General features: G+C 48.1%; 1 protein-coding gene across 1 annotated transcript; it reads right to left on the bottom strand.

Moving 5' to 3' along the window:
* Nucleotides 1-42,828: 42,828 nt before the first annotated feature.
* LOC144155137 (uncharacterized) lies at nt 42,829-69,151 on the bottom strand. Its single transcript, XM_077686408.1, has 2 exons — nt 68,042-69,151; nt 42,829-42,873 (listed from the first exon to the last, which is right to left on the bottom strand). Exons 1-2 carry the CDS (start codon nt 69,149-69,151, stop codon nt 42,829-42,831), a joined length of 1,155 nt encoding a protein of 384 aa, XP_077542534.1.
* Between the last annotated feature and the right edge of the window lie 2,938 nt (nt 69,152-72,089).

Raw genomic sequence — 72,089 nt, 5'->3', positions numbered from 1 at the left:
TAGCACCCCTGACCTCGCCGTTTCTTTAGGTGGTTCGCCATGCATAATTACCGCATGTTTAGGCAAGTTCCACCAGCGGTCTATCCGTCTGCAGGTTTGATTATCGCTTCAGTTACAGTCGGCTCACAAAGCAGTTTTGAATGAGGCGTTACATAACCATGCGTTTCATTTATCGCCGGCGCGGCAGACACTTTCGCTTGACGCGCTGCGAGTCGCCCCTTTCTTCTGAAAGCGGTACTGGCAGGATAGCTTATGTATACAATCAACGGCGCGTATCTATTATCAAATACAATCTCTACACAGTTCAACGGGCTTTGTTCTGCGTCATTGTAGCCTACTAGGAAGCGGAGCATGCAAAGCGAGCGCAAAGAAGAGCTGAGGCCTAAAGTAACCGCTTGAGTCCAGGGAGAGGGTAAGCGGGAGCAGGAAGGGGCGAAGGAGGAAAGAGTAGTGAGGGGATTGGACTCTATAAAAAATGGAATGTTGAGAGCTTCGTCAAACAAGCGTGACGAAGAGCAAATTAAAATAAAGGAAACAAATCTTCGAATCTCATAAAATCATGACAAATAAAAACCCGCCCCTACGAAAGGCGCCTCAAACTATAGGGAGATTGTTTCATGAACACTCCGCAATCACTGTAGTAGTTTACTTCTGTTCTTTAGTGTGCTTCAATGAATTTTTTTTCAGGGAAAGAATGAACTGATCAGGTGTCTGTACAGCGTCTGGAGCAGCTGTGCACATCGTTTTGAAGAGGTGCTGATGCTCTTCAGGTGTCAAAGGCGGTGTTGCATAGCAGGTTCTTTAAAAGGCGAAAGCATTAAGTGCCCTTTCTGCAAAAGAGCGCCGTTGTTGTTGTTCTTTATGTCCGAACAAGAAAATGGCCGCCGTTGTAAGGAGTATGTAAATAAACAAGGCACGTGAGGTGTGGAAGATCGGAACTCGGTCTCCAGAGTAGCACCCGCTGATTTACGGACTTTGCAATCCAGCGTGTCCAGAGCGGAATAATAAAAGTTGTTTTCGCTGTTGCTATTACTTTCTTCGTAGCACATACCAACTTGTGCGATATGCCCACAATTAGGAGCGTTGAGGGGATGATTTCCCCGGTTCGCAAAATACATAACACTTGGAATTCCAAAAGTAAATGTTGTAGAAGAGTGCGTGCGACGTGACATCAGAAAGTGATGGCACGTGCGTAGGACAGGTCCACACTAGCGATGCAGAACTGCGATTGCAGGGAAACTGCGGCGTGTGCAACTCTGCTTGCTGACGTAATTGACGCAGTAAGACGAAGAAACGAAAGAGGAGAAAGTTACGCGAACAGGGTATAGCAGAAAACAAGCCGGTCCAAGTAATTCAGTGCCCAAAGACAAGGAAAAGAAAGCGACGAAAAAGACGCAAATACAATGCGTTAGTTTAGAAGTTGTTAAAAGTATCTCCAGGCTTTCGTCTTCAATGTTCGAATCTTATTCGCTTTCAATCTTATTTTGAATCTTATTCTATACCTAGACGCAATAAAGGGAGACGGTCCAGATGGAATTCCAAATTCCTTTTATAGCGAAAGCTACACTACGCTACCTCCGGCGCTCTTCGTGGTGTGACCAGTTTTGACCTCGAGAGCTAGAGGTCAAACCACACCCCCTTCCGCACGTGCCCGGCACGGAACAGCGACCCGATGGCGGGAAGGGATAGGTGTCAGTGGAGAGATGGGGTTATCCTTCGATGAAACCAGCGCGAACTTAAAGAAAGACAAAGGAAGTGGAACACAAGCAGAACCGCTGTTCCAAAGCCTAAGTTTAATATCAAGATTTGGGAATATAAACACTTAAACAAAACAATAAAAGACACTGCGAATGAGCAAAACAAGTTTACAAAAGCCACGGTGGTAAAGCAACTTACAGAGTGATCAAAATTTGGTCGACAGGTTTCTTAAAAATTAGGCGGTTAGATATACGTGAAGCCCGCCTATCAGTGAGGTTATGCACTCAGGGGAACACAGAATGGGCTCATAATTATTCATGTCGGTGGCTTAATTAACTAAAATTGAATAATTCACTTTTCTGTGGCTGCAGTAGGCAGACCTGTTTGTCTAGAAAAGTTGGTAGTAATCGTGTTTCTACGCAGTTTCATTTGGCAGAATTCGTCTGCCACATCCGTACTCCGAGATATCGATCTGCGAAGTTTAATTGCCCATCGAATGATTACGTATTCAAGGCAGTGAGGTCCGGCGCAAAGCTCCTCCCCTTTGCGACGTGCCCGCCGTGTATGGCGTTTAGTTTGACAACGGGGTGGAGGCATAGGCAAAAGTGATAACTGGTACCCTTTCAGTCTTGGCTGGCTTCATCTCAATCTGCAGAACTCGAAACCGCTATCGAAACACAGAACAAAAGGGAGGAGCTTTGCGACGGTCCTCACTGCCGTGCATGCGTAATCATGCGAATGGCAATTAAATTTCGCAGTTCGATATCTCGGAGTACGGATGCACTAGAACAATTATGCCAAATGAAACGGCGTATAAACATGATTGCTACCAACTTTTCAATACAAGCATGCATGCCTACATCAGCCACAAAATAGTTGATTTAATTTTAGTTAATTAAGCTACCGACACCAGCAATTACCACATCCTTTTGTGCCCCCGTGAGCGCATCACGCCACTGTACAGGCTGTCTTCATGTACATCTAATCGCCTAAGCTTAAAAAAAAACCTTTCGGCTTAACTTTGGTCACCCTGTATAGACACCGGCTACAGTCAAGGCCCACGCAGATGTGAAATCTCATTGGGATGAAGACACACGCTCGCTTGGCTGACACACTTGTTTTCTCTTTCTACTATGTGGAACGCTTCCATAATTTAGCGAGGCGTTGGTTCACGGGGCCTAAATAAAATGTCAGTTGCAAGAAACTTACGTTAAAAGCCGCGGCACTTAGTACAGCGTGAAATAAGATGGTATGATGGGGGGCCTTTAGTGACAATGCATGATCTCTCAAGTGCACGTTGATACAACTTGTGTTCCACTTCCCTTGTCTTTGTTTGATTTCGCACTGGTTTCATCCAAGAATATGCCTTTCCAACTAGCCCAGCGTGCCACCCTTCTGCCGGGAGATAGGCCAGCAGGGAACGGAGACGTGCGCGGGACCCGTGTCGCCCCCTGGCGGAGCGCCCAGCACGGAGCAGCGCCCCGATGGTGGGGAGAGATAGGCGGCAGGGGAGAGATAGGCGAGGACGGAAAAGAGACGTGCGTGGAGCCCGTGTCGCCACCTGGCGAAGGAAGGCGAGGAGGCCGCCGCAATAAACGCGCGCCACAAAGGAAGGTCAGGAGGCGCCGTGTGAAGCAGAGCCGTGTGCGATGGAGGAAGAGGAACATCCAGCTGTGGTCGCTCGTACAGCGGCGAGGCTTACAGCGTCGAATAGGAGTGGGAGCAGCTTTACGGCGCGGCTGCTAACATATGCGCGCTTCTACAAACAGGTTGCCCTATGGATCGAGTTTTGCGCATTTTCATTGGCCGCCGGTCACTGCCATCTATCAGCGTTTTTGGATAATGGTGCCCCTATTGCTTTTCTCGGCGGTGGACAGCTATCATGCAGCGTCGCTGAATTTTACAAGACGACGGCATCGACTCGTACATCAGCGGACTGCCCAGATAAAGGCTACTGGCAGTGCGGGGACCTCTTCAGTGGGCGTGGGACCAGCTTTACGATGGGGCTGCTAACAGATGCGCGCTTGTTCACCCAGGTTGGTTCTGTTTCATCGCTGTACGCTAAACGGTCCAACAAGGTGTGTTTGTTGCTGTTACTACGCCCGGGAGTGCTGTTACCAATATTGTGCGAGTGCTTTGTCGCTTGTAAACAACTGCTCTTGATTTCTGGGGATGCAGAGCTAACCCAGGTCCCCCTAAATGTGCGCAGGCATCCTTGACTGATACAACTCCACAACCTCTGGTGACACTACCCCGGACCAGTTCAATGCTGTGTTCACTATGCTAAAAGACGTCGATGCAGGTGCACGTAAAATGGAGAAAGATCAGACAGATTTGATCCACTCGGTAAAAGACGTTCGAAAAATCCAGGAATCAATGGAAAGGAGCATTGATGATATAGAAAAGCGACTTACAGCTGTCGAAGCGAAAACATCGGCCACCAGTGCTATGCAAACCGAGCTATCAAACCTAAAGCATGTGTCGCACTGTCTCGCAAACAAAAATGACAGCTTACTCGCGGGTCAGGCCGAACTAGAAGAGAAAATGCGGCGGGACAATTTGTTATTTTACGGCTTCCCGGATGAACCTTCAGAAAAGTGGGAAGAGGCTGAGATTAAACTAATTAGCGTCATCTCTGGCAGTTTGAAAGTGTGTATAGGCCATGGCAAAATTGAACGGGCGCACAGGATTGGTAACTTTCCACCAAACAAAAGTGGGCTGGTAGTAGCCAAATTTTCTTCCTTTAAATTGAAGCAAAAAGTTCTGCTTTCTACTTCTAAGCTTGCGGACAGTGGTGTCAGCAAGAGCGAAGATTATTCTCTACAAACGCGGCAAGCAAGGGAAAAGATGACAGAATTTGGTTAAGCACAGAAGTCGCCATACAAGCTGAGATATCAAAAACTTTACGTGAATAAAAAATGCTACAGCTACAATCACGCTAATGACACAGTGTTTGAGCTACCGGGAACCTTTGCCCATTTTACCGCTTCAGATGCAGAAAACGGCGCAGCCTGGTCATCAACACACACAGTAGAATAATGGTCAGCGAGCGGTGTGGGTCTTGCGCCTGCGCAAAAAGTTTCTCTTTCTTTTCTTTTTACAAATATTCGAAGCTTACTGCCGAAACGCGATGATATTTGCAGTGTCATTAGACAATAGAGAAGCACTGAGACGTGGTTATCAGCAAAAGTGGCGAAACGTTTCAAATGTAGAAAAAACTTTATAACGTTTATAGTCGTGATAGGTCAGAAAGCTGCGAGGGGGTGTATTAATTGCTTTCGCAGATAGCCTTTTCTCATCTCCCATTTCTGTTACCTGCGACTTAGAAATCGTGTGGGTGGAGATCGGCATTTCCTTCAAGAAACGTATTGTAGGGGTTTCTTATCGACCACCTTCGACTTGTCCCTCTTTCGTTGATGGGCTTCATGATGTCGTAAACAAGATCATCGTGCGTTCTACCAATATTCCGGTAATTGTGTGGTTCAAGGTACCTCCTCAACCTAGTCCCTTTTCGAGTGAATGTATCATTTTTTTAGCATGTGTGGTGATTTTCCTTTTTCCCAACTCTTTACTCAGACTACAAGACTTGCGTTTACAACGTCGAGTGTTTTAGACCTGGTACTTACTTCTGTGCCTGAAATTATTTCGCCTTCTACTTACCCAACTCCTTGTAGCGACCATTCAGTACTGCATTTTACAGTAAATTTTCCTGTTTTTCTTCGCACAAACATCCGAAAGCAAATCCGGGAGTATAAAAAAGGCCAGATTTTGGAGGAAGAAATGGTGAGGTTGCTTCATTTCTGGAGAGCATTTTACTGGGCTTTGATGACAGATCGGTTAATGAGAATTGGAAGTTCTTTAAAAGAATGGTAGCCTCTTTATTAAGTGTCTTCGTGCCAATTAAAACGATCACGTCTAGCAGGCAGGCGCCATGGTATAACTGATCATTTAGGAGACTGTGCAATAAAAGGAAACGTTTATTCCGATCCGCAAATTTATTGAATTCCGAATCACAATGGCATGCATACAGGTTAACCACCGCCCGGTACAAAGCTGCAATAAAAGAGGCTCAGAATTCATTTTCAATACAACGCCACCATGTATGGGAGTAAATAATCCCAAGCTATTCTGGAATATCATTAACCCAAATAAGAAGAACTCAATGATTACTCTTAAAACCCCGGATGGAGCCACGGTTCCTAGTGATGAGTGTGCTGCGATATTTATTGATGTGTTCACTTCTGTGTTCTCCCCATATACTGTCACCGCTTATCCGGAATTTCCACCTCTTGAGGTACTTTCCATGGAACCAATTATATTCGAGATTTCTGTTATTTTACGCCTAATTCAAAAACAAAAAGTTATATCATGTAGAGTAAACAACATCAATTCCAAATTTATTATCAACGCAAAATTCTATTGTTCTACATTTTTGACAAAATTGTTCGCGCAATCACTTGAAACTGGCTCTATTACAGATGTGATGATCTCAGTGTTCGGTGGTGGGAACCACGAGGCGTGCACACGGAGTCAATGACGACAGAGGCGACAACACGAAGGTGAAGCGTAGATGCAATATATTGCAGAGAGCGGGAAAACGGGGATGCGCTGAACGGGACAGAAAAAAAACCAAAATAGAGAAATAAAAGAATGAAACACAAAGGGAGAGGAAAGCGTGGATGAGTCCTTCCCTGTCGCAGTTTCTTGGCGATTTGTGAGACGTAGCACAAGCGTGAAGCAAAACTAAACAGTCTCACTTATGCAGTCCGTTGAGACTCGGTCGCGAGTGGCTCGATGGCTCCACGCTGACCGGGACGTAAGCGAAGCCACCAGGCGCAGCGAAAACGTCAGGAGAGGGATCCCGGCGCTGTTGCCCGGTGCAGTAACAGATCCGGCTGGTGACCAGGAGGTACCTAACGATGTCCCGGCGCGGTCGCACGGGCGCCGTCGATGGGTGTATTCGCAGCTGATGCAGGCGCATCCCGAACGCTCGTCCGCCCAAGAGCCCGGTGGCGTTCCTTCTTCTCTTCCTCTTCGAGGCTCCTTTCTTTCCTCGAGGCGCATACCCATTAGAGGGGGATTGGCCTCCTCTCCTTCCGCTGTTTTCTTTCCTACGCCTGTTTTCTCCCTGCAGCTCATCACAATGGATGACTGGAAGATTGGGAGTGTGGTTCCCGTGCACAAGTCTGGGGATAGACATTCCCCGCACAGTTTTCGCCTACTGTCATTAACTTCCATTTCATGCAAACTCATTGGGCACGTCATTTATTCTTGCGTTGCCGAATTTTTGTAGGACAATTCGTTTTTGAGTGACTCGCAGCAGGGGTTGCGAAAATCATTCTCGTGTGAAACGCAGCTTTTATGTTTCACTCATGATCTTCATTCCGTTCTAGATCGAGGGTCGATTACGGACTGTATATTTCTTGATTTTGAGAAGGCTTTCGACACTGTGTCACATTGACTAATATTTCTTGAACTTAACAATCTTAACTTCAATAATAACGTGCTTGCATGGTTACGCTGCTTCCTCACTAACCGTTCACAATTTTTACTGTAAATAGCTTCGATTCTCTTTTATCTGCCGTTCGCTCAGGTGTTCCCGAAGGCTCTGTGTTGGGGCCCTCACTTTTTTGATCTACATCAATGACTTGCCAAGTAACATCCGTTCATCAGACCGCCCTTTTGCTGATGATTGTGTAATTTATCGGAAATAACTAGTACATCTGATGTAACACTTCGCAGTCCCATAATAACCATGTTATGGATTGGTGTGTGTTGTGGAAAATGAATCTTAATATAATATTACCAAATACAAATGCATGCGCGTTTGTCGAACTAACACTGCAGCACCTAACTACTTTTATAACGACGTCCCTTTCGGAACTGTCCAATCTTATAAATACCTTGGTGTACAAAAAGGGACACTGAAGTTGTCAAGCTCCGGGTTTCGCTTGCACTGCGTAGACTGGCTCGAATTACCACACTTTCCATCGTTTATCCGATTGATAAGTCAGTAATTATTTTATAAAGCCGGAAAGTTAAAGAAATACCATGCGTGGTCTGTCGCGGCCGCACCATTAAAGGCTGTGACGACAGGAGGAGATGCACCTTGATTGGACGATGTACAAGGTTAGCATTCAAACAAGTTAGCATCCGACGGCATCGTTGGATGGACATTCTCGATATCTCAGTAATCGTCGTACCGCGCTTCTGCCATGTTGTCGGCTGCAAAATGCCTAAGGTAAGCCTCCCAGGACGGCTTGGAATCGTAGCAATCACTAGGCGAGGCCTACGCAGTTGATGAACGACCTCCGCGTAACGGAAGATGCTCAAATGACATGGGCTTTTCCCGCATATTCGAAGTTTGCCACACTCATGCTTGTATCGTAAAAAGCATGTAAGCACCAGGCCAAGGGTCTGCGGATTCTGGCCTGTGCCCACTGCCCACAAGTAGTGGGTGCTTGTGGCAACAGCACCCCAGCGAGAAATCGCTAGCGCGCCAGGGTGAGTATGGGCGCGTTCTGCGAACTCGCTCGTGGAGCAGTGAACGTTACGGCCCAAAAATGATGAACTTAGTTCACAAAACATCAACCACAAACGAAAAAATCAACGTACAAAAAACTTATGTAACTAAGAAACAATAAACCCAGCGATTGAGACAACTCGGACACAAGGCTGTGGTGTCGAGGATGGTTATATAAGGTATATAATGTACAACCAGTTTACCCTTTTATTTAGTTTTATCATTTCAAGTACCTTAGGTGACCATTTGTTGTATAGCGCTGGTCCAGTAAGCATCCCCCAAACTTCCACAATATCTCACGGCTAGCAATTGCATTTCTTCGACGGAAAAGCGTTCGCAGATCTGTGGTCATGCTGCTGACCGCTGTGCTTGTTCATCCAGCGCAAAAAAGTGCTTCCTGCTCCCTGTTTTTGCGCTGTACGGTAAAAGTTTCAGTTGATTTTATTTCCTTAATACCTATATTGACTTCGCTGACTCTTCTCCTGCCTTCAAGAGGCCTTATATTTTCCTACTGGCGTACCAGTCAGCGAAGCGTCGCATGTGCGCTTGTGTGGAGCGACCCGTACTCGGAGCTTGATACAGTGTGCAAACTAACAAAGTCGAATTGATTGATTGATTGATTGATTGATTGATTGATTGATTGATTGATTGATTGATTGATTGATTGATTGATTGATTGATTGCAGGGCTTAAAGCGCCGACGCCACACAGGCGATGAGGCGCGCTGTAGTGGAGGGCTCCGGATTTATATTGACCACCTGGGGATCTCTAACGTGCGCCTAAATGTCGTTCACAAGGGCTTTTTTGCCTTTCGCTTCCATCAGAAAAGCGGCCGCGGCGACCGGGAATCAAATCCACGTCCTCGTGCTCAGCAGCACAACGCCTTAACCATGGAGCCCCCGCGGCGGGTCGTTGAGCAGTTCCAGCATCTGTTCACGGGCAGGAGCAGGCACGATGACGCAATGGCTCCAATAAACAAGACCATGAACAACCGTCAGCTCCAACTTCCTTTACAAATGCGGTTGCAAGCACGGATCGGATCCTTTGCTGTCACGTGGTCAACCGTTGAATGTATAAAAGTTCGAACTGTCTTGAATAGCTCGTCCTTTGAAGTCAACTGCCGGAGCACCTGCCACGAAGTGAGCGTGTTGTCAAATTGTTGCAAAGAACGCACATACTCTCGAAGCTCCTCGGTAACGTCCTCCGGGCTGTTCAACAGAAGTAGACTGAGGGCGTCCGCGTTTTGGTTGTCAAGCCCGTGCTTGCACCCGATCTTGTACTGATGGGCTATAGCAGCAAAGCACAACGATGAATCCGGGCCGGGGCCATGAGTGCCGTGGGGCGGTCTTCTCGGAAAAAACCCACCAACGGCTTGTAATCTGTAAAACGTAATATACATCGCCTTAGCAGGTAGTCCCGAATCTTCGTAACACCAAAAACCAACGCCAACGCCTCTCGATCGAGTTGCGAATAATTTCGTCCCGCCTTCGACAGCCTCCGTGAGCTGAACACGAGTTGCTTGTCGATGATTCCATCCCGATGAGACAGCACCGCTCCTATTCCGTGGGTGACGCGTCCCACTCGAGGCACAGTGGCTTGCTACGATCAAAATGCGTAAGCATCTTGGCTTCATAAAAACTGGGATTAGCGCTTTAAATAACAGGACACACGTAAGAGAAAATGGACAGGACTGGCGCTACTTCAACTGATTTATTGACAAGCTACATCTTCGCATTTATACAATGACAGACTCGATCATGCGCAGCGAGAACTATTTCAAGGACAACTCCCAACCAATCATCGCAACAAATACATAGATAACCGCAGCCATAAACACTAAGTCATACAAGATAAAAAATCCAACTCAGAGGAAAAAAGGGCAACAGAAGTGTCACTGACACAATCAGTACCAAATTTCTTGATGTAAAACGCCTCCAATATTTCACGCGCATTTGCATCGTGGCTTCTGCCCAAAATCTTAATCTCACTTAGCCGTGCGACACAATCCTTACAGTTAGCGCAATGCGCAGGCAAGTGCGCTGTCCCCCCATTCTTAATTGCCAATTCATGTTCCCGTGCTCGATCATTAATACACCGGCCCGTCTGGCCGATATAGGCCTTCCCGCACGAAAGCGGAATCTTGTACACCACGCCGGTGCAGCACTTCACAAAAGGCCTAGCGTGCTTCTTGTTGCAAGCTCCTGTTGCAAACTCATTTAAAGCGCTAATCCCAGTTTTTATGATCATGAACCAACTAGCCCAGCAACAAGTTTTACTAAGCATCTTGGCTTGCTGCAGTGCTAGCTTTGACTTGTCAAACGCATCCTGCGGTTTCGGGACTCATACCCAGCGGGAATCCTTACTTAGCAGGTCTCAGAGCGGAGCGACCAGGCTAGCCGTGTTGGGAAGAAACTTATTGTAGTAAGTCAGAACACCAACGTAAGAACCCAGTTCCTTTACGTTCTTGGGACTTGAAGCCTTCATTACAGCTTCCAGTTTCTTCAATGATTGTAGAACTTCGCTGCTGATCCTGTGGCCCAAGTATGAAACCTCAGGCCTGCGAAAGCTGCACTTGCTTTTGTGGAGCTTCACGTCATTCTCATGAAACCACTGGATTACCGCATTGAGTGTGCTTGCCCCGTCTAGCTTCCTTTCAGCATCCCGTAAGTCATCCACGTACATTTGTACCCCAGCAATGCGTCAGAATGGTCTTCATGGTGCGCTCAAAAACAGCAGGAGCCGACGATACTCCGAACAGCAGGCGGATATAGCAAAACACGCCCCGATGGGTGTTGATAACGGTCAGTTTCTTGAATTGTTCGTCCAATGGTATCTGATTGTAGGTGTGGCTTAAGTCCAAAGTGCTGTACAAGTATCCCTCGTTGAGACCAGGGAAGGGGTCGTCTATCAAGGCAAGTGGGTATTGTTCCGTTTCACGCAGTGTATTGACCGTTAACTTGTAATCCCCACAAATCCAGATTGACCCGTCTGCTTTCGCAACAGGAACGATGGGCGTTTCCCACTCAGAATGCCCCACTGGAGACAGCTCCGGATGCCAGGAGGCTGTCCAACGCGACGTTCACCTTCTTCGTGGCGTATGGTAGCAGCCTTGCCTAAAAGAACTTCCGCACCACATCATCCTGCAGGTACGGGTGAGCGGGTGGTACCTGGAATAGGCCTCATTCTTGCTCAAACACATCACTGTAGTTTGTCAAATTGGTCTGTAAGATCAAACCTTTCTTGTAACTCGCCGAGCTGGACAAGTGCAGGACTGGAACTCCCAAGATGTTTAGCTTTTGTATGAGGTCTCGACCGCATAAATGTGGCCCGGACGGACGAAGCTCCGTCACTGATGCAGTAACGGTCTTGTCACGGTAAGAAACTGGAATGGTCAGCTTACCAGCGACTGGAAGTGGTCCCAAGTAGCATGACAGCCTCAAATCCGACTCCTCGAGCGCTGGTCGGCTAGCTCGATGCCTGTTGTAGCCCTATCAGTACAACACACATACTGGTGAGAAAGTTTCTATTTCCATACCATCGTCCACGCCACCCCAACAGAACTTGCGTCGTACTCGCCTGGCGATCTTGTCCACGACGACGGGGTTTTTGTTCAAGGGTACAGCTGCGTAGACAGCGTTTGGTGGTCGTCCTAATCCTGGTTGGCCGTAAGGCAAACGTCGTTTGCTTCCGCTTGCCGGTAGAACGGCCTAACGCTGCGAGGTGCCCTTTTTTCTTCCACACTCGAAACATTTGGCATTATTGAACGTGCCAGTCGTTTTGGAGTGCTCCTGGCTGCTGCACTGGTCGCATGCTTTCGACGGTCCTGGCCTGTCCGTGGTGCTTTTCCACGAAGACTTATGTCAGGTTGTGTAGTTCTGGCTTGACCTTCCGGTCCGGAGTCTTCATGTGTTTTACGTTTTTCCCAGATTATTCTGCCCCAAACAGCATGTTCTCTGCTTCCCGCAAAGTCAAATTCGGTCGAGCAAGCAAGGCCCTTTGGGTTTCAACACTTCAAATTCCGCACAGTATTCTGTACCGTAGCATGCGGTCCAACATTTCCCCGAAGTTGCATCTGTCACCCAAGCTTCCAAGTTCCGAAATGAACCTTTCAGTAGATTCGTCCTGATCTTGAGTTCGACTGAAGTGAAGTGAAAGAGACTATTGATCGCTGGCAACCGACGTAGTGTCTCCAGTACGACTGAAACACTTGAAGCTCTATGCTATTTCGTTTTCAAAGAAGTTCTTCAAAAATTCTCCCAAGAACTTCAATGTTTCCGGGTAGGTTAACTGATAACCTTATGCGTCGCACAACCCCCAGTTAACACTTCGATGGTTTTTTGTGCCGAGGGCCGAGATGAGAAGCGCTCTTTTCTTAGCATCATCTACAACGCCGTTTGCTTCGAAGAACGATTCAATGCGGATAACATACAAAGTCCACTTATCGTTTGCGTCATCAAATTCTGGCATTTGGCACGATATTTCTGCACTTTGGTGGTTGCTTCCGTAATTTTCAAACGGTTGGTTCAATATTCTTCGCCATAGGGGACCGGTAAAAAGCACTAAGGCTCATAGGTACATTGTTTTCTCCAGCGGAGTGCCGCCATTTCCGGTTCGAGAGCTCTCCTGGCCTCCAGTGCACCGTCAGGTTTCACGGGCGTGTGTGCTTGTTGTTTATGTGCTTCCACCGGGGAAAAACACTGATGCATCGGAAATTCCATAAATACCAACGATTGATCGTACTTAAGGATTATCTGACAGCTAAGCACCCTATGACAAATAAACAACACGCACACACGCACCTGGAAGCCGCCTGCGTACGGGAGGGCGGGAGAGATTTCGAAACGGAAGTAGCGAGAGCAGATGACGTACCCGTGATCCTTTGCGCTTTTTACCGGACACATCTTGTTATCCTGCCTGTGTCGAGTAGGGACGGAGGGTGGCCGGACGATAACAACAAGACGCAGATCGCCGTGACACTGAAAACTTTATTTTGTGAGCCTGGCCTTTTTATAGCGGTGGCTCTGGAAAGGAAAAACCATGCGGTGTACTGACGTCACGATAACGAGCTTCCAAGTTTGCAACGTCAGGCTACAACAATGGCCCTATGTGTTTTTTGTTTTAGAGATCTAGCCATTGAGCATGTGCTACCAAAAGTCATTACACCTTTTTTATTTGAAATATGCATGGAATACATGGCCTATTCATTCTGATACGTGCGCATATTAACCCATCTGGTAATCGCCTTGAAAAAATTTCTATATTCGTATTTTTCTGAGACAAAGAGCGAAAAACTACACCGTATGTCCGAGAGCTGCCACATACAACCTGTGTTGTTCTTTTGAGAAATACCACTAAAGAACACAAGATCATTTATCAAAAATCAAACAATAAAAATACACCTGGTGGTTACGCGCTTTCAGAGGAGTAAGCCCGTAGTCGTTCGGGATTTATCGTGTATTTTTTTTTCTGCCCGAAAATTTTCGGGGTAATTTTCGTAAGCATATAATGTTAGTGGAAATTGACACAAACCCTCGTCATAACTTCAACACCAATAGCTTCTCATTTTTTCTCTCTTTCATGTTTTCTTAAAATGTATGCAGTAGATGGAGATAACGTAAGAACACCGTTTCGGAGAACTATATACTCCTAAATGTCCCACCTGTTCCTCAATCGTTGTGTCTTTCGGTTCACTCTAACCGGAAATTACCCGAACGAAATATTTTCCGTTTGGCGTCAATTCCTGAAACTCTCCAGTATTTTTTTCAATCAGACCACTAGCAGAACTAGAGTGATTTACGACTTCGCCTTCTTCGTGTCAACAAGACGCAGGTCGACCAAACCAGGCATTTGGCATCAATTAAAGAGATTGGTATTGTCAAACGTTCATGATTCACATTCATGATGGAATGTAACAGCGCAATAAGCGACGGGGGAGACAGAAGAACATCCACAAGACGGGCGCTGTCTTGTGGATATTCTTCTATGTCCCTCGTCGTTTATTGCGCCCGCCTTGGGAATCTTCTTCTTTGTCCCTTGTCATTTATTACGCAATTACATTCCATCGCGAAATTTATGCAGAGTTTGAGGTGGTGCACATTTGTACGAGTTTCATTGCGCCAGCAGAGACGCCGATGCATACGTCATAATTACGCCACAAACTAGAGCACCACACGCGAAGAGATTTTTCCGCTGGTTTCCTGGCTGCCCTAGTTGGTATGGTGGCGTTCGTGATACGGGATGATGGTGGTAATGGTTATGGAAGACCAGCCAATGAACGAACGAACCAACTACTAATTATCGCACGAATACGGTAAGAACGTTTCGCGAAGAATATGAGGAAGAATTCGTCCTTTGTTGAACGATGATATACGGAATTAATTGGAATTTAGTATTTATATCGGTGGCTCTGTGCATAAAATCAGTGATTGATCTTATAATTGGTATAGACGTTCGCAGGAAAGGCAAGGTACCCTCTCTTGTTGCAAACCCGGCTTCCGGCATTTGTACAGCATGTCGGCTGTAGATGGCCCGTTTTCGTGCCGGTCGCAACGCCTGAACATCGGCTACCCCCCCCCCTCCGACTCCCCGAACCTTCTTGCTTATCTGTTCACCCGTTCTTTCCCTAACGACTATCACCGTCCACCACACCATCGTGTCCCCGTACAGGCGTGTCGCACCACAGCAAATGTTTTGAGGGCGCAGGATAAGGCGAAATATCAAAAAAGTTACATTTTTTCTTCGCTATTAGGGAAGCTTATGTCCTTATGCACATATTCCATAGGCACACGTTGCCTATAAATTTGTATTTCTCGCTCAAAAACGGTTTTTCCTAAAGAAAGTAATAAGTGACCATGCCCCCTTTAAGGATTTGCTTCGTGTTTACCTACCTGATCGCACATCCCAGCATACATTCTGCTGGGAAATCAGGTGGTAATCCTGGGAAATTACGTGGGCATGGTGATCAATCCTGGAAACATGCCTGGGCAAGGTTTTTAAAGCTGGGAGTAGGTGGGAAGGAAGGAAGGAAGGAAGGAAACTTTATTAAGAAAGGATGGCCCGAAGCCACTGGGAAATGGGGAGGGCAGGAAGGACGCTAGTAATGTCCAGCCATCGAGGCCGCACAGACGAAGCTCCAGAGTGCTGTCAAGGTGTCCTTTACGCGCCAAGAGGGCCGAATCCACTCTTCGTATGAGTGAACCCATGCCGGGCGGTGTTGGGCGCGAAGCACGGCAAGGCCCGGGAAAGACCAGACGAGGTGCGGAAGATCAGGTTTCGATGTGCCATGGCATGCGTAGCAGAGCACATGGGGGTCCAAGAGAGAAGGGGAGAAACTGGGAGCAGATCCGGCCTATTGAAGTCCTGCGAGGTCTACAGACGGGGAGTTTACCGCCGAGGTTGACATCGGAGAACCTGCCGGCGGTGTGTTGTTGCCTTGTTTGGATTCGTTTACCGGGGGCTCAAAGGGAATGTGCTGTCCCCGCCACCGTGCGACGATGTCGGCGGTTATGGCAAAGCCGGAGCGAGCCCGTTTGAGAAAAACATGGGCGCTGCGAGATAAGCCCGGAGGCAGAGGATGCGGGTTCTGGGGTACTGATGACTGGAAAGGAAGGCACCGGGCATGTCGGCGCCGCTGGCGCTCCTCGTCGGTATCGAAGTGGGCTCTGCTGGCAATGGTCTCCCCGGGCTGACGGCGGTACGACGAAGATGCCTCGCTCGCCAGCCTGTGGGCGCTTTCATTACCTGGATGCCCTCCATGGCCAGGGATCCACCGTACTGTTACGGGCGTGTGGAAGGTGTTGTGCAGGGAGGTGCATGATCGTTTAATGCAGTTTAATGCAGAGTCGTTTTCGTGAAATTCCTATAAGGGAACGTAAGGCCTCGGCACAGTCCGTGAAAATGTGCACACGGTGGTACGCGCGGTGATTCCATGCCTGCCGAACGGAACGTGCTAGGCGTAGGCCTTGTTGAATAGCGCACAGCTCAAGGTTGGTGCTGTCCGGAATGGAGTCGACGATGTAGGCTGTGACGCTGCGTTCATTGCTGTCTGCTGTCTTTCACTACAGCTGCAAGTGCCACAGCAGCCGTGCGAGGTTGCCAGGAGGCGTCCACGTACACACGTATTGTCCGCGGATCCACAGCGTCGGTGGCTGTGGTGGTGTGCACCAGTGTTGCACGTTGCGCCGCATAAGTAGCACGAGCAGTTTCCGGGGTGCTGGTTGCCGCTCTGTAATCAGCACGTCCTCCCATGGGCGAACGTGCGGATGGATGGGTGGCTCATCTTGTAGTCGCTCACCGTCGTGACAGAGCAGGCAGCGACCCTGCAGTGTCAAGCGGCGACGGTCCTTGGCGCCTGCTATGCGCGCAGAGATGGTATCCCCAAGCGTGTGCAAGCCAGCATAACGGTACAGCTCTTCGACGCGAGTGCGACGGGGCAGGCCAGTAATAGCCGTAAGTGCTTCCCGATAGAAGACCTCTAGCTGGTGAAGTTGGTATTTCGTTAGATCATAACACATGGCGCCGTAGACAGCTCTAGATACCAGCACTGCCTGTACTAGGCGTCAAGTGATATCTGGCGAAACATCACCGAAAGTGCCAGAGATGCGACGTATTATGTGCAGGAGACGTCGCCACAATGGTTTGAGCTGTCTCAGCCATTCTTGAGCTCCCCCGTTTTCATGAAACGGAACACCCAGTACACGGATCCAACCATCTGGAGCTGGCTGGAGGGGCTGCCCTGTGATAGTTAAATGAATACGCTCACGATTAGTGGCTTTGCAGCGCACAGCTAATTAATTTGTTTTTGTTGCTGACACCTCCATGCCAGTGGGTATCAGAAGGGCCGTAAATGTGTCCAAAGCATGTTACAGGCACTGTACAGAGGCCTCAGTCGTAGAGTGATCGTTGGCCTCCGTCCAGATGGTCACGTCGTCAGCGTACGCCGTGACACGAACCCCTGTGACGGCAGCAACGCCCTTGACTAGCTTTGCCATTACGATATTGAATAATATCGGGGACATTATGGCGACTTGTGGTACCCCGCAGGTGTTCTTGAAACGTTGGGTATTCACACGTCCCGAGCGTATTTCAAATGTCCTGTCTGCCAGGAGGGCTCGCACGAAATTCCTCATTGTTTTACCCGGGTAAGCTTCGCAAAGGGCTTGTACTACCGCATGGTTGGAGACGGTGTCGAAAGCCTTGCAAAGGTCTACAGCCACCAAGATGTGCGGTTTATGATGTCGTGTACGCCGGAGGACTCGCCAAAGGAGGTGGACGCTGTCGTGCGTTGCGAGATTGGTTCTGAATCCAGTCTGCGCGGGGTGGAAAAAGAAAGCCTCTTCTTCCAAGCAGTGGATCAGTCGGGTAGCGGCCATTCGTTCAAGTAATTTGCACAATGTCGACGTCAGGGAGATGGGACGTAGATTAGACATCGCGGATGGACCTTTCCCTGCCTTGGGAATGGGTGTGACGACTGCGTGCTTGAAAGATTCTGGCAGGTTTCCTGAGGCCCAAATGGAATTCAACAGTTCCAGTATGTCGCATCTAGTTTGCTTATCTACATTCCGCAGCATTGACCAAGTCATGCCATCTTTGCCGGGCACACTGCGCACGTTTACTTGCTCCAGGGCAGTTATAAGTTCAGTAATAGTGAAGGGCACCTCAAGGGGGTCGTTTTCGTCTACCGGCTCCGAGAAGTAAATGTTCTGGGGTGGCGCAGAGGATGGCTGCGGGAAGAACGTCCTTGAAGCTTCTCGTTCGAAAGCCTCGTGAGTGGCTCCGGTGCGCAGAAGCACAGCCGGGGCTGTAGCCTGAGAGCTCGTGCCACCAGTGATGGCCCGGAACGTTCCCCACAGCTTCCGAGCTCCGGTTCGGTGAGAAAACGAAGCGAAATGCTTCTCCCAGCGGTTCCTCGCAAGTTGCCTTGTGTTACGCCGAATGTGGGCATTGTGTTGGCGGATTCGCACGAGATCTGAATAAGTGCGGCCTCCAGCAAAGTAGCGCTCTTGTAAAGTATCTCGAATCCGCCACAAATTAATGAGGTGGCTGTCTGGAGCTGTTGTGTAAGGCATTGTCTATAAAGTTTCAGTAGCTCCTCTAGCTGCCTCAACAATGCGGCTAACCAGGGCATGCGTAGGAGTACCGCCTGGCTGGTGGAATAGCTGGGATGGTGTTTCGGCTAGAAGTACCCGGAAACGTTGCCAATCTGTAAACCTGAGTTGCTTCGTCAGCTGTTTAACACGAGTAGAACTGCTGAGCTGAATCTATAGAGGGTAGTGGTCACTACCCTATGGAGAGGTTTCGGGCCACCAATTGGCTACCGCATTAGTATTGGCCCATGTCAAATCGGGAATTGTGTCTCGTTGACGGGGTCCTGAGCCTAGACGGGTTGCCACTGTTAAATTATTTACCAGTACCAGCTTGCCATCCTCGGCCGCCTTTTTTTGACTGCGACCCCGAACAGATCAGCAGCGGTAGCCCCACGTTGGGCTTAAGGCATTAAAATCACCTCCAAACACTGCCATGTCATTAGGGTAGAGGCTACAGAGGCGTCGAATCCATTCGAAATCTGCACCTCCAACAGCAGGTCGAACGTAAGCTGACGCCAGTAACCGCTTTTGACGGCCCAGGGAAATCCGTACTGCCACCACCTCCTGTACATCGCTACCAAATTCCCTTGTGGGCACTTGCCAGTGGGGAACACCTTGATGAAGATGATGATGATTAGTGGCTTTCTCTTTGAATCGGGGCGTCGTTTGTCAGCAACCGACCTGCATGTTTTATTACGTTTACTTGCCCTACTCCGAGCTAACCTATAGATTTGCTTCCTCGCTCGCATCTCTCCCTCTTTTCTGTTTTAAACTCATCGCCCCCACCCCCCTCCTTTCTCCCCTCGCTGTTCTAAATTCTCATCCATATGATTACTGCGCCTGCGTACCTATCCCTTCCCTACTTTTCCTCCACCACCACTCCACTCGCCTTTTCGTCACTTCTATGGCCTTGAAGTTGAGGTTCCTATTCGCCCCAAATCTCAAAGCCTCCGCCAGCGTCGTTTCCTCATCACCCCGCGGTGGCCGTATCTCTGTGCAGCTCCTGACAATATGGTCTGTAGTTTCCCGATCACCGCCGCAGCATGCACACGTTTCATCCTGCTGCCTGTAGCTACCCGTGTATGCCCGGGTTCTCAGGCACCCTGCCCGTGCCTCGAAGAGCAACGCACTGCCTCTCGTATTGCTATAGAATCCCTCCTTCTTAATTTCCCGTTTCTCTTCCCTATATGTCTGCAGGGTTTTTTCGCTTCCATTCTCTGTGCCCACTACGTCGTCTCTGCTGTCTTTACCTGCTTTTTAACTGCTGTGTAAACCCCGCTTTCCCCTACCGACTTTCCGTACCGCTGGGTCAGCTGTCTGGTCCTCCGTCTCCACCGCGTGTCCACGCTCCTCAAATACAGGTGCTTAAACACCCTCGCGGCCCATTTTTCGTCCTTCATGTCACGAAGTCGCTCCTCAAACTTTATCTTGCTCTGCGCCTCCCTCGCCTCGAAAGACGGCCAGCCCATATCCCCTTGTACCGCTTCATTTGTAGTTTTACTGTGGGCCCCTAGGGCCAATCTGCCTACGACCCTCTGATTTACTTCCAGGCCCGCTTGGGTCTCTGGCTTCATGCACAGAACCGAATTAGCGAATGTTAATCCTGGTACCATGACCCCTTTCCAGACTGTCCTTACCACCTCGTATTTGCTGTATCCCCAGACGGCTCTACGCTTCATTATAGCCGCGTTTCGTCTTCCTTTCGTCTTAAGGTGAGCCTCATGCGCCTGCGTGTAATCTTCGTTGTTGTGCAGCCATACTCCTAAATATTTATACTCTTTCACCAATGGTATTTCTACTTGCTGCACTGATACTGTTTTGTGCTCCTCGCCGTCATTAAAGACCACGATCCACGATTTTTCTCTGCTAAAGGATAGCACTAGGGGCGTCGGTTCTTCACCGCATATATCCATCAAGCCTTGCATACTTATCCGGTTGTCCGCAATCAGCAATATGTCGTCTGCATACATTAGTCCCGGAACCCGTTGTTCCACCACCTGCCCGTTTTTCATGTAGGATAAGTCGAACCCCAGCGTGCTGACTTCTAGCTTGCTTTCTAATCCCGCCATGTAGATCATGAACAGCAGCGGAGAGAGAGGACATCCTTGTTTCAAACCCTTGTAAGTGTATACGGGCCTATTGTGTGTTACCCCCTCCCACACTATTTGCACTTGGTTCTTCCGGTATAGCTCCCTGAGTAAGCTAATGAATACAGCCCCAACTCCCTCGTCCTCCAGGATTGTGCATCTACGCCATCTCTATGCATTGCCTTACCACGAATAAGTTGTCGTCTAGTCTTCTGTCCTTTCGAAACCCATTTTGAAGCTTCCCTAATATCCTATTTTCTTCCACCCACTGCTCTAGTTCGAACTTCACTGCCTGCATTACTAACCTGTACAGCACTGACGTGAAAGTTACTGGCCTATACGAGCTCGGGTTTGTCCTGACTCCGTTGCCCTTGTACACGAAGTTCATCCTGCTGATTTGCAACGCGGCTGATATTGCCTTTTCTTCTATCCTTGTCCTGATGGCTTGCAGTAGCTTTCCCTTGCTCTTTGGTCCTAACTGGTTAATCAACTCCATCGGTATCCCATCCGTGCCTGCTGCGGTATTCTTGGGGAACTTTTCCTCTGCTCTTTTCCATTTCAGCTTGTCGTCATCTATCTCCAGACATTCTGGCCTACCCGTCGTGACATCTCTGTGTCGCTGCGGGGCCTCTTCATCCACCTTACCGAACTTTTCCGTGATGATTTTGTGTAGGTATGCCAATGCTTCCTCTCCCTTGAGCATCTTCCCCTGCTCGTTTTCTATAGTACCGCCTTCTGTGGGGCTCGTACGTTTCCCTAATACCTGCACATGGTTCCAAAACCTCTTCGGCTCGTCTCTACCTCTTCCTCGTATTTGCGCTACCGATCGCTCGCTGTCCCCCTTTATTTTCGTCTGCACTAATTACTGCACTTCCGGTTTCATTTGCTTATACTGCTCCCATTTTAGGTCCACCTCCTCCTGATGTCTCCCCATCCTCTTGGCCTGCCTGTGCTCTCTAGACGCCTGTTTACGCCTCTCTATCGCCACCTTGATTTCTTTGTTCCACCAGATTTTGGGTGTTTTTTTTTCTCTCCATCGATTGGCCCCCTCTGCCATGACTATCTTTTCCTGCATAGTCTTGATGAGCCTGTCATATTTCCACTCTTCTCCGGGATTTCTTTCTATGTCAGCCTCTATGCTTTTGCCTATATCCGCAACTTGTTTGCTGTTTAACCTTGTGCGCTGCCCCGGTCGACCCGTTTTTTCACCCCCAGTTTCCCAAAACTCAGGTTTATGCACTTGTGGTCACTGCCCAGACTGTGGCCCCTTCCTTATCCATGGTCATTCCATCCAACCATTCATAAAGTCCCTCGGAAATAAGGCAGTAGTCAATACTCGACTGTCTCCTACCACACTCCCACGTTATTTGACCCTCGCATTTTTGTTCCCTCTTTACTATGATCAGCTTCTGGTACTCACACATATCTAGCATTAGATTTCCGTTGAAGTCTGTGTACCCGTCTAGATCTTCAATGTGGGCGTTCATGTCCCCTACTAATAGTGCCTCCCCGGAACGTTTCAAATCTTCGATGTCCTTTTTTAGACACGCCACCAGTTTTTCGTTTTGTTCTTTGCTATCTTTACCCGTCCACAGGTAAGACCCCCCTAAAGCCATCTCTCTACCCTCCTGTAATGAAATGGGCCGGATCACACGAAACGGAGGGAACGCTCTTGGTGCGGATGAGGAAATGGCATTATATTTACAGACTGGAGAGCACAGATGGTTTAAGCAATGACAAAAGGGAATTCACAAAGCGTTATGGAGAAACTCAGATAATAAAAACAGCCCACGCGGCCCGCTCCAGCGCCCGCAACTACAAAGTCCGCGCACCGTCCCCGCGTAAACGTCCCGAGGGCAGGAAACGCTCACAGTCGGTTGTATGGGACGCGGGTGCCGACGTCGCCCTCGTAGCGGGGTCCGCGTCGTTGAGGTTGGCTACCCAGGTTCCTAAGCCAGAAGACTTTCCGCCGGGTCCGCTGACGGCCTTGCTCCCGCCTCGAGCCCGGTCATGCGCCGTTCGGAACGCCGGAGCCCGGTCGACGGTGGCCCGTGCTGGCGACGATGTCCCGGGCCTTGGCGGCGACGCCCGGAACCGTAGCGGAGACTGGCGACGGCCTTGCCTCACTGTGGCACGTAGACCAGACGTCTTGCCCTGAGGTCGCACAGAGCCGTGCCCCGTTCAGTCCGCCTTGTTCCCTGGCTCCGTCTCGCTCCCTGCGCCCGTGCCTCATTCACCTCTTCTTCTTCCAACTCATCAGCAGACGCTTGGCCTTGGGCTTCGGCTTTCTCGCGTAGAATGTGGCGTCATTCCCCTTCGCGGGTATTTTCCATCACACCTCCACTATCCCTTTCATCCACACATGTTCTTTACAGTCTTCTTTCACTCTCTTTCAATTAGCCCCCTGCCGTACAAGCATACCTACCAAGGTAAATATAAATGGTAGCGAAGGTTCGGGCAATAAGCGGTCCAGAACCTATTGCCAGCGACATCAGCATGGGGGCTTATGGGAGTGGCGATTGAAGCGCAACTAGGTGAGGAGGGAACAAACACTAGTAACAAAAAACCAAGTTTTGTTCAACAATAAAACAACAATTATATTTTACGAACTATATTTATTTCTGAATCACATTTATTTAGGCACAGTGTATAAATAATTTATGAAAATGGCGTTCATTCTCAAAAATCCTTTTTGTAGCGCCCTCTGAAGAATGGCACATGTCATTGCTTTGTGATGCAGTCCTTGTAGTGATCGGAAAGGCGCTCCTAAAGTTCGTCTGCTCGGAAACGCCCCTCGCGTGTTTTGGTGGTGCGCATTTGCATTCGTTTTTCCTTGTTCATTTGGCGTACACTTAATTTTTGCTGTGCGTGGAGTTGCGAGGTGCGTTGTATCGTCGGTGAACACGTGTAGTACCGTGCCCGGCGGGCACGGTGAACTACGGGACGATGCTGCCAACGGTTGAAGCGGAGCGCTTTCGTCGGTACCTACAGAAACGATGTGCTGTACAAGTTGCAACAGCAACTCCCGTACACCTGGCGCTTTACTGCACCATTTTCCTCTCATTTCCACAGGTAACGCGAAACTATTGTACTGTTAATATGTGCACGGGGGTTGTGTAAGGGGACGTGGTGGTGCTTCGAAAAAAATGGGTCTAAAGCTTTGTTATGTCACAGTTATCTCTTGATTTCACCTCAGGCTGGCTCAGAGCAAGTTGTGTCAATTACTCTAGGACTTCTCGGCGTAGTACCACTCGAATTTAAAGGAGTCGCTTTAATTGTCTATCTCAGCGTCTTAGTGCTCGTTGCTTCCCGCACTTGTATGCGCAAGCATTATTTCCATCGTAGTACTGTGTTGTGCTGCTCCGTGCTGCGCTGCTGCCAGATCTTTCCTGCTATGTGCTTTTACATACTGCCGTCGCTTTCGTTTGCATTGATCCATTTTTCCTCTTTTTACTTATCTGTTGCGACACTTGCCTAATAATGCAACCAGGAAATTGCAGGCGTGAATGCTGAGTGAACTTCTGTAGAAACCCTTGTCTACTTGATAAGACGCCGGGACAGCTGCAGTGTGCTCGCTGCACTTTCGTGAATCGGCATTCCTGCAGCCCGGTTTTCTACGTCAAGATGCAGTGCCTAGTTCTTTTATCTTGTTTCGAAGTAGTTCTGCTGTTGACGCTTTCATTGCTCATAATGCTATGTGTTACGGGTAAAGTCAATTTTTCGGCGCGTAAGGAAAATCATAATGCATGTAGTGCCCACGAACATTTTGTACTTATTGTATACGTGCTCATTTCGTGCAGTGTGGTAAATTTGTTTTATGTTCACCCTGGAATAAAATTCAAATGTCTTGATTATAGCATGAATTTGCGTTATTTCTTCTCTTAGAACAGAAGTACACAAACTGAGCAAGCATTATATAACCTTGATCTATACTTAAGACACGCACGCCTACCTGCGTATGTGCGATGCAATTAAACTTAGGAGTGGCGTTGGTAGAAAGTGGTATCGGGGTAAGGAGTGGGCACGTTTTTAATATAAAAGGGGGGCCGGGGAGAGTGGTCAAGTGTCATTTTGGGCTCTATCCCAAGGCAGAAAAAAAATTCCGGTCGGGGGGGGGGGGGGGGGGTGGTGTACGTTTGCCACCCGCTGCAATCAAAATAAGCCACTGATTGCTTTTATACAGCAGTGGAAGGCATGAATACAGAATAGAGGTTCAGAGAAGATGCAAGATGTTTTTATAAACCCCGAGGCGAATCATACGACACTATGCTAAAGTGCGTTTCTCTAGTCACGAGTATAAGCTGGCGTTGACTCGTAGCACACACGCCAAGGGCTCGCCAACTTGCGTCAGATGGCAATGACATGAGCCCTCAGCGACCAGAGTCCTGCTAAGGCTATTTTGAAGTCAAATTTTCCCGCTAATGCCACCAAAATGACGTCACTTTCTGACCGGATCTTGCGTCACATCCTGTTTATTTTTTGTTCCGCCGGAAGTGTTCCCTCCTCACACAGATGGCGCTAAGCCCCATGACCAGCTTAAGAGCCGCCATTTTCTGAACGTATGGGCTTCTATGGAAGCTTCGCTACCAGTTATATATACCTTGTACCTACTCCTCCGCCATTTCTCAATCCACACGTCCTGTTACAACCTTCCCATACATACTCTCCGATTACTGGAGGTTCCTCCAAGTCCCGTAGGTGCGTCTCGGTCACAGCGTATACCTGGATATCTTCCTCTTCTAGGTGCTTAGTAATCTCCATCCACTTCTCTCTTTTCCTGCCACCCTGCATGTTTGTGTACGCGATCTTCAGTTTCCCCCCTCTCTTCTTTACACGCCGTCGTCGTCCCTTTCGTTTGCCTGCACCGATCTGCACCGACCCCGCTATCTCCCTTTGCTCCTTGCATTTGCCTACGCCATCTTCGCAAAGGCCTGTGGGCCCCCAAAAAAGCCACAGTTCGCGCCACGTGTCGTCTTCCGATGGCTGCTCCCACTTTCCCGTTGAAATGCACTCCGTCACGCTGGAACGCCCTTTTCCGGCCCACCCATCGGACATCCCTGTTGATGTCTACGACAGCGAAACTCAGCTCCTTGCTCAGCTACCGTATGTCTCGGTTTGCCGCTACAACTTCCCTTTCCCCATGTAAACCTTGCCTGACGTAAACAGCGACCTCTTGTGTGACTTCCATTAATCCCGATCTCCGAGGAAGGACCCGTCGGATGGCCGAAGCGGCGTATCCCCGGTAACCGCGTATCGCAGGGCCAGTTCCACGCGTCTCTTGCAGCAGAATAGCAACCGGCTTGTTTTGCATACCGTGCAGATGTTCGTTTAGTTCATAAGCATTGGCGCGTAGGCCGCGACAGTTCCACTGCAGCAGCAGTGGAGGTGGCGTCAAGTTATTGGGACAACTGAGAAAGTAACGTTAACAGAATAGTTTATTTAGAATTTCCAAGTTGTTGGTGGGAACAATGGCGGTAGGTTATGTGGATACCTAGGCTATTCTGGGAAATAATGGCGGCCTTGCTGACCAACGTGACCCACATGAAGCGTGCTGGGGCTAATAGTGTTGACTTATCGCCTGCGATAGGGACGCCCTGTTTTCTCCTTGGCAATGTTTGCCATTAATAAGCGGGAGCAGCGAAGGGCGTCATGGGATTCGAAAAGAGAGGTATAGACATCGAAAGCGCCCATGCTAGTTGTTGTGAGCGCAGCATGTTTATATTCGCACGTCAATTATTTGGGAGCTTAGCCAGCGATATACATCCAGGATTAGAAACGAAGGCTCGCTGGAGCGGGCCGGCCTGCGTGCGCCCAGGCGTGTATAACGGGAACTCATCTAATATATCAACTACAAAATGATATGCCGTGCTCTGCATATATATAAAAGAAATGCAACACTACAAAGTCAGGTTCAAAATAACCACCATCGTTCCGAGCCGTTGCCGCATGCAGCCTTGTCACGCCACAAAACAGCTCATGGCACACGTACTGTTTGCTTACAAAACAGGCTCTCAACTTCTGCTGGACGTAAGTGGCACCTGACCTCACCGTTCACAGACAACTTGGGTGCCCATGAAAATGCTAAAGTTTTGTTTATTTTTAACGGGTTCTGAACAGCGCGCATTAGTCGACTCAGTTAGCTGCCGGTAGGGGGGATTCGCGCTTCACGAATCATAGCTCCAAGCCACAGAGTTTCATAATATATACATTAGTATGAAACTCAATGCTCCCAGCATCACGGCGACCCACGCCGATTCTACGGTTCGGTAAATGCTCGGCCGGCTCGGCATTGTAAAACTTCTGGTTACCAGCCTACTGCGTATTTATCTACCGGACGAAGAAGTAGTACTTAAGGTAAGTGAAACCTCTTCTACTCGTTCTGTTTATTTAACGGAGCGGTGTTGTCGAGCCGGTGCCGGCCCTTAGGACTGACGCTTTGTGTGTGCCAGTATCGCCGGTGCAACGCGCCGCCCGCGTTGGTGCGTGATGTTTAACACACCAGCGTTACGCAGATTTTACATTTGACAAGCAACCTTTTCGGTCTGGTCACGCATGTAAGCAGCACTTATTCTTGCTCCAAAGACTGCGACTTAGGTTAGGCGAAGTGGAATCTTGTTTCACTAGTCAAAACGGATCGCACCAAGAACGCTACCACCTTGCTCCTCGCTGTAAGCCAACCTTGCACTTCCCCTCCACTTCCCCGCAGGTTATAAAAATAATGCGTAGATGTGTAATCAGTTGAGTACTCTCTTGAAGGGAATTATACACTAACAAAAAAGTAAAACGCTGCGGGTTCTGTGAATTCAGTCTAGAGCAGGGTATGAGATAAATATGTTTACGGACCCCCTAGCACGCTTTGCACTGTTTCAAGATTCTTTTGTTCGATTACGAGCGTGAATAGTGTTGTGCGTGTGTGAGCCGCCTGGTGAATATGTATTTAGCTCGAATTTTTATGCGACCATGTCGAAGCAGTGCGCGTATCGTGCCTCTTCTAGACGTTGTTGTCCTACGGACGGATAAACAGCGCTGTAACCCGGTGGCGGCGGCCTTTTGCGCGTTAAAGCTGAAAGCTTATTGTAAATGGATATAACATGTACGTTTACATGCTCCATGTCGAAAGGGGTTTGCGTTCTGGTTCACCCATGCCCATCTCAAGTATTATATTATCTGTGAGGCACTCGATTCATTTCATTTCTGATAGTGAAATGTTACCTTGCACAGGCACAGGTGCTTCACACGAGCATGCCGGTTTTATGTACGCTGGCTTTTATGCTAGTGATCCACGGCCATTGCAGATGTTCTTCTGATAGATGAAAAAAAACAGTTGTTTGTCGAGATTTTAGTGCATTTTACAAAACACGGGGTGGTTTAAATTAGGTGGTTCCCTCTAATTCGCGCCTCCCGTAGGCTAGGGCAGATTCAGTGCGTGGAACCCCAATACTAAAAAAAAATTTCATTTCTTTTGTTTCATGTGAACAAAAGAGCAGGTGCAAAATGTCTTAGCTGCATGCCATTTGGGAATGTTTACCTTTTTCGGAAAAACTTTCACTTGAAGTGCTGCTTCCGTGATATGTAAAGCGCGTTTTGCACCTCCGTTTAGAACACTTGTGTGAACAGAGCACATTACCGCATGCCCCTACACATCTCACGGATAAAGTAGCGTCTGAATGCGCATAGTTTGTATAATTCGAAATAACTGTTGGCCTTATCAATTTATATTTTTTGCTATCATTGCACTAATTTTTAGTATTCTTACCAATAATTCCTTAAATGTTGTCATGCACCAATAACTTAACCAGGCTAGAAAAAAGATGTACTCCAAGAGAAAAATAAGAAGGCTCATTTTAAATAGGGATTGCTGATATTCATGCCACGTTGCTGGAGTCGGTTACGGCATGTTAGCGCTGAGCGTAATGTTGTATTGGAGGGACTTTCATAGTCTACCCTACAATGGGCAAGGCAGCCTGGTGATCTCTGTGATACTGCAATTTGGATGCGCCCGGTTCGAGGCAAAACGTCTGCATCTTGCATGTTGGCTGCTATTAATTTGCATTTTGCAGGCCATTGACCACTTGGAGACAGAGAATTGGAAGTGAAGATGATGAACAGGCACGATGAGCTTCCAATCCATGGAGGAGACTTCTCATGGGACGTCGAGTGTGTTCAGACCTAGTAAAACAAAGACGACCACATTGATTTCCTGCAATTCTAAATTATTTTGCCATTATGTACCTAGTTCAATTTCAGTAAGTTGCATTTGCCTATTTGAGTTTTACGATTGTTTTGAAAAGAATGTGAGCCTTACCAGTGTTACTATCTTTCTTGTAAAATGTTGACACAGATAAGGTGGCAAATTAGTTGGCCAGGGAGCATTGATTGTAAAGTCCAATTTCCAAACTTGCACCATCTTTGCATGCATCTAGAAAAGCATCACTGCTGTCATCATATTGCTACCTAGAACTGCTTGTAATTGAACATAACTAGGCTTGGTGTTGGCTTTCGGATAGCCTGAAGGTGTTTGCTTATTTACTTTGGGGTTGGTTCTTATGTTTTCGCACATCTTAGAGCTTTTTAAACCTGCAAAATGTCTTGAGCAAAATAAATGACCTTGATGTGCTCAATTTTTTTTAGTTTTGTTTCCTGCGAACAGTTTTGTTCCACCGTGAACACACATATAATTCACCCGCATTTTGAAGCAGAAATGAGGTGTTACAAGTGTCAAGTTGAAAAGTTTTGGGCCGGTCTTGTAATACCTGGCTGTATCCAAAAAACAAAGAGGAGAGCTTTCAGGATACCACAGACTGAATAGGGAGGCTAAGAGGGGCTGACTTAGCTAACTATCTTGTAATTTGTATGGTGCTATACCTGAAAATTAGAGTTTTATGCATGACTAGGATTGATGTTAGGAACTGCAATTATGGCATGCACTTATTGACAGTTAAAGGAAGTGTTATTTTTAACTTTTTCCTTATTTGAGTCACCACAAGCCTCCCAACTGTAGAGAACAAGTTGCCAGGGTGTTATTGAGGAGTAAGTGTCAAAGATTTAAGTTTGGCTCATGCGTTCATGGGAAGTAAGGGGTTCTCAGCCATGGCACAGTTTTCTTTTTTTAAATCAAGGTTTCTTTGTGCTTCAAAATCACCTGCGGCAAGTTTGACTACAAATGTGGGTGTGTACTTCCTCCTTAAATGGTTACTCTTGCTGCAGACATCACATCTGGATGTGCTGTGAAGCATGGTGATGAACAAGAAAACAAGAAAAAAAAACACCATCAGTGGCTCACCATATTTTGTTTTTTGTACCGGGCCTCTCTCCATTAACGATCCCAACGTGTGTTCGGCTGGTTCGCTATGTCAGGGTGTCCTGGGCATCTAAACAAACATCGTATTCTCATTGGAGTTCTTGGAGGGCGGTTGCTGCTTTCCAGCTCTGCACTTTTTCTCCCTGGTTGTTTGGCAGAGATAATTTGTACATGCGGTCATAAAAAAATCTTGCGAAGAATCAGACAAATATGTTTGACGCTGAATATTCTGCAAGCAAATGATTACCAATTAGGGAGTACATTAAAATAATCTTTGCCTGCTGCAGGCTAGTCTTGGGAATGTGCACCTGCTTTCAGGGCTATCATGTAAAAGAAATGTGTGCCAGATGAGTAGTGACAGTGGAATATGCTACTAAGCATCCATTGCACCTCTCTCCTGATAATTAGTGCCTTCTGGTGCACAGTGTAATCATAAATTATTGCTCATAATAGCATTGCTTGGAGCAGGCATCTAACAAACACACGGCTGACTGCTTAGGAACCTACTTAGGAACCTACATAGGCTTTGAATGCACTGCATTGGGCCTTTTTGTTTGCATTTGAGCTGTTACAGTATATTGAGCCTGATCCTCATTTGTATCTGCTTTTAGTAGTTGCAGTGCCGGTGCTACCAAGACCAGATTCGCCTGCTGGATCAAAGGTGTTGGTGGAGCTGTGGTGTTCCAGCTTCCCTTCCTCCCTGAGCCAGCTTTGAAGATGTTTGCAGCGGTACATGAGCGGGTAAGCAGCATTTTTCCCTCATCGTTGCTGTACGCTAATGAATCTAGTGGTGACAAAAAGCCACAAGTTAGCCTACAATTTAAATCTCGGCAGCTATTTTTTTAACTTACAACTTCAGCTGGATGCATCCGCAGCACTGAAGAGCCAAGTTCTATTAACGGTTATTTCTTACAAAATATTGGTTCTTAAAGTACAACTTAAATTTTTCGCAATGTAAAACTTCTGTGTAATAGTCGACATAAAAAGAACGGTAGCGTCAAAAACTGGTTTAAAACTTGATTGCAAGCAGCACAGACGGTCCAGTAAATTGGGGTTTTGGGAACCGAAACTGAGAATAGCAGCCACGGCCAACAGCCGGCAAATACGTGCAGGATGTGGCTTCGTTTCGCACTTTGCTTCCCATGGAAGACCAATATTTTGTTGTGGGTAATTTAGTTATGTCCATAGTAAACCTGCGTGCTGTGAAGAACGCGTACAGAAAAAAGCTGTGACGCTATGTTGCATTCTAAACAAGTCGAGGGAGACCATATGGCCAGAGTACTAGCCTTGGCGCTTTGAATTTAAGAATAGTGCCTGAATGGAGCAGCTATTTGTGAGAGATAAAATAGCAGGTTTCAAGAGTGTACGCAAAAAATACGAGCAAGAAGCAGTGGTGCAGTACTCCAGAGTATCACCATCACCCATTTTGATAGCTATCCTGCAATAAACTATTCTGTTAACGTTGCTTTCTCAGTTGCCTGTGCTCGCCTATGGCTTACTCTAAAAGCTATAAACAGTCTGTCGGCAGTGAGTACTTTGGGTAGATTGGACTGTATATTGTTGGGAGCATACTCGGTTGTAGCGGAGGCGGCTTGCTACATTACTTGGTATGCGTAGGCCCAGCCAGAACTGCAAGCGCTGAAAACGAGCAGCCGCCCACGTGGGAAGCCGTGTTCGATCCGCCAGTTTATACTCATGATGATGATGGCACTGATGATGATGATGGTGCTGCTACAAGGCTTCCTCATTAGTGGGCAGCGCGATAAATAGAAACGAAAGCACATTTTACAGTCAGTCAGTAGATACTCATGATGATGAAACTGCAGTGCTGGACTACGGACTGGCTTTCATGCACCATTTTTCTCCCACGCGTGCTTTTTGAACTGAGGAACGTTTGTAGCTGGCTGTAATATGTGGCGCGTAGTGCGTAAAAAATACCCAAAAAATGCCGAGTGCTCGTGAGTGCCTGCCTTGCAGCAACCGGCGAACGACCCCTGCATGCACAGTGGCTTCAGAAAACAAAGGTAAAAAGTCTGCGGAGTGCCTCGCGTTTCCTAGCGATCAGCAACACCACAGTTGCTGCACACCTGCTTCACGGAAGCTCGACGCAACTCCAGGAACGCACCACATGTTTCGTGCATTTGAGCGCGCCACTGCGTCCCAGCTGTTGTCAAGCTGCACGTGCAAAGCTTGGCATAAGGAACAGAACGATATCGATGCATATGACTGTGACTACTACCAGCACAGTGCAAAGCAACGACGGAACATGTAAATAAACAATTTCGTGTGCTGCTGGATGCTTCAGTGCTCCCGTAGAAATAAATCCTGAAGCTTCATTATGATTCAAGCCCTGCTTGACTTAGTGCAATGAAAGAAGCCAAGTAGGGAAGCGTCAGCGTTAATCAACTTAGTCACGGTCACAGACGCCAGACCACACAAGCCAAATGGTTGACACCAAAGGAGTTTAAAAATCTTTTTAGCAAACGATTGTCCTTCTGTGCCCTCAACTACCTTTTGAGCTTCATTGATTTATTGATTGTCCGGTGTATTCGCCGCCGCTGCACAGGCGGATAGGGGTTGTAGTGGAGGCTCCAGGCTTATTTTATGTACCTGGGGATCTTTAATGTGTGTCGAAATCTCAAACACGTAGGCACTTATGCTTTTCGCCTCCATCAAAAAAGTGGCCTCCGCATTCGTCGCGCTTCACCGCAAAGTTGGTTGGCACGCATACATTGTACATTTTGTCATAACTGTGTGGTCATTGCTCTTTCGGGATCTAACGACGGGCCGTGCAAACAACGTTCACATTTCAGAACATAACCATGCATAAAAACTTGGCCGAGTTTCCAAGCATAACCAGGCATAACCTTAGCCGAACCAAAAATACGCTATGTGGGGCTACCAGCTTCGCTCTTTGCCCATCTACGCGCAACTACGGTAAATGTGGTCCAGATTCTTTTTTTTTTGTCTAGCCTGGTACGTAAGGTACCTGGCGCCAATTCAGGCTTGCCTGGTTACTGCAACTTTGAATTTAAGCAGGTATCGTTTCAGAATGAGAGAATGCTGGGCGAGTTGGAAGGGGTTCATAATCAAAAGTTTAACTGCGTGAAAGACGGATACAAGAAAGGACACAGACGAACGCAGACGAGCGCACAGACTGCGCTCGTCTGTGTCCTTTCTTGTATCCATCTTTCGCGCAGTTAAACTTTAGGTATCGTTTCTACTGGCTTCGTATTTCTTGCGAATGGGTCTACATTTTGAAGACAATTTGGTAAAAGAATGTCAGCTTCAGCAGGGAAATTTTGTACGAACAGCCAGTTTTTTTCGAGGTTGGCTGCAGTAGTTGCTAGACAACTGAAACCGTTGTGCCGTTGAGCACGTGGAAAGAAACCTATGTTCAAAACAATTTCCACACTCCAAATAAAACAACTCAACAGGATTTATATCCAGCCGAAAAATAAAAGAAATCATTTAATATGGCCCAATAGCCACATTGGAGTTGTTTGGGCCGACTATGGATGCAGGGCTATTGGGGAGGCGGCTCCAGGTGGAGCTAGTTATAGGGTTCAATGAGTTTAAATGTCAGTTAGTCCGGCTGATGGTTGTTTTGTGTTGAAACATATGCTGGCACAAGAAACGGAGATTCTGTCATCATTGGATTGGAGTGATTTATTCTTTGGAAAAGGCAGTCAGCACATTTTTTGCACACGAATAAATTCACCAAGTTCAGGTTTATTTTATGGAAGTGAAGCTAACAGTGCTAAAATATTTAGATATTATGAAGTGTGTGGAGCAAATATGAATTGCTTCGATATCAATAAGTAGCGAGTTGACAAATAACTGAAACAGCTAATGCACGAACTATTGTGCTTTGCTATGTGTTATATTTTGGCCTACCAAACCTTCAATAGTATAGCATGTTGCTTAGCACTAGAACAGGTTTTTGATCCTTTCCTCAGATTTTTGTGACCAGAGTAAGCTTTGGTTACATGATTCAGCTTGCTAATAAAGTAAGGCACAATCTCAACACAGGATATAGTACATATACTTGATTCAATGGGCTTAAATCGATCAGTTGGGAGTTAAAAAAGTTTTTGCTTCGTTCTTTAATTGCACCCGCAGATTGGTTCAAATGTGGATGCGCCCGACGCAAAATGGACGCGGATGATGCGGAACACATCCTATGGAGAAATCTGCGTCGATCTGGCAAACCTACAGACGCGGCTGTGCAGGATGTGACGGGGCAGACCTTCTACAACACGGCACGGGCGATGGAGAGGACAGCATTTTTAGTGAATGTGGAACTTGAAAACGTATGTGAACAGTTATATTGGTATCGTGCATGTTCTCGAAAAAGAAGTCAAGATTATATTGTCGATTGATGTAATATTTAGAGCATAAAGGACGTTTCCAACTGGCTGACACACCTCTTTTGAGGCAGTACTTTTACTGGGGAATCGGTATTATTACGCAATAAACGCGTTCCTAGCTCTTCAACCTTAGATCAGTCTGATGGGTAGTTTATAATTAAAAATGGGAAGGGACTCAAGACAGTTATGATTGCGGGAAACAACACGGTGCAACAGAACAGGACAACACAAAGGGGCACAACAGAAGTTCCGGCTCGCAAATAGTGTTTATTATGTGAGGGTGGTGCCAGTGGACACCGAGAGAGGGCGCTACGCGACTGCGCCATCATCATCATCCGAACTGAGGGAAGAGAAGAGAGGGGAGTAGAGTGTGGGGAGAGCCCGGGAGAGGCGGACGGAATAAAGGGGTCGTTCGGTGGAATCTGTGTGGGTTGGATGTGTGTGAGTGACTGAGAGGTTCGAACATGACAAGTGGGGGCTCGTCCGGGATCTCCGCAGCAGCGTTCGAAAACGCGCGTGGGCTTGAAGTCGCCGTCAACGAGCTCCTGTTGCAGACTGACGGTTCCGTGCTGGAACGCGAGCGTATCGCGGCGTACGTGCGCGACCGCGTAATGGCGGCTCCGTTGCCGACCGCCGCGACCGTCATGGCGGCCGTGGGAGCGGGTGCCGCGAGCGTGAATGTGCCTCATCGTGTCACCGACGACGCTGCGCCTCGGCTCGCTGCGGCGCCCCTTCCACGCTACTCGGGTGTCCGAGATTTACAGTCTCCGGAGGAATTCCTGGAGCGCCTTGAAAACTTTTGCCTCGTGGCTGGAGTCGCCGCCGACAAGCGGCTGACGCAGGTTGTGCCGGCCGCCCTCGATGGGGGCGCGAAGTTGTGGTGGCGTTTTGTGCGCGGCTTTAACTCGTGGGAAGAGTTCACGGCCGCGTGCCGTGCCGAGTTCGCGTCGATCGACGCGAAGCGCCGCCTGAAGGCGGAGCTCGAACAGCGCACGCGGCACCCCGAGGAAAACCTCAAAGAGTTTATCTACGCGATCGCCACGTTTTACGACCGCATCGGGGAGGAGGTTTCCGAAGCGGAGAAGGTGCAGCGCGTGCTGCGCCAGATGCACCCTCAGCTGCAGGACCTGGCGGAGGGGCAGGTGTACGGCGACCTCGCCGAGTTGGTGAAGGCGGCGGACGGCTTAATGGAGAGGGCTTGGCGTCGCCTTCAGTACAGACCGCCGCCGCCTCCGAGCAACCAAGTGGCAAGGGACTTGGCGTTTAGTCCTGCCCTCGACCATCGCCCACCGGCGCAGCCGACTATTGCGGCGTCGTTCGCTTCGCCCGCTGCTGGCCCCCCGGCTCCGCCACCCTCATGTCACTGGCCACTGCACCCCGCGGCACTGGACCCGTCTTACTGCCGTGACCAGCTGTATTTGCGTAGCACTGTGCCCCCGTTCTCGCCCTACGTTCCGGGGCCAGCGCTGGAGCCCTCAGGTGGACCGGCACGTGTACAGTGCCATCGCTGTGGCGGATTCGGCCACATCGCTCGTAACTGTGCCACGGGTCGGCGAATGAGCCCGCCTGTTTGTTTCCGATGCCGGCAGCCAGGTCACCTGCAGGCGCAGTGCCCGGGAAACCAGAGGCGGTAGGTGCTGCCCCGGCGGGCACCTACGGCAGCGCGCACCAAGTAGCGACCACAGCCGGCAACAAAGAGCCCCTTTTGGACGTGCGAATCGGGTCGTCGACATTCAAGGCCCTGCTCGACACCGGCTCAAGTGTAAGCTTCCTCGGGCCCTCCGCTCCTGCTGTGGCTCAAGCTTGTGGGGCCAAGCCCAAGGAGGACATCCATGCGCTGCGCCTGGCATCAGGGTGGTCACAGTCAACCACATCCCTGAAGTGCCGGATTGAGTGGACTGCGGGTTGCCGCATTCAGCAGTTTTTGTGCGTTCCTGACCTGTGCCGCGACGTTGTTTTGGGTAGGGACTTCCTCACGGTGAGTGGCGTTTCCCTGCACGTGGCACTTGGTGGCTGGACAGTCGGTACAGAACCACAAAGAATCAAGTCCTTTGTTAAGGCAGACAAGGAACGGACCGAAGCAGTGGAGGATTGCGCGGAGTGTTTGCGTTGCATTTTTGCCGAGGATGATGCTACTGTCAATGTGCGTGCCAGTGCCTTGATCACGACCGCAGCTTGCAGCCAAGACATGCCCAGCCACTCACCGAACCTAGACCCGCGCATGAAACTTGTTTTGGATGAGTTCCGTGGTATCTTTACCACCATTCCAGGCTGTACAACCCTGGCAGAACATCACATCGACACAGGTGACAACCCACCGGTTCGATGCAAGCTCCGACCAGTAAACGCCAAAAAGCAGGCTATCATGGACGACTGCATTCATGACTTGCTGGCACAGAACCTAATCCGTCCTAGCCGCAGCCAGCATGCCAGCGCCCCAGTTCTGGTCGAGAAGAAGTCTGGTGGCTACCGCCTGGCCGTGGATTATCGCCAGCTTAATGCACGCACTAAGGTGCCAGTCTACCCCATGCCAAGGACTGATTGGTTGCTTGCACAGCTTGGCCGAGCCAGGTGGTTTTCTAGTTTCGACCTTTCACAGGGCTTTTTTCAGATCCCCGTTAGGGAGCAGGATATTCCCAAGACAGCATTCATTTGTCATCAAGGAACCTTCGAGTTTATGAGAATGCCTTTCGGAGTTGCTGGCGGCCCTGCCACATTCCAGACCCTAATGGACCGAGTGCTAGAAGGAATAAACCACCAGTATGCCATGGCGTTCCTTGATGATGTTCTGGTATATTCGGAAACTCTGGAAGACCACATCGAGCATGTGCGGGAGGTTTTGAGGTGGATAAGCTCAGCACAGCTTACCATAAACCCAGAGAAGGTGCACGTGTGCTGCCAATCCCTGAAGTTTCTCGGTCATGAAATCTCCCCAGGACAATGTAGGCCAGACAAGGAAAAAGTGCTTGCAATACTGGAATATCCCCAACCAACCACAGTCAAGCAGGTGCAAGCCTTCTTGGGACTGGCTGGTTATTACAGAGGGTTCATACCACAGTTCTCCATCACTGCACGGCCACTCACGGAACTACTCAAGAAAAAGCAACGCTGGCATTGGGATCCGCAGCAAGATGAAGCCTTTAGGGCACTTAAGCAGTCCCTGGCCCAGGATGTTGTTGTGAGCCTGCCAGACCTCAACAGACCATTTGTGGTGGAGACGGATGCCAGCGGAGTTGGCATCGCAGCGGTGCTTCTGCAAGCAGCAGATGATAATGCCCAGCTGCGACCAATCTGCTTCATTAGCAGGGTCCTCATTGAGGCAGCTGCTGCAGTATCTGCACAGGACGACACGACTGTCTTGAACGACCCAAAGCTACTGGCGCAGGAACAAGACCAAGACCCCATGTTGTGCAGGCTGCGTACTGTTGTGAAGGGAGGGAAGCTGCCACCTGGTGACAGCGACGAACCTTTAATCATGGACCTGGCGGTGACGACAGAGCTGGAGGACAGTGGGTTGCTTGTACAGCATCGAGGGAATAGGAAGGTAACTTGGATTCCAGACCATCTCCGCAAGTTGATCCTACGATTGTCGCACGACCACCCAACTAGCGGCCATTTTGGCTTCTTCAAGACCTTCAAACGCATCTCCCAACATTTCGTGTGGCTGGGTCTACGCTCTGACATAGCCAAGTATGTGCGATGCTGCCAGGTTTGTCAACGCACCAAAGCGCACCGGCAGAAACCGGAAGGGCTAATGAGCAGCCAATGGGCCACTGCTCCTATGGAGCAGCTCAGTGTTGACATCGTCGGGCCCTTACCACTGACACCTCGACGCCACAAGTACCTACTCGTGGTGATCGACAAGTTCACCAAGTACATCGAACTCTTCCCGTTACGGTCAGCAACCAGCAAGAGTGTGGTGGACTGCAAGGTCCAGGTGTTTTGCAGGCACGGCACACCCGTCGCTATTTCAAGCGACAATGGGAAGCCCTTTGTAAGCAGTGTGTGGAAGGGCCTTCTTGAACACTGGGGCATTCAAGACCGGCACACAGTGCCATACCGTCCTGCCGGGCAAATGGTGGAGCGGCATAACGGCACGATTAAACAGTGCCTTAGGGCCTACTGCTCCAACCATAAAGACTGGGACCAGCACATCCCAGAAATTGGCCTTGCCATGCGGACAGCTGAAAGCGTGGTCACGGGCTACACGCCCGCCTTCCTTTGTTATGGCCGGGAGCTGAGAACCCCATGGACGCAGGAAGAACTTAAAGACGACGTGGAGCCTCAGGCGACGGCCTACCGTGCATTCGCAGCTGAAGACTCCAACTGCCTGCAGGAAGTGCTTGAATTCTCCAGGCAACATCAGGACAAAATGTGGCGCACCCAAAAGGCTGCCTACGATCGGCACAGGCGACCGCGGACAATACAGGAGGGTGATCTCGTCCTGCTTGAAAGCCACTTCCTCAGCGACGCTGCCAAGGGATTCTCCTCAAAGCTTGCACCACGACGTTCAGGGCCCTTCCGTGCAGCTAGGGGTGTTGGACAGAATGACTTCGTCCTAGTGGACCCCAAGACGGGGCGTCGTCGTGGTCTCGCACACGCAGATCAGCTGACGCCGTACCACGACGCTGAAAATGTTTAGTGGTGGCTTCACGTTTCAGGGGGGGGGGAGACCTGTGAGGGTGGTGCCAGTGGACACCGAGAGAGGGCGCTACGCGACTGCGCCATCATCATCATCTGAACTGAGGGAAGAGAAGAGAGGGGAGTAGAGTGTGGGGAGAGCCCGGGAGAGGCGGACGGAATAAAGGGGTCGTTCGGTGGAATCTGTGTGGGTTGGATGTGTGTGAGTGACTGAGAGGTTCGAACATGACAATTACACAACAGAGAAAATATACATAAACATGCAACTGCACACATGCACAGAGGGAGAAGGAAAGACTGATGGGGATTTGCATACGATAATGCGCTAAAACACGAGAAGTCGGAGGAAAAGGCGTGTGGAGAGGGGCTGACCAGACAGGTGAGCGTGTGGCCAACTATCTTGGCTTTTCTCTTTGTGTGGGGCTAATTGAGGTCTGGCTTACGCAGTCATTTTTATAGACCATAATTGTCTGGCTCTCCCAGGGAGCTCCCATTTTTCCGTGATCAGTGCGCTGCCATGCAAGCGCTTCGTGGGGGACTGCGGGTACACCAGCTGCCGCCCCAGTAGCGTGCCACAGCTCGTGTTGGATTGCATATCCTGTCTCCTCTGGCTGGAAAACATGTAAGCGCCTTTCCATTTGATGTATCATCATGCCAAAGTTTACTTGTTCACCAGAGAGCACATTCAAGAAAAAGGGCAAATAATTCTCATGCCAGGCTTGACCATGCCGCACACACATTGCGAATGCAGCGCGTGGCACGTTGTTTCCGCGGAAATATGACATGTGGCTCTATTTTGTAGTGGCAGCCAATTTGATGTCCACTGTTTTATCCCTGGTATTACAGCCGCTTGCTTTCTTTATAAATCACACCTTCAAGCCGCCGTGCCATGCGTCAAATTTTCCGTGTATAGAATTTACTTGTTCAAGCGGGACTGGCTGCTGTTGACTGCACTAACAAACAACACAACTTCAAGATCTTCCCGCAAGAACTATCCCAAAGAAAAATGCGTATAGATATCGTACAACAGCGCAAACATACAGACGGAAGAAAGAAAAGACACGCAGCGCTTGCCTGTTTTTCCTTCCTTCTGTGTGTTTGCGCGGTTGCACGAAATAAATATACAACTACCCCAATTTACTACTTTACTCAAACGTATACAAGCGGGAAGTCTAATTACCCTCTAAATTTTCTGGAGGCTCGCAGCACTGCGAAAATGGGTCGCCATCTTGAACCTAAAGTACTTCCTATCGAGAAGCTTGGCACGAGCAGCAAAAAAGAAAATTTACACCACCTTCCCGCGATGGCAACCATGGGGTAGATGCAACGCATCGGGGGTTGCCGTTGCGTTTCCGTTATGTTAGCGATGTCAGCGTGTGGATTGCTGTTGTTGTGTATCCTATGTACGCAGCATGTTCACCCCCGATGCGTCGGATCTACCCCATGGCTCGCCTCGCGGGAAGATGGTGTAAATTTTTAACCGAGCGCAAGCTGCGCGCTAACGCACAGCTGGCACGGCGACGGGAGCGAGCGCAGCCGAGCGCAAGCTGCGCGCTGACCGCGCTGACGCACAGATGGCGCTGCGGTGAGAGCGGCGGAGCGCGCAGCTGCCGCGGCGAAGAGAATGGGGGAGGGATGCGGACTACGCCTCGACAACGACGCGGGACAAGGCGAGTTAAAGAGATGCGTTGCATCTAAAAGGTGTCGGACGCTACTTCCGCAGCCGTTTATTGACCCCCATGACGCTTTCAGTCGGAAAGTTGGGTTCCCTAGAAGTTAGCTGTGCTTATTTCACGGACCCAAGACCTGCGAAAATCAACCCTTTGCTTCTGTTGCAGCGCGGCTATGTGAGAAGGGCGAGTGTGCAGCGAATTCCTCGGGTACGGGAAAGTCAACTACACCAGTCGACCACAACAGGGTAGTGCTGCAAAATAGATCCTCACAGGTCACAGTTCAGGCGATAATGATGCACAACACGCTTGTAAATAATCAAAGTTTGCAATAGATAACGTCAAGGGGGTCAGTAACCGGTTTCTAATAGCAACAAGCAACCACTTTTTTCGCTGTTCGTGGCAAACTGCTTGATTTGAAGTGTTTTCTGTTCAGCATGATGACCCGTTTGCACAGCACTTTCTTCTCAGGAAAATTATAGTGTGACTAGACTTAATATGTATATGACTGTGTAAAGTAGTGAATTACACACTTTGGACTTAAGGAACAAAAAATTCGCAAGCGCTGTGTGTCTTTCCATTCTTGTGCCTGTGTGTGTTCGTGCCCTTGTATGATATCTATGCCTATTTCTTCGGAATATTTTTTGCACGAATATCTTGCGCTTGCGTTGTTTTTAGGGCAATGAACAGCGGCGCTGGCACTTTCGAACGGGTGGACTCCGTACACATGGATTTCACTATGAGCACAGAACTGGAACGTGGGAATTAAAAAGATGGCGAGTAGCTGTAAATACCCAGGTATAACAATAAACCTCAGAAAGACTGGCACAACAACATAGAACCACACAGTTCCTAATTTCGTCGAGAACAACCTGCGAAACGCTCCATTCACAATGTGTGACACACCCGCCGTGGTGGCTCAGTGGCTAATACGTTGTGCTGCTGAGCACGAGCATGCGGGTTCTATGCCGTGGCGGCCGCTTTTCTGATGAAGGCGAAGAGCGAAAACGCCAATGTGTTCGAGATTTTGGCGCACATTAAAGATCCCCAGGCGGTCAAAATTAATCCGGAGCCCTCCACTGCGGCGCGCCTCATGCCCTGTGTTGCGTCGACGCGTTAAACCCTACAATCAATCAATGAAACGGCATGCGACACGCTGTGACACGTTACATCTATGTGCAGCGTGGTCAAGCATGGTGTAAAAATTAGTTCTTCTTTTCCTTGCACGTCCTTTTAGGTGACGAAGTAAACTGTGGCGGGGTGACATATCAAATGAAAAGGCATTTACCTATGTTGAATCCATATGACATGCACAAAATGCATTGTAACGTGACCGGTGGCATACGGCTGGCGCTGCGGCTGGTCTGCCCGCAGTGCCCGCAGGATGCACCCGGACGGCGGAGCCCAGGGAATGCCGGAATATGTTGGTTTATAAAGTGTAATGAAGAAGGCTTCTGGCATATACCTAAGCACCCGATTTCTATGCTCGAAGAGCACCGTGGTATCACCAAATCGGGGTTCGCATGCACACTTTTCTTCCACTGTGCAGGTAAATTTGCATTCGAGTGATGTTTCATCATCATGAGTGCTCTTCTTTTCAGCAGCACCCCATCTGCCCCAAGTACACTCTTATACAAGAGAGCAGTATCCGGTAAACGACACACATTTTACAAGGGACAAAAGCACACGATTGCTTGATATTGGAAGTTGTATAACTTGCACTATGTGGACTCTTCTTTCTGTTCGCCAACGAACAAAGCCTGCCTTTTTTCTTCTAAGCTGACAAAAGGATTTGCACCTCATATCGAGACCCCACATTTTTAAGCCCATGTGCCATCTACTGCATGTAGGGAATGACTGCGCGTTTCGCCAGTTCCTTTGCTGAGTTGTCATGCCCAGCGTACATAAGATGGCACGCAGGCTAAAAAATGTGGGGTCCCTATAAGCTGTGTCAACCCTTTTGTCAGCTAAGAACAAAATAGGCAGGCTTTATTTCAAAGCAAACCTTTTTACCTCTACCCCCAAGGATTCTCTCGCGAACTTTGGTGTCAACAGAAAACTCTCGCGAACAAATAAAATAATTTACTGGCGCCGCCAGGAATCAAACCCGGAACTAATAGAGTAACAAAGCCAGAGCTCGTCGTCTTACCGATTTAGCTAAGAGCCAACGCGGATACTGGCAAGACAAGTTGGGCACTCACCAAGCACATCTACGGGTTTAACCCGTGCCTTCTCGCTGAATGCCACGCGATAGCGATTAAAGGAAGCTCACACCAACCTATGGCATCTCACTTCTTGCACGCCAATGTGATAAAGCCTGTGGCTTCCAGTGCTCACTCACGTAAAAATTCTCAGCTCCTTTTCTTCACGCCAAACGACACCTCAAGGAACACATTCAAATAGTCTTTGATAGCCAGGCCACCACTTCAAGCCCCAACATCAAGATCCTGGGCCTACATCTTCAGGCCAACACCAAGAGTGAAGAATCCGTGCAGCGCCTGAAACACAGCATCAATAAAATCATACACATGAACAGGCGAGTTGCCACCAAGAACCGAGGCCTCAAGGAATCCGATACCTTTCGATTAGCTCTAGCTTTTGTCCTCTCGAGAATCACTTACGTCAACCCCCTGTCTTCTTCACGGCAACGTGGACACAAAGATGCTTTATATAATGCTTAGAGAGGCGGTTGAGCAAGCCGTTGGTCTTACCATGAGTGCGTCCACAGAGAGGCTGCTTAGCACGGGGCTCTACAACTCTGTGGAAGAGCTGATAAAGGGCCATCTTTCTATCCAGAAGCTCTGAATGAGCAGAACTGCGGCTGGCCGCCGCATCCTTCACCAGATTGGCTAGGCAGCACAGAATGTCACTGCGCTTGATGTATTCCTCAACCTTTGGCGGGAAGAACTAAAGATTCTCCCTTTGATTATGAATATGATACCCTTACACGACGATGGTCGCTGACAAGCATGGGCTCAAGCGCTCAACTCCACCCTCGTGAGGATCATGCAGTTATCTACACAGACGCCTTCAAACATCGAGGGAAGCAGTACGCCATCATCGCGCGTACCTCCATAACCAACCTCCGTGCTTGTGCCTCACTCCAGACGAAGACATGACGACAGCAGAAGAGGCACCCATCGCCTTGGCTCTCACTCAACTAGGGGTTCGGAAGATACTCACCGATTCCCAACAACCGTATTGGAATGACCAGTCATGTTTGGTGTCCCAACCTGCACTGCGTGTGCTAAAAAACCATTCCTCAAATGGTTCCATTCAGCTCATCTGGACACCCGCTCAGGCTTCCATGGAGGGCAACGAATGCGCCCACCAAGCCAGCACTTTTACCCCTCGTGCTATCGAGCTGCACGAGGACTGTCACCCGCTTGTCTCGTTCAGGGACATAACCCAGCAATATCGCCTTCTGAGACAGACCCTACTTTCGCCTTACCCTGACCTTTCCATAGAACAACAAACTACCCTACGAGTCATACAAACCGGCTCCTTTTCACACCCGATGCGTCTTTACTTAAGGAGCCGGATTGTATGACTTGCAGGGTAGTTTGTTGTTCTATGGAAAGGTCAGGGTAAAGCGAAAGTAGGGTTTGTCTCAGAAGGCGATATTGCTGGGTTATGTCCCTGAACGAGACAAGCGGGTGACAGTCCTCGTGCAGCTCGATAGCACGAGGGGTAAAAGTGCTGGCTTGGTGGGCGCATTCGTTGCCCTCCATGGAAGCCTGAGCGGGTGTCCAGATGAGCTGAATGGAACCATTTGAGGAATGGTTTTTTAGCACACGCAGTGCAGGTTGGGACACCAAACATGACTGGTCATTCCAATACGGTTGTTGGGAATCGGTGAGTATCTTCCGAACCCCTAGTTGAGTGAGAGCCAAGGCGATGGGTGCCTCTTCTGCTGTCGTCATGTCTTCGTCTTGAGTGAGGCACAAGCACGGAGGTTGGTTCTGGAGGTACGCACTATGATGGCGTACTGCTTCCCTCGATGTTTGGAGGCGTCTGTGTAGATAACTGCATGATCCTCACGAGGGTGGTGTTGAGCGCTTGAGCCCATGCTTGTCAGCGACCCTCGTCGTGTGAGGGTATCATATTCATAATCGAAGGGAGAATCTTTAGTTCTTCCCGCCAAAGGTTGAGGAATACATCAAGCGCAGTGACATTCTGTGCTGCCTAGCCAATCTGGTGAAGGATGCGGCGGCGAAGCCGCAGTTCTGCTCATTCAGAGCTTCTGGATAGAAAGATGGCCCTTTATCAGCTCTTTCACAGTGTTGGAGAGCCCCGTGCTAAGCAGCCTCTCTGTGGACCCACTCATGGGAAGACCAATGGCTTGCTCAACCGCCTTTCTAATCATTATATAAAGCATCTTTATGTCCTCCACCTTGCCGAGAAGAAGACAGGGGGTTGATGTAAGTGATTTTCAAGAGGACAAAAGCTTGAGCTAATCGAAATGTATCGGATTTCTTGAGGCCTCGTTTCTTGGTGGCAACTCGCCTAATCATGTGTATGATTTTATTGATGATGTGTTTGAGGCGCTGCAAGGATACGTCACTCTTGGTGTTGGCCTGAAGATGTAGGCCCAGGATCTTGATGCTGGGGCTTGAAGTGGTGGCCTGGCCATCAAAGACTATTTGAATGTGTTCGTTGAGGTGTCGTTTGGCGTGAGGGCGGACGACAAGGCGCTGATATTTTTTACGTGATGAACACCGGAAGCCACAGCCTTTAGCACACAGGCGTACTAGAAGTGAGACGCCGTAGGTTGGTGCGAGCTTCCTTTAATCGCTATCGCATGGCATTCAGCGAGAAGGCAGGGGTTAAACGCGTAGATGTGCCTGGTGAGTGCACCCCTTGTTTTCCATTCTCCGCGTGGGCTCTTAGCTAAATTGGTAAGACAACGGTCTCTGGCTTTGTTACTCTATTAGTTCCAGTTTTGATTCCTGGCGGTGCCAGTAAATTCTTTTAGTTGTTCATAGGAGTGTTCTGTTGACACGAACGGTCACGAAAGAACCCTTCGGGGTAGAGGTAAAAAGCTTTGCTCTAAAAAGAAGCAAAGATTATCGGCCATATGCTCAAGTGATTCGTCAGCCTCTTTACACACGCTTTATCCTGTGTGTTCTTTTTTAGCATAATATTGTTTGTAGAGGTGAATCGATATTTTCTTCTCCCTATCCGCATGCGTGCAGTTCCGTGTGGTCTTCCAGTTTCCTAATAGAGGTTGCGAGTCAGCGCTTGTGTTGCTGCTGTTTCTGTTATCCCATTCCTTTCTACGCCCTGTTGTTTGTCACGATGATTTAGCAAGTCGAACACCTTTCAGTATGTTAATGGAATACATAAAAGTTTTTGCGTGGAACCATATTTGCACGTACTTTTATTATGGCAATAGTTTTCACTCGTCGATCCTTAGACCAGGCTGATTTCATATATCAGAAATGGGAGGCGACCTAAAACGTAATAAGAAGGAGGGAAAGTGTTTTATTGAGCAAAAAAAAAAACGAAAAATGGAAGGTCTGCGTAAGTTTCCTTAACCAGATATGTGGTCTGTCTTCTACTTTCAGAATCCCGTGGTAAAATGTTCATCAACTGTGCCCTCAAGTACCTGTGGTTGTTATTTACAGAGGCAAGCCACCGTGAAAAGCAGGTCTGTGCATAATAAAATGAAGCTGTGACGTGAGCGTAGGGTTTGGCATTACTTGCACATTAGGCAGGAAAAGTGTCACTTCAACCACTATACATATATCCATTATCTGTCAAGACAGCTGCCATTCCAGGAAAATTCTCGACCCACATTTCTCCGCGTTACGGCTCTGCCCGCTTCTGCACCACCATTCTCACTGTGACGGTCATGCCGCCATCTGCACCACCGTGCTTCCATATTGCGGGGTGCCCGATAATGCCCGCGTCTGGCATGGTGGTGTATCCCGCTAAAATATTCCACTATTTAGGCCGGCAGCAGCTTCCGCTATGCCCAGCGTGGCGGGATATCGGAGAGGGCATTGTCATTTTTTTCCATCAAGAAACTCTAATCTCCAGATAAAAACGCTTCTACGAGATCAGCTATATTAATATATTGTCTGGAAACCATCGCATAGCTCATTTCTTAACCAAAGCAGCCCCAAGACGCTCTGCACGTCTTTTCCAAGTTTGTGCTTTGGAGACGTGCGCCAAAAACGGTGTATGTTCGGCTACAGACTCTCAAGATTGCGACATGGTATGCTGTTCTTTCAGTCTATGATCGTAGCATCGCCCGAGCCAACATTTTGAAATAATTCCCATTGAACCCTGGACGCGACACCACTGAGTGGGTGAACGATGTTGACCCCAAGCGCAGATTTTTTTTGCACACAGAGCTCCACGACAGCTCACAAATAGCAAGGCAAGACAGACGACAGGCGAAAAAGCGAAAAAATAGGTTCGAAGGTGAATACAAAGCTGGTGCTTACTAAATAATTGACTCGAGTGGAGGTTATGGCAAAAAGACTAGTATTGTTTTTCACCTCTTTTGGTATTACAAACGCCATTATCTCACATCAGCCTTGTTTTATTACATAAGTACCATTATTTCTTATCTCCTCTAGGATAACCGTTGATTTTTTTATCTGTCGTGTACTAAAGTTGTCACAACTACTATACCAGAATTTAAAATATGCACGTAACGGTTATTTTCGTGACACATTTTTCAATATGAAAATAAAGCGGCAATTTAACTTCAGCCTGCTTTTAATAATTCTGGTACAGTTAAAAGAGCACAAAATATGAAAGAAAATAATTTATTCATTATGTAGATACCTGTATTATATACCGAGGAAAAGGGGCCTGAAAATGTCCGTTAATGCATGGGAAGTATAGGGCTTACCTTGCGCTCTTAATACCATTCCCGCAAAGCAAGGCCCCCATTGTAGGTGTGCAGGTGGTCCAGAATTCCGTTCAGGGGCTTGTAGCAGCTCTGTGTAAATCAAAATTGTCAAATACGCTGAGAATAACTTGTGGAACAAGACGAGTACGCAATGCAATTATCTCCAAAATAATTACCGACAGAAGCCTGACAATCTAACGCAACTCGTTGGCTTTAGAGTTAAACGCAAGGCTAGGATCCGCTCACAAGTGGCAACGCGATGGTAAACTCCGTAACGGGGATCATTAGTGTTCCGTGAAAATTCTGAAGTTGTTAAAGGGGCCCTGAAAGGCGTTTTGAGCACACTAAATGAACTAGCGCAATCGTTAGATTGGGTCGTCAACGTCACCTGTACCAAGTATTACTCTTTTACGCGCAGCGGAAAGCTCACACTTTTGTTGCAAAGTTTGTCACTTTTTTCTCACCCTTCCCTTCGTGTTTTTGGACGCCGCCATCTTCACATGTCTACGTCATCGATTCCCAGATGTTCGTCATGAGCTAGACACCCTGCTATTGGGCGACTTTTTCACGCACTTCCGGCAAAGAGATGAGTCGTTTGCTCAGCGTCGGCTCGCCGGCTGATCTGCCAGCGTAGTGCCGGAGTGCTTGGACATTTTACGACAAACGAAACAAGTGTAAACAAACGCTTAACCGTTTGTATTGAATGCAACACGGCCATAACACGACATGGATATTCTCTTTCCTGAGTACGTTCCATATAAAAAGCGTTGAAACCTCGTGGCACTTCTTTCGTGCAATCGCAGATAACGCCCTAAGCCGAATGCCCCGGTTTGACGCACACATTTTATTCAACTTCAAAACAATCCAGAGATGCGTTTCGAATGAACACAACATGCGTTGAAATTCTGAACCGCGATTGAGAGACGATGGGTTGCCTCCTCGTGCCCGTCGTAAATTCGGCACTCTCCTCGCGCGCGGTATGCGGGGACGAACAGCAAGTCACTTAACTCTGGCGCACAAGCCGAGATGGCTTTTAGCCACGCACACTGCGCATACCCCATGCGAGGTTGAGTCGTACGTCACTCGAGAAAGATAATCCAGAACATGGGAAGCACTATTCACCCGCAGAAGCACAACGTCGCATTTCATCGCGAAACAAAGGCGTCCACAACACACACACCATCACCTGCTGTAATGCCAAACGCATCTCGCACTTCCCAATGGGAGTGAGTGGTACGCCTGCAGTGCCCACATGTCGCGAGGTGGTGCCCCGAGCTGAACCGGGATCACGGAACCGTAACGAACTTCTAGAGTGGTTTGTGCCTTGTTGCCAAGGCTACCGATGTTTGAGATTGTCAAATAAATGGCGCTCGCTCCTGCGCTAGAATTAGAGAGTACACTGTACTAGAAAGCTCAGAGCCGCGGCGGAGCATGTTTTGCCCACGTTGGCGCTCTCCACCACACGTCGCCCCAAGCTGAACTGGTCACATGATTGAAGCGTTTTGTGCGCGGGTTCTGTATCGTCTTAAAATGTCTTTTTCACATGCCGCCGGCAGGAATTACCACCGCTGCAAAATAAGACCCGGCACCAGCAGGGCCACATCTGATACGGCGCTTTTTGGATAAACAGTGCGCGGCGCATCAAAGAGAACGAGCGCACGATCCTCCCCGTGCGGCTGCGAGTTCACCGCCCAGCAAAGTACACCGCGAAAGGGCAAGGCCAGGTCGCCGCACACATGCGGCCAGATTTTTCGTTCGCTTTTCCAGCCTTGAGCGGAGTGCGGGATTCATGGTGTCAACAGAGCTTGCCCATAGCAGACGGCAGTATGAGCAGCGCAATAGCGGAAGTACGTCACCGCTGAGGAGCGCAGCATCATGGGAGGCAAGGCTCCCGCGCCGTCAATAGCGGAGAGAAGTCGAAAGGAGGAGGAAACGCGGAGCGACGATTATGCGCGGTTTTTGATTTACGATTTCTCAGCTAATACTCATCGCTTTAACAAAATTCTTGCGGGAGGAGATTGCTAATACATTCCTTTATTTGGTTATATGTACATCCATGCATCGGCGGAAGGTATTTCAGGACCCCTTTAAAGATGGCGCGGTAGCTTTCACCCTGCTTCATTTCACAGAGAGGTTGCTGTAAATTTGTACATTTTTATACAGGATTGTTTATTTAAAATTGTAAATACGAGTGCCGCCAGAAATTTTCGCGTTCAAGCTACTTCGTTGCTACGAGAAAACTTGAACTATTGTCGTAGTTTTCATAAGAAGAATGCTATGCATCAAATATTTTTTAATCACTGGTATTCATGCACATGAGATCAGACATGGCAAAGTTTTGAATTTAAAGTTCGCTGTTCCCAACGAAAGCAAGAGTCAGTTTGTTTTTTGGCTTTATACGCGAAATGAGAGAATGATGATGATGATGATGATGATGATGATGTCCTCAAAAATTTTGCAACGTACCCACAAAGGGGGATTGGCCAGGGCATAAATCGGTGGTTAAAATACGTAAGGACCTCAAAATACTCAACTATTCCCGGAAAGAGGCCGTAAAAGGAAACTTAGTAATGAATAATAGCCGAACTACCCATTAGTCAGCACGTTTCAGGAATTGAAACGACATGAATCAGAAAGAAAATTTTGAATGCAATTATGACCGCAGGGTAAAACTTGTACGTACTATGCTTCGTCGTTTACTATATCAAGCCACTTTCAACCATTTGTGGAACCAGGGGCTTCGGAATGGTTTTGAATGTAGGGGGGCTAAAGGCAGTCGCCAATGGTGGCGATGAGAAAGAAGAAAGAAAAATAAATGATACTGGTGACAATGCCAATGATAATTACGGTCGTGGGGATTACAAAGATGATTTCTTTTTAGGTTAAGGGAACCTTTTGCTCAATTCCGATTTTTCGAGGGCTTAATGTTTATGCGGGCCGAGGCAGTCTTTTATTTTAGCCCTTTGTGGTTTAATAAACCAGATTAGGTTTTTTTTCCAGCGTCCGAAAACTTTTTTCAGAGGTCGGATCCAGCTTTTCAAATTGAGCCTATAGTCTAACTACTTTTGCTTTGAATAACTCATTTTTATCCACATCAAACATTCTGCATTTGATATGGTTAAAAGATTATTTGTTTGTTTAGTGAAAAGCAATTCTACCATCCACTTGGCGCTGCAAAGGCCCTTGCAAGTGCCTGCAGGCCATATACAACCAACATCGTGAATAAAAACATGAGAAAGAAATCATTTAATTTCCTTACAGGAACCGGAAAACTCTTATGATAGTAACGTGTCACTAACAAGTTGTAATAAGAAAGAAAACTGTTCGAATAGGGAATTTTAAACTAATCAGCTATGGCAGACGAGACATGTGTTCTGGCGAGCGACTCACTCATGTTCGGCCTCGCACTTTGGGCCACTCCAGCAATTTCTTGCGTTTTGAATTAATGGCTATACGCATCGTGCCAAGACCAGACAGGCTGTTTGGCCCTTCTATTTAATAATCCGGGGTGCTGAACGTCACCTCCTTCTGTGGCCCTTGAGCTCAACGGACAAGAAAATAATCTCGCTGGCAAGTGCCACGCGTGTTTACGGCCGTATAGCGAAATAGCGGAAGACTGCGAAAATGCACCGTTGAATCTACAGTGGCTGAACACGAAGTGCTCCCTTGCACCGGTTGTTTTGCACGCTTTCGTGCGGAAGCCAATCCCTTCCCGGGAGATTTGCATATGAGGATGCTGAGCATCCCGGAATTGTCGGTGACGATATTATTAACCTTCCGCTCTAAGCACAGTGTGCGGAAATATAAGTGTCGCTGCTGTCAATTCGTCTGGACAGCAACAACGCTCGGGGCGTATGACACAACACTCTTTTAAAATAAGTGCTATAAAAGTGTGAATTTTTTTTTCTGCGTATCACTCTTACGCAAACGCGCTTTGTACAAGGGTATTTACATGTGTTTATGCAGGATAGCAACGTACCTTTTGTCTTGGTCTGCAAAGAAAATATATCCTGTGCATTTCAGAGCACTTGACGATGTAAAGTGCTCTACTGATTGTTATATTGGTGTATTAAGAACAGACAGGCGCCAGGAATCTCGTTACTATCTGGCGTAAACAAAAGGCAAACAGGTACTCTCGTTCACCATCTCAGCTGGAGGAACGCCTTGCGCACTCACCGTGTTCTCCTTTCTTAGGGTAAGGTATTTTAGTCACACCTTTACACTGCTCTCAAGTGGAATGTGGGACTCAAGTTCCCCACACTGGGTTGAACCATTTCACCGCAGACTGTTGGAGCTGTGCCACACTAAAGTAGAATGTGATGATGCTGCGAAGCCTGTGGACGCCTGCACACCAACCCATCCCGTGTAACGCGAAATAAATTTAGACGGCTACAGCAAGTTACAATAAATGTCCGCGTCTGGCTGATTACCAGCAGTGTCCAATAGAACCACAGTAAAAGGTGCGTTTAGATGATTGAGTACCGTTAGCCTATAGTGTTTTATTCTTTGTAAGATTGCCCCTTGGCAGCAGTTGTTCCCTCTTCCTTGTGCTACGCAAATTGTTTTACCGAATGCCGCATCCAGCCTAATTTTTATGTTTTCTCATGCTATATGTTTTTCATAGCAACTTGTAAGAACTAACTCGAGGTCTGTCTTTTTACTCTAGCCCCCCCCCCCCCCCCCCACCTGCCCCCGCTCCCCCTCCGAAACTGCTCTGAAGCGTCAGAGTAGAAATTGAAGCGGGCACTTAAGTATGAATATTAGGTGGTTTGAAGGTACAACCCTAGGGATTATCCAAGGCTTGTTTAGAGCTACATCGTGTTTGTGTGTCTTCCTTCCTTTCAGCAGTTTTATTGGCTTTCGTGTTTTTCCTTTTTGTTCAACAGTAGTTTGCTTTTGAAATAGAAAGACGGCACCGAGCAACTAATGAAAAAGAAAAAAATTAAACGACGTTTTGGCTCCCGCACGGGAGCCTTGTTCACAATCCCGTGCCATGTACCGTGCGGGAGCCAAAACGTCTTTTAAGTTTTTCTTTTTCAATACTGGGTTGGTGCCCTGTTTCAGTCTCAAATGTACGCTGCCGACAATACGGGCATCCGTTAAACCCTTGACTTCACCAATACTTTGCTTTGTTTGCTTGTTTTCTGTAAAAGTAAGTAAAAGTGAGTAAGTAAAAGTTTTCTGTAAAAGTGAGCCCAATGGTTAGCGCACGTGCATCTTGCTACAGCGACTCAAATTCAAGTGTGGCACATACCCAACAGTTTCATTTGTTTTACCTCCCCAGCGATGGCCATTTTCGCACCATTCATTTTGAAGATGAAAGTCGCTCTTCTCGTTTTATGAGGCATGTAAGGCATCGTACTAATATTCCAGATATTGTCAAACTTTGGCAGTCATTGCAACGGGTACCTTAGCAATGTCCTTCTGTGCACCATATATAATTTTTGCCATAGGGTACGCCCGTCTGGTCATAAACCGGTGACACCCACCCACAAAAAAACACTGCATACTTCTTTGCGCAAAAAAATGCATTTTACACTTCATGAGCTTCTCCATCATGTTAACAATTTATTGAAACTTCTTAGTTCTGTTGTCATGTTATTTAGTTTCTTGTTTTTGGTACGCTTCTTTGTACAATTGCCCGCCTTGCTTAAGACCGTAAGAAAATCACAATTGAACCGGACTGTGTAAGAAAATCACAATCAACCATTTATAAATAAGACACGAGAGAAGCTTATTAATTGACGAATGCTGCTATTGACAAATACAGTACAATATTGGCCATTGTAAGTATGTGAAGACGTATTTTCTTACAGGACATTCCACTCACTAAGTAATTGGTGCAGGTGGGCTTCACGACAACGCCCTAGAACGACCATTCAGCGTTCTTAAATGTGCGAATTTGGCGAATGACGAAGCCCAGCATGCGATTAAAGTAAAAACTAGGATCTACACTGGGACAACAGCGCACACGCACGCTTTGCGCTGTTGTTACAGCGCAGATCATAGTTTTTACTTTAATCGCATGCTGGTCATCGTCATTCGCTGAATTCGCGCATTTAAGCACGCTGAATGGTCGTTCTGGGGCGTTGTCACGAAGCCCACCTGCACCGCTTTCTCACAGTGCAGTTAAGGCTGCGTTAAAACTACACAAATGTCATTCATTTGTTAGCTATTCTTTCTCGTCGCATATATACATGCATTCGGTCGAAATCAGTTGTGCAGTTCCTACACTTGAATGTTGAACGTGACAGAAGCTCCCGGTGCTTTGGTTAATATACTGAACGCTATAGAATTTTGCGGGCGATTAAATTCTAATTGATTTTTCTTCTTCAGAAAGATACCTTCCTGTACAATAGAAAAAAGTAATGACGCAAGAAACATGGACAAATTTGAACAAACATAAAATAAACACGAAACATGAACAAACGAGAAACGTGAACATGAACAACTATTGAGGAAGCAGCTCGAAAAGATGCTTTAAAGTTTATCCAAGTTATGATATCATTAATTAATATCTGGTAGTGGATGAATTGCCTTTTGAGGGTGAAAATGATGTTTATGCAAATGTAGTAATTATTGTTGGCTTAAATTTGTATTGAATGGGGCTTTATGTTAGAAACAGCTTCCAAAACTACATTTCCTTTCAAGAGATCGTATGTTATATGACATGCCGTGGTTCAAATTGACTGCTCCTGTATGAAGGAACATTTGTTTTTGGTTCCAGAGAATTTTGAAGCAGCCTAACACTTTGAAGGATGCGGGTGCTTGTGCTTTCCCTCGCTGTCATTCTTCTTAGCGGTAAGTTGAAGAGGGCCAATCTGCAAATAACGCATGCAGTAACAAAGCCTCCGATAAGAGGTGCTCGGTGGTGTTTTTTTCTGGCTTACCGAGTTGCTGAGAACTCTGCCTGCTTTCGTATACTTCAACTAATGGCATGGTTGCTGCGACGATAATTATTTTTCTTTCTTTCCATTGCTCCTGAACATGAAAACACAAAGGTGACAAGCTTGGTTAAACGCTCGCTCCACACATCTTCATTGTGGAGAGTGATGATGTAATAGCTGCAAGCAATAAAAAACTGTTCATTAGTACGCACCTGGGCCAAGTTGTGCCCCTATTCACCGCAACAGCGATGATCTGCAGCATGGTCGCAGACAAATGTTCTGCACGCGTCAACGTAATTTCCAAAAGTTAACTGTTGAACATTAGAGTTAGGGTCGGAAGAACAACTGCGACTGCAATTCGTGTAAACTCAAAGTGAGGACGGCGCTTTAAATTTGTTGCGTGTATGTATATATGTATGTATGTATACATATATATACACACACAAATATATATATATATATATATATATATATATATATATATAGTCGAACAAAAGAAGTTTCCAATGGTCCAGAAAAAATATCAAAAAGTAGAGTCCGACGCAAGTCTCAAAAAACAAAAACAAACATGTTTACTAACGTTTCGACTGGTGGTCCAGTCTTCATCGGAGTAACATTTACAGTACACTGCAGAACGCTTTTATAGGTATATATATATATATATATATATATATATATATATATATATATATATATATATATATATATATATATATAGTGAATCAGAAATGGGAAATGAGGGGCTCGGTGAATTTAGCCCCTCACTAAGCTCCCTATGGCACCAAGACTGGCAGTCTTGGTTAGGGAGCTTAAGAGGGTTAAACGCTGGTTGACCACTCTCGACATGTCGTAGACGCTCGAGTCTTGGCGTGGGGATTACAAAGAAGGTCCCCTTCACCCCGAGAATTTAGAGTGGCGCCGGCTACCACCCCCAAGCACAGGAAAAAATTACATTGACATAAATACCCCAGAAAGCGGGGGGGGGGGGGGGGGAATCGCCCCGCCGGTAGCGTAGTAGTTATAGCACCAGACCGGTATTCTGAAGGTCGTGGGTTCGGATCCCACCTGGCGGGCATTTTTTCTCCGCTTTCTTTCTTTCAAAATTCTTTATCTGTTTCAATGACCTACCACAACCTCCCCTTTGCTTTCGGAGGTTTTCTTGACTGCCAACCCTTATTTCTGTGTTATTTCTACGAGCCCCTCATTTTCCTATTATGATTCGCTACATGCATAGGGAGGGCCTCTGTTCTGGCAGTCTTGGTGCCATAGGGAGCTTAAGAGGGTTCAACGCTGGTTGACCACTCTCGACATGTCGTAGACGCTCGAGTCACGGCGCGGGGATTAAAAAAATTTCCCCGCATTTCCCCGAGGGGAAGAATGTGAAAGTGCGAATGCAGGAGTTGAATTTGCGCGGTTCGGTAATGTTCGCGAAAGAGAGATCACACACACACACACAAGTACAAAGAAAGAAAGATGCATTTATTCACAGACACCTATTTGTGTTGTCGTTGTACTTGATTGCTAGAGCGGATCTCAGCTTTGAAATTTCGTGTCAGTACTCTTTTAAGCGGGTGCATTAGCCCTTCTCACGCCCGATTCCTGGCCAAACCCCCACGTGGGTATGTGCCATGCACAGACACCTATTTGTGTTGTCGTTGTACTTGATTGCTAGAGCGGATCTCAGCTTTGAAATTTCGTGTCAGTACTCCTTTAAGCGGGTGCATTAGCCCTTCTCACGCTCGATTCCTGGCCAATCCCCCACGTGGGTATGTGCCATGTCAGCGGCCAGGCAGCGCGCGCCCATCTCCCCCCGTTGTCAAGGAAGACGAGGAGATTCCTGGCCAATCTCCCACGTGGGTATGTGCCATCTCCCCCCGTTGCCAAGGAAGACGAGGAGCGCGCGCACCCGCAGCTGTTGCTATGTGGACGGACGGCGGTCAACGGAATTCAGGGTCGCTTATAAAGTGCATTCGCACTTAAAAGAAGGTCCCCTTCACTCCGAGAAGTCGGAGTGGCGCTGGCTACCACCCCCAAGCACAGGAAAAAATTACATTGACATAAATACCCCAGAAAGCGGGGGGGGGGGGGGGGTGTCGGCGTGGTGGGCGGGGAGAGCCGGCGGCAGCTCGCATTTTCGGTGCTTGCTGTAAGTGGATTCAATCGTTATATTCGATTTCGTGGCACTGGAGCATTGTAATAAGCGGTTTATTTATTTTCCCATGGAAAGCATAGAAAAGCGGACGGTGCTGTAGCTGTTCATCGTTATATCCGAGATATTCTTGTAAACGGTAGCGTTATAAGTGGACTTGGCTGTATATATATATATATAGTAAAAAATGGGTATAGCTTCTAACAAAACTGTTTATTGGTCGACGTTTCCATCGGATGCCGATCTTTCTCAAGACAACATTTCGTATTTCTGTGCACGTATTTATAAGCTCGTCGTCCAACGACGCCGAAAGAAGAGAGAGGGGGGATTTGGGGAGAGAGGTAGCAACAAACACGCTCTCGGCGAGGTGAGGTGAGGGTTTGCAAAAAAAGAGAGAGAAAAAAAAGAAAAGAAAGAAAAGGCAAAACAAAAGCAAACCTAAACATGCAGAAAAGAGAGAGGAGTACACAACTCTTTCAAAAACACTGTCCTCCATCGTTCGTCAGCTTGTAGAACGAGTGACAGGTAGCGCCCGCTTCAGAGGGGGGCCGCTCTGCTTAAGAAACGAAAGCGCAAAGCAGTAACAGGGACCCTCTCACACCATCACTGGGAGGCACAGAATTCTAATGGTAACTGACCTTACGGGAAGAGTTTACAGGAAGCGGTCGCAGCCGCACACATATCTCAGTGACGCCAAACCTACAAAACAAACAGGCAGGCTCGTTAAGAGTGTAGGTACGATCTCCGCACTGTGGCTCAAAGCATGCACGATTCTGCCTACCGGCAGGACGGGCGAGTGCCATTCATCATTCTTAGCTCTATTCTTCTGCCCTGCCCGGGCAGCCGACAGGGTCGTCCCTGACCATGAACCAGGGAGAAGGAGCTTAACTAATCCTCTAACCGCACGCGGGAGTCGCGTGGGTCCTTTGTTGGAGTAAACGGCGGCGGGCGCCTCGATGTTGTTTGTGGCATAGGCCGCCTGTGCGGACACCCCAGGAAGAGAATAAATAAAATAAGAATAGCTTGATTACTTGTTTAAACAACACAGAGACTTAATTTAGATAGGGGATTATTCTGCAGCCAGATTATCAACAGCATGTATAGACGACATAATGCCCGGGCTAACATTCATTCCTGCCTTTACGGTGTTGAATTTGTAAATAATGTCCAACTGCCCCTTTTTGCTGAATAGGTAGCAGGATCCGACTACTTGCTATAGTATTTTCATGTAAGCACGCTTAAACGGTTTGTTCTTGCGTGACGCGAGATGCAGCTGTTGCGTTGATGTCTGCTTTTTCCGCTTTGCTGCACAGTTTGTGGCATGCTATCTTGTTATCTGCTTTATGTATCGTCATACCAGCGTAATTGGTATGCTGTGGATGACACACAGGCATGTGGCGCGGAGCTTGCTCACATGTACACGCATTCGAACTGCTTACTTGAACCATTTGAAGTGAATTTACAGCACTGAGCACTAATGCTGCTGCACCAACGCGACAGACCGAGGGCAGCGACACGGAACACCGTTAACGGTTTTTGTATTCACCGTAGGACAGTCGCCATCACTTGACCTTCATTTCGCTTGTTTATTGCCCTCGCACTACCTTAACCCAATCCGTTCAATGCAGGACATTATTTATGACCCCCTCATTTAAAGTGACAAAACCATTCGTTTCGGGAGCCCTGACAAAATAAAGAAGCATGGTCAGGCAGTTTGCTTTCATAAACGCGCAGCCAATATGCACGAGGACTTGATCAGAATTTTGAAATGAGAGCCTTCCTACCTGAATAGTGGCGATGCTCCAACTTTCAAGCCGACAACTAAGGCTTCAGTAATCAGGTACGTTTGTAAGGCGCAAAGGCCAAATGCACAACAACACAGCAACCAAAACACGAACAGGTATGGCAAACTAGGGCCGCACTATTGGATCGAAACAAAACACGGTGTCGCACTGCTGAGAGCTGTCACAGCACTCGCAAAAAAGGGCGCTATTGGAGCCAGAACTGTTACAAACAAACGCCTTTCGGCAGCTGTGTGTTCTGCATTGTCTTATATAATATCTAGCGTAATCGTATATCCCAACTGCCCACTAGCGTAGCCGCCGTAGCAGAGCGTGGAGGTAGAAAGCTCAGTAACATATCCGAAGCTCACTTCTTACGCTTATGGCTGGTGCCGGGCCCCGAAGTCCCTCACCCACAATTTTTCGTTTTGGTACCTTGGTTTTCATTTGCTGTAACCCCGAGGCCCAGCTGCAACACACGGACAGACGGTCGACATGTTGGCGCCGTATTCCCGCTGGAGGCCTACCAGGCCGGCTTACAATTGCGCGTCGGGTACGGAGGGTGGGAGGATAACGCCAAGCAGACTAGTTGTTTCATGTTTCTATTGTTTGGCGCTCTTTGCCCTTAGTCGGCCTTGCGCCATTAAACTCCAAACATCATCATCATGTTTCATGTTTCATAAGCGAACGCTTCATATTGTTAGCTCCAAGATTTCGCAGTGCGAGCTTGCGGTGAGAAACACCGCGGCAATTCAGATTCAATTCAACTTCTCGATGCTGTTCCCCGCCTGCTGGCCTGGCCCCACGGCGCCTGCCACTGAGAGAGACGCCAGTCGGCCATCGGCGCCAAGGACAGTTGCACAGAGAAAGCTATGCCTCAAAGAGCCTGCCGAAGCACCAAGAGCCGACCTAACGGCGCCACTGGCCAGACGCGCTTGCGCTTAAATTTCGCACGCGCTGCGGCAGGCTGCGCGGATTCAGTTACTCGAGATGCCAGGTATGCGTTCTAGTTTTTGTCGCCGGTGCTCCGTTTGGGATATACCGACGCAGTCGTCGCCACAGACTAAGTAGCCGGAAGGCGCCAGCAATGCATAGCCGTCGTCTAAAAATCCCCATTTCATTCCCATTCCATTCCGGGCAAAATGTGCTTAATTCCATTCCCATTCAATTCGTACGAGCATGGTCCGCATTCCATTCCCATTCCATTCCGGCATCTCGAAAAGGTGGAATGAATCCGGAGTCATTCCAATTGCGGAGGGGTAACTCCGCAACACTGCAGGGAAGGGTGAGAAAAGGGCGACAAACTTTGCAACAAAAGTGTGAGCTTTCCGCTGCACGTAAAAGAGCAATACTTGGCACAGCTGACGCTGACGACCCAATCTAACGATTGCGCTAGTACATTTAGTGTGCTGAAAACGCCTTTCAGGGCCACTTAATTATTGTTTTTAAGTTTTTGTATGCGCGCCCGACCGTGTAAACCTGAGAAATTAGAATTTCGACCATGTCTTGTTTTATGAAACGCGTTCACTGACTATTTCATCAGAATTTTTTTAGTTTGTGCTTCGTCATGGACAAATCACTGACTTACCTTCTAGGTAACTATGGAATACTGGACATGAGGAAACGGCACATACACTAACCAAGGGCTTTATTAAAAGCGGTCCCAACGTTTGTTAACCTATTCTGCTCCTTAATTGGGGGTGCTTGTGTTCGACGAGAAGCCGCAGTTAGGAGGTTTTTTTTTCTACTCGTTTCTTGTCGCTGCGTGTCGGAGGCCGTGGGCGTAGAGGGGAGAAGGGCACTTAGGGATCTATTCGGCCTTCCCCGAGTCCCTTGTATGTACCAGGACCCGAGGAGGATAATTTGGGAACATTTTTTTCAGTGCAAATCACATGCGTGCCCTCGAAGTCAATCTTTTTTGCTGACGCGGTGTTTGGTCAATCAACGCCGCCTGTATAAACAATGCCTAACGCGTGAGCGAAAAATGGCCAAACAGCCACTCTCCTGTTGCTCTCTCCTACCCTTCCCCGCTCCGTAGCCTTCCAGCGTGCTGTCGTGTCCGCCAGCCAGCGCCGCTTCTCGGAAACTATGCAAAATAGTGGATAGTTTTTTAGCGTTGCCGAGGCTACGCTCCTACGCCTTCTTGTTTTTCACCATGCCTGTCTGTCTTGGTCTGTCACTGATAAAACTTCCTTTGTCACGAAGCACAATCCCTTGTGCTGCCGCAGGCTGATGCCGGCTTTGCGCGCTTATCTACTCGAATCACAGGCCTGATATTTTCTGAGTGGGGCATCCCACCTCTATCCCCTCCGCATTTAGGTATTGTTTTGAAACCGCTGTTCGCACTCCGCATCGGTACGCACTTCTGAAATTGAGGACTGTACTGTAGAGCGCCCGGACAACGTGGCGGGATCCCAGCTGCTTATCCTTTTGTTTCCTATAATTTTCTGAAGTTTACAAGCACGTGATATTATTGGAAAGTAATCGTAGAAGTGAACGCCTGAACAAAAAACGTGCACGCAAGTTTTTCTTCTGCAAATACTCCAGAAAGAAAAATATCAGTAAAATAATGGCTGCCCCAGCAGAAAAAATATCGTTTTTCTGTTAGCTATACGTCTACCCGACAATCAGTATGTTCTTACACTATTTCAGTCTGCCTCCGTCTTTATCTTTGGAAAGATGCAGCAAGTATGAAGCGAGCGACACTTTGAACGAGATCCCCAGTGCGCCACAGAACTAGCGCCCCGTCGCGGCTAAGATGTAAGCGAAACGGCCCTTGAAGCCCAACAGGCAAGCTGACAGACGCACGTCGTAGAAGTGGGTGCAGCGTTCGCGACTCGCGAGCAGTGACGTAAGGCGAGATGTCCGCCGGCAAGCGCCACATAGCGGATCAGTGCCTGAACTAAGCGTCCCTACCCTTCCCATTGAAAAGCGTGCGACGCGTCAGGCAATGTTAATACAGGCGGCGTTGGGTCAATGCACTGTTCTGCATGTAAGACTTGAGTTCATTGTTCTTGTACTGTCGGAGGTGTTCTGGGATTTTGCGGGTTTCCCCGATGTCAATGGCGGGGAATTATGCCCAATGCATTTTGTAAAGTTTTACTCGCAATTTTGTGGTCAGGGCATCAGCCGCCTGAAGATTGTGACCGGTTGCTGTGTGACGAAAATGCTTTGTCGCTTAGTTGATCTGTTTGTTTTTTTACCAAAACGCCCAGAAATGGTAAGGTGTTGTCCGTGTAGGTTTCTATGATGAACTGAATGGCTGGCTCGGTCCAATTTAGTTGAGACAGAATGTTATCAGCTGTTGTTTCTTGGAGAATACAAAAAAAATTGGCTCCAATGCACGCTGTGAAGGTGGTTGGAAAGCAAAGCTGTGAATGACCTCCACAACAATTCCACATGCGACGTCACTTTAATTCACACACGCTCCTCTAAAAACAGTGAAACCAGAGATTCTACCAACCGTTACTGCCGTTACCAGACGTGACCCGAACGCAGCAGCACCGGTCACTACCGAGCTCGAGCGGCGGACGCCGCCGCTGTGTCCCGCCGTCCGTCAGACGAAAGAAAACGGAGAGGAACGCCTTTCGAAGGGCGAGACAGCAGTACCTAGCCATCCTGATGTGCTAGCTTGGTGCTACACCATCGCGCGATACAAGCGCCGACACCGAAACAATCCGGCATGTGAGCTTAGGGGTTTCTTTTTATACAGATTTTAATGAAATAGTTTAGTAAGTTTGAGAATTGCGAGAAAGCAAACGAAACTTTTATCCCTGTCCCAGATCCTTTATCCCTGTTAAAACACAACCGAATTGATATTCGCAGCCCCATGCGTGACAAGCAGCGCGCAAAAGGTGGCATTTCTCTAGCGGCCAGATGTCTGTAAGTGGTCTCTACATTTTGATTTCCCGCCCTGCAAAACATTCCTTAACGTATGTTTGCCGTACGACCACTTAATTCCGTCGGGTCCGGGTTACCAAGAGGTGCTGCCGAACAAGTTATTCAAGCCGTACGAAGTAAGCGCGCAATAGACGCGAAGCTACGCCAAAACAGGTCCAACACCGTCGCTAAAGCAGATGACAAAGCCGACGGCAGGGTCCCGCTGACGCGGCCACCGGGATGAGCACCAGGAACGCTGGGTAATAACGCCCTACCACTGCGCCGTGCACACTGTGCTCCGTGAGTGAAAAGTGCCCTCTGCCTCCCCAGCCGCGTTGGGAGTTTCTTGTCCCGCGCGCCACGGAAGAACTGCTGGCTCGTAGAGGTAGAAAGCTTCGCTTTAAAAGCAGCCGACGATTACTGTACTCCTTAATGCGAAATTTGTACGCCGCGCGAATCAGTCTTCTCGGTCACGGCGCATAGCTGCCGTGTCTCAGGAAGCTTCCCCCTCACACTTTTGCCATGCGTCTCGCGACGCATGGCGAAAGTGTGAGGGGAAAGCAGGGAGAGAGATGATGCCATGCAAGCGCGTCCGCCCTCCCCTCACAATTTCGCCAGCGCCCCTCTTCCATTTTCTTTCTGCTTTCCGTGCGGTCGTTCGCTTCCTCTGTTACGCAGACATCGCCGTTGGCGCCGCCAAGCCACCGTAGCGGGCGCCAAAGTGGTGCGCACTAAAACAGTCGTCAACGTAGCAGAGAAACATCTTCGATTGCTTGGAGAAAGTTTTCCAAGTGGTTCTTCAACCTCCTGAAGTACAAGGTTCACTGTAGTTACAGAAATAGCATTTCCCATCGCACTTCAAGGTTGATTAAAATATTTTTGTTCGTAACAGAAATGTGTGCTCTTGGGCAGAACTGCAAAAATTTCACCACCGCTGAGGCGGGCGTAGTGCTCAGTTTGTAGTCGTTGTCGAGGGCACCTGTGGCTGTTGGGACGGCCAGGAAAACCGAAACGCTGGTGAAAACAAGGCGACGTCGAAGGAGACGGGTATGTCGTCCGGGTCGATCGGGACTTGGCAAATAAGTCTGATGAAGTGGCCAACATTTCTGGCGCGTGTAGATGCTTCCCGGCGAGAAGGATTAGCATCTTGTGAAAGAGTTGGATAGCGCTTGAAAAGGTGAAGCCTAAAGTCCACAATTCGATCTTAGGTGAGGGGGCTCCGCAGGGGTAACCTTTAAGGCCATTATTCTGGAACATAACAATTTTAGATCTCCTAAGCAGCAAATTATCTAGCAATGTATTTATCCAGGGTTTTGCCGTCGACATAACCTTAGTAATAAGAGGCAATTCAAGAGGTAATGTTGAGAAAAAAAGCAACCGAAGCGCTGAAATTAGTATAAAACTAGGGAATAGACAAAGAACTTACCTTTAACACAACAAATCAAAATTTACTGTAATAGGTGACAAGTACATTCAAGACCTCCAATTATCAAACTAGGAAACAAAAATCTTAAATTCTGTAAAAAAAAATGAAATATTGGGCGTCTATATAGACAACAAGATCAGTTTTATCCCTCATATTAACTATGTAAAGGAAAAAGTAAACCAAATAATAAACAGTCTAGAAACATTTACAGCATACAACTGGGGGCTTACCAGCAAACACCTACAACAAAATTATATCAGAGCTATAGAAAGGGTCATAGTTTATACCACTCCAATTTGGTATAAGAAACAGATAGTAATGAGAAAAAAACTAAGAAGTATTCAAAGAACGAGCCTCATCAAAATTACCAAAGTATTTAAAACAGTAACCAATCCGGCCTTAAACATTATAGCTAATGTGCCACCAATTAATCTAACGATCAAACAATTAATCTAAACATTTAACGTACTTTCGCCGGAAAAATGTTCACCTGGAAAAACCGCGCTTTTACATAACACCAAATAAGTAATAAAGTAGATATATGGTAGCTGCATCCAGCAGATAAGAGATCTTTTACCTATATTACTCAACCAATTTCGCAGACAGATTTAGATTTGGCAGTATTTAAAGACGGCTCGCAAGGTAAAACTTACAAAGGAACAGCTTTTATATTTCTAGATAAATCCGCCAAATAGTAGGAACCAAACAATACAACCATCCGGAGTACAGAAATAACTTTGAGGCAGAAGCAATCGCGATTTTAAAAGAAATTGAATACCTCCAAACTAGCTTCAAAGAAGGTAACGTACAGTTGTATACTGATAGCCTATCTACCCTAAAAGCAATTAGGAATCCAAATAATTGGAACCGAAATATAATTAAACATAAAAAAATGGTAAACAAAATAGAAAACCAGGTCAAAATAACGTTAGTTACATTAAAGGTCACAGTGGCAATGTCGGTAAGGAAATAGCGGACGAAATGTCTAAAAAAAGCAGCAAGACATGGCGAAGAAATAGACTGGCCTATTTCGCTACAATTTATCAAAAAACAGCTCAATATTAACCTAAGAAAACATTGGAATGTTGAGTGGCAACAAGAAGGAAATAAAAGCTACTCATTCCAGTGGGTAAAAACTGTTCACGAAATTCCGGCCCACTTTCCCACCAACTGTTACACCTAACCATTTATCACTAGACACGGAAGATTTCTTTTTATTTTCACAGGTTTGCCATCACAAATAATAGCAAATGTAAATGTAACCCGCCAGTAGACAGTTTCCACCACTATTTACAGGACTGCCCCAAAACAAATTAACACAGAGAACAACCTCTTAATATCTATAGAAATTATCTCGCTAGGAGGAAACCAGAGCTAATAAAACATACAGAAACATTAAAAATTTTAGACGAAATGACAGTACTAATTAACGCTAGTATTCAACAATACTAACCCCTCGAATATCTTGTCACGATTTCACACACACGGAGAAATAAAGTTAGCGACAAATAGCGCGATAATACCTTTTAGATGTTTTTATTGATCTGTGTTCTTTAGTGAGTCCTTTTTCTGCTGAATTATCTTGTGTAACTCCCTTTCTACATTTTTTGTTATTCTAAATCCAAACATACAATTTCAATTTATTTAATTTACTCGTTATACCTCGGGGGAACGGGAAGGGTTTCTGTGCATGAGCCCGTTTAATAAAGAAGTGTTTATTCCTTTAAAAATGGGAAGTGCCGGGACATAGCTTCGGGGTGTGAACTTAAACGTGATGCCCTGCTGATTTGTGATGGTCGGGATTCCAAAATATGGGTTTAGTTCTTATTCGGCTTCGTTTTAAAATACAAGGGCACAAGGTCTCAAGTAAACCCTATAGAAGTTGAAAATACCAATTATTGAAAAGTAGTACGCTTTCGAGCACAACCGTTGTGGAAAATCAATACACAGCGCCTAAAAAGCCTTAGAATACACCGCATGTACAATTTATTTCTCGCAAGTGCCACGATCCAGCTTAAAAAATAAAACCACGCGAACTTTGCTGTGATACGCCTTTTTTGAAGACGCTGAAATTTGGAGGAGAAAAATGTCTTATGAAACATAAGCAAAAACGAAGCAAAACGTGCAGAACAAAACAAGCACCGAAAGCGGCTTACGCACTGTAAGCCACTTACGTAAGCCACTTACAAAAGTGGCTTACGAAAGTATAGTTACGCACAACTACCTTTCACACATGAGCACAGCTGATTTGACGCAGCGTTGTCCTGGAGGGAGTGTTATAGCTAAGAGAGGCCATGCTCCAAGAAACGTGATTTACGGTTCAGCTACAAACGCCTCCGGTGAATAAGCCCACAGTTAGAATAGACGACGATGTTGAAGATGCTCTTTCATCGAAGGCACGTAGCTGACGGTGGTCTACTGCACAGTATTTGATGATGGTTGGTGTTTAATGGCGCAAGGCTGACGAGGGCAAAGAGCGCCAGATACTTCACAGTATTTACACTTCATTACAATATTTACAATTCACGTACAGCAAACAGCGCATTACAGCAAATTAACTTACAGCAAACAACTATTCCACGAGAAGAGCTCGGGACGAGCCCGCATCAAGTGGGGCTCCTTCCTTCTCCCCGTCCTATACAAAACACTATGGTTTTATTAAAATAATCGCGCCTCCAAGCAAGACGGATTCAAAGATACAGAAGACGACACATAATAAAAATCACTGGCGGTTTATAGGCCACACGGCAGTCAAAAGGCGGCACTCTTAATTAGGCACGTGGTCCGCACCTTTTTCCAGGCTTCCTTCTTGTTCTCACGCAAACCAGAAGTAAATACCAAGAAAGCATTTGCCCCGGAAGCCGCGAGAAGAAACAAAAAACTAACAAGAATTGACGCGTTGTTCCGCGAAATCTCTAGAGGCCTCAAAGGGCCCGAAAAGCCATACATCCTATTAACCAGACATGTACACCCAAACAAAAGAGGACAACTAAATGCCGTTACTCGTTCCTCGTTCTAAAAGTAACTAAGTCCGTTACTCGCTACCTCTTCTCGGAAGCAAACCATGAGTTACCCGAAAGGTAACCAGTTACTTTCCACGTAACTGTGATGACCAAAGGCAGAACTATTTGTTCCATGGTTCATTGTTTTCTTCTTGTAGTCGCTGCGCTTAAGCAGTAGCTGCCTCTGGAAGTTTTATTCGGTTGTTTCCCCGCTTTCTCGCAAATACATCTCCGGCGACGCTGAAGAGTCCTTCTACCGAAGCGCTCGAAGGAATGGCAGTGTTGTGCTTAAGGAAGATCTGGTGAGTTTTCGGGAACAGCGCCTCCGTTGCGGTGAATGAATACCCATCCGGCGCAAGGCCCTCCGGTTTTTTTAAGTGGGAGTACGTACATCACTCGTGATGATCCCGGCTGTTGGTATTTCGGGTAGGGCGCCGTCAGTTGCGTAAATTCAATGCTACCACAACGGGCCCCGATGAGCGTGGTATGATTCACAATAGAAATGAGGCCCGAAACCACCTGAATGAAGAAAACGGCGCTCCTACTTTCGAGGCGAACATCAGCGCATCGTGCGATAGACGCATAAACAGGCTAGAATAAAGCCGTGTTGTCTACGTTACTCCTCATAAGTAACGAGATACTGTTCGTTACTTGGCCTTAAAATGTACTAAATACATTACCCGCTCCGTTTTGAAAAAAGTAACTAAATACGTTACGCGTTACCTAAAAGAGTAACCAGGTAGACGTAACTCGTTCCATGTAACGCGTTACGTACAGTGCTCAGGGATTGAAACGCGACACTGCAAGCGCGTGGCCGCCGGTACATGCAGCGCCGCCCGTTGACGCCCATGGAAGCTATGTGTTGCAATACCGCGAGGATGAGAGCGTGTTGACCGCAGGTTTACTGCTTCCGGTTGCCAATGAGCGGGACTGTGCTTCTCCGCAGCGACAGCGGGGCCCTGCGAGCCTGGGCGTGGATGATGGCGAGGGTGCAGAGTACGGGGACTCGAAATGACATCCAAGTTGCGCCCCGAGTGACATCCGATTTGCGCTCCGACCGTCATTCGATTTGAGCCGTGAGTTGCACCTTGATTTGCAACGAGAGTCTAAATGAATGACAACGCGGGTGTATGGTTGGCTGCAAGTTGATTTGTTGCCGTACTGGGTGGTTGTTGCTGGCTGTGATAAGTTTCGTGTTATGTTTCCCTTTCAAGATCACGGCCTTGTGGTCTGTGAAGTAGAGAGTGAGTGGTTGGGGTCAGTTCAAAGTTTGCAAACGTGAGGTCTATGCATGTTCCCCTGGTGGTTGTCGGTTTCATCCAGTCGAGAGGCGTGCAGCGCAGAGCGTACCGCGTCACCATTAACTGGGCTGACCAGCAATCGTTCGAGCTGACGTTCATAATGTCAACGTTGACGTCTCTCAGTAGAACGAACGGAGCGTTGCTGTACTTGGTTTCGTAGTCTTTCATGGCCTGAGTGACGTATCATTCAACGGCGCCCCGGGAGGGATTCGGAGCCAAGTACATCGTGATGATGACAATTCCGCTCCCAAGTTTGATTGCACGGTCTTCTCCGTTGTTGTTGGTGTGAAACTGGTTCGGCGGAGGTAAGTGAAGATTCTCCATGTTCTCTTCTTCCGATGGGGGCAACAGGATTCTCCTGGATCACTTGCAGTACCGCCTTCTGGAGGTTGGACATGCCGCGATCAGACTTGTTTACGTGGTCTACCACGTACGTTGCACAGGCGTAATGATCGAGTATGACCTGAAAGTCCATGTTAGAGTCTAGCACATTGCTGATCCACGGGTTGAAGGCGTTGACGCACTTCTGAGCGGGTGTCCTCCGATGAAGAACGCACGGTCGCCTGAACCCGGCCCTGAGAATCTCCATGTACTCCTTGTCAGACTCGTTGAAGTGAGCGAGGAACTCTTCGAGGGAATCGAACTCTGCCCGTTCTAGCGCATCGTGCATCTCTTCGTACCGCTGTCGAAGCTTCTCTCGGCATGCCTTCTCGGCTGCGGCTTCGCTTGCAGGGAACGGAACCACGATTAGCGTCTTGTTCCTAGGCAGGAAGGGCGCCCCGAACCTGCACTTAGTCCCGCTGCGCTTGTAGCACGTGTGTGTGTGCGCGTGCGTCTGGGTGCGGGGCCTCTTGAGTAGATCCGTGTCCACCGAGAGTAGCGACTCGATCATCTTCAAGGTTTCGGGCATGTCTCCGCACAACTCTTCGTCGGTGGCGTTGTCTGGCCAGAGAATGACGTGAATGTGTGGACTGCCTCGCTGTTGGACCTCGACTCGCTTGAAGATGTCAGTCACGACATAGGGCCTGAACGGAGAGATGTGATTGTTTTTGAGAATGTTGAGGATCACGTCAAAGATTCGATGCGAGTAGATGGCGCATGCAACCGGGTTGTTGTTACAGAGCTCCACCCGTTGTAGGCTGCTGAGGTCGTGCACTGCTCTCGCAATGCCTTCGGGTCCAACTCGGAGACGTTCCAGCATTTCGACTAGCCTGTCCCAATGAACTTCCGAAGCAGAGAGCGCGAGGAACGTGTGTGGCTTCCTGAGTTGGCGTATCATGGCAAAGAGTTCCTTGCGCCGGTCTTGCCAGTACTGCACCGTGTTTGGAATTCCCCGCATGAAGGCCAGGTCTCGGTTGCCAACATCTTCGAGGAACGCGGCTCCGCCCTGTTCGTGTTCGGCGGGAGTGATCTTGCTGGTGATTGAGTTGGTTCGGAACGTTATGGTCTTGTAAGCAACGTTGTTACGCATGACTTTCATGGCCATGTAGAGAACGTGTTCGGGGTAGACTCCGCGCCGATCCGTCAAGAGAATCTCCCTGCTGGCCTTGACGAACGGGGTCGGTCTCGGTCCGGTGATCGTCCGAGGTACGCCCAAGTATATCTGGGGGAAGGAGAGCTCCTCACCGTACTCGTCAAAGAGCAGGGAGACGGGTGTATTGCCCTCGCCAAGCACCAAGTCCAACGTGTGCGTGCCTTGCACTAGACCTTGGTACGCAGGGTGTGCTGCCTCCGCGCATTGTGCCCCGTCATCGTAGGTCATAGTGTGGCTCATTGCGTTCAGTGGCATGGCCATTGGCAGGGGGTCTTCTAGGTCAGTTATTTCGGGTGCGGGTTCGATCTCGTCATCGTCGCAAGGCAAGTCGTCGTCGCTGAACTGCGAGAGACGGATCCACTCAACCTTGATGATGCAGTATCTGTAGAGTGGTGAGTGCTCCAAGTACCTCAACCAAGCATGCACATTTCGCTTCTTGACTAGGCCTTACTTGTACGAGGGTTTGCTGATGAGCCTGCGCTTTATGTGAACCTCGATGGCAACGTCATCAGATATGCTTCTAGGGAGGCACTGCAGCGTGTCCTGCACGTCTATCGGAACGTTGACTACTTGTCCCTTGATTCCGTACTGGTAGTTTCCATGCGTCAACCACCTGACGCTCATGAACAGAAGACGAGGAGCGATCAGCCGTTCTCCAACGGGGTTCAAGGGGGGTAGGTCCTCTGGTTTGGGTGGGTAGCGTACCCGTGTGTCACGCTCATTACAGGAACGTTGCCACCGACCAAGGATTCTCTGCAAGGGGAGGAAACCATGTACTCACTGTGAACGATGGTGGAGTCGGGGAAATGTTCCTTTAGAACTTCAATGGCGTTGGACCATGACTGTGCGTGGCGGATGCTGCCGAACTACAACCGGTCACACACCTTGCAGCTGTACCGCGAGTTTCACGTAGAATGCGCCTTTGACGTTTCGCCGTGGCTTCCCGCGCTTTAGTTTGCGAGGTTGATTGTTGCCTTTGTTGAAGTTTCGCCGCGGCTTGTCGCGCTTTCGTATTCGGAGAAGCTTGTCGTTTTGCCGCCGCTTCCCGCGCTCGTAACTCCGGATCCATTTGCCGTTCTGGTCCCTTTGCCTCCGTTTGCCGTGCTTTCGTATTCGTGCAAGTTATTGTCTTCGTAGACGTTGAGCTGCACCATGACGCTTCTTACGTTCATTTCCGTCCATGGCGGGAAGGGGGTGTGTGATTTCCGGAACTCGCTTATATGCGTGGTGCACCGTGGCGCCATCTTGTGTTTACGCGTACGCCATCTTAGTTCGATGCAGTCACTGTGTATTACAACTTAATCGCAACCTGACTACTCCGGTTTTTTGGCATTTTCTCGTTGCTAGGTTATGTTTGTGCCTGTTTTGGAGTGTTTTGGAGTGTTCTTCTACTCTGTTAGGTAGTTTCCGCACAGATTTTCGCTTGATGGTGGTGTGCGCACGGATGGACGCGGAAAAACATTGGGAGGACCTAACGTACGCCGCCCCGTTACAGGCGAGGGAGTAAGCCGTTTGACTATCGGTTAGTAACTCACGGTCGCAGCCCAGTGGGTAAGACGGTTGACACTAACTCGGTCTCGTCTACCAGGCACAGGCTCGAATGCTGCCGGTGCCTGTGTGTGTGTTTTTTTTTTTTTTTTGCAATTGTAAGTGCTATGCGCACGGACGCGGGCGGAGATTGTGAGGTCCTAATGTACTCCGCACCGTTACAGGCGAGGGAGTAAGCCGTTTGACTCTCGGTTACTACCATAATTACCCGAATCTAACGCACACTTTTTTTCCGGAAAAATAGGCCGAAAAATCGCATGCGCGTTAGAATCGGATACGAAACCGAAACTGCCGAAACAGCGGAAATTTTGTCCCATCCATCGCCATCGCCATCTCAAGATAGCGCCAAAGCTTTTAGCAACAATTTTTCTGACGCAGGAAGCACAGGGGCCTAGGCTTTTCTATCGGCGTTCACATAAATCGTCAAATCGTTCCACTTGCGCGCTTGATAACAACAATGGAGCAGCGGCTCTCACGCGTTCAAAACGAGCGGTCGGCTGAAGCGTGCGCCTCTGGAGAAGCTCGTCAGATGTGCGTGCGAGGCGTGAGCCACGATCCCATCGACCATGGTTGAACGTTCGTTCAGAAGTGTTCGTTCAGAATCGCGAGCGCGCTTCACGGCACCAAGGACGAGATGTGGTCAGCGGGGAGTGACGAGGAGTGATATGAGTGAGATTACTTCGAGAAATAAATCGCCCGTTCCTCTCGCACTCGTTTTTCTGGCTCACAAAGTTCCGTGCGCATTTCAATCGGAGGCGCAAGTTTTTTTCGGTTTTTTTGCCAGGAAATTCGGGTGCGTGTTAGAATCGGGGGCGGGTTAGGTATTACGGTGATTCACGGTCACAGCCCAGTCGGTAAGACGACTGCCACTAACTGTGTCTGGTCTACCAGACACAGGCTCGAATCTTGCCGGTGCCTGTGTGTTTTTTTTTGTGTGATTTTAAATGCTATTCGCACGGACGCGGACGGACATTGTGAGGTCCTAAGGTGCACCGCACCTAAAAAAAGGAAAGGCGCCTTTGCAGGCACGTTCGTGGGTGGTGCGGTGCATTAGTACTTCGTCGGCTCTCCTCTTTTTTTAGTTTATATCATGGAATGAAGTTGGCTGTTCCTTAATTCGTGCAGACGCTCGTTTTATTCAGATGAGCGTGACCGTGCCTTACATGCGCATTATGTGTGCCGCATCGGAAGGGAACGCATAACAAGAGCGCGCGAGCAGACGATGTCGCGAAATTGGCTGCGCGGACTGCCGGGCGGCTACCACCGACGCACAAACCCGCCCCTGCGATTCAGGCTCGCAGCGCACCGCTGTCGCTGCGGGGAACCACAGCCCCGCTTATTG

The sequence above is a fragment of the Haemaphysalis longicornis genome, unplaced genomic scaffold (genome assembly GCF_048455015.1).
Source record: "Haemaphysalis longicornis isolate Haplotype H1 unplaced genomic scaffold, Haemaphysalis longicornis Haplotype H1 scaffold_1, whole genome shotgun sequence".
Taxonomy (NCBI): domain Eukaryota; kingdom Metazoa; phylum Arthropoda; class Arachnida; order Ixodida; family Ixodidae; genus Haemaphysalis; species Haemaphysalis longicornis.
This window is presented reverse-complemented; position numbering and strand designations above follow the sequence as displayed.

Coding starts and splice junctions, on each gene's coding strand:
- LOC144155137 (XM_077686408.1), bottom strand. CDS start 69,151: ATGGCCATGAAAGTCATGCGTAACAACGTTGCTTACAAGACCATAACG. Junction 42,874..68,041: donor TGTCCAACCTCCAGAAGGCG/GTACTGCAAGTG, acceptor GCTGTGTTTCAG/GCGCTGCACGGATTCTTCAC.